Below are 56063 nucleotides of genomic sequence, written 5' to 3'. Positions count from 1 at the left end.
GTTCTGGCCTCAGTGCTGGCGCTGAAGGAGCTGGCGCCCAGGCTGGCTGCCCCCACCCACCGCCCTGCACACCACATGTACGGACACAACAAATGGTCAAAGTCAAACTCATCAAGGGCCCATGGGACGTCGACCAGAAGATCGCCATGCCCTGCGCTTGCCATGAAAGGCATGGGCGGGGGGGGGAGGAAGGGACAGATCCTGCATGTGACCCAGCTCCAGCCAAGGTTGTGGCTACAGAGCCCTGCCAGCCCAGCATTGACCAGTAGCACTGACTCTGGTGTCCCTAAGCCCAGCACCCCCTAACCTCTGTTAGCCCAAGGCCAGCATCCCCTCTGGCTGCTGGAGGAGAGGATGCTGGTCTGTGGGTGTCATAACATTTTTCCCAGATCTGGACCTTAGCGTCCAAAATATGGGTGTTAGCCTGAAAACCTCCAAGCTTAGTTACCAGCTTGGACTTGGTAAAGCTGCCACCACCCAAAAAATTAGAGTGTTTTGGGGCACTCTGGTCCCCCCAAAAACCTTCCCTGGGGACCCCAAGACCCAAATTCCTTGAGTCTCACAACAAAGGGGAATAAACCATTTTCCCCCTCTTCTCCCTTCCAGGTGTTCCCTCCCTGGGTTCCTGGAGAGATACACAGAAGCAAGCTCCGTGAATCTAAATAGAGGGATGCCTCCCTCCCCGTTTCCAGTCCTGGAAACACAAGCACCAAGATAGCTAATCTCTCTTCCACCCCTTCCTTCACCCAGAGGGAATGCAAAGTCAGGCTCGTAAATCTAACACACACAGATTTTTCCCCCTGACTTCTTCCTCCCACCAATTCCCTGGTGAGTTGCAGACTCAATTCCCTGGAGCCCCCACTAAAGAAAACTCCAACAGGTCTTAAAAAGAAAACTTTATATAAAAAGAAAGAAAAAATACATAAAAATGGTCTCTCTGTATTAAGGTGACAAATATAGGGTCAATTGCTTAAAAGAAATATGAATAAACAGCCTTATCCACAAAGAATACAATTTAATACATTCCAGCAACTATACACATGTAAATACAAAAGAAAACAATATAAACCTATGGTCTTCCTATCTTTGTACTTACAACTTGGAAACAGAAGATTAGAAAGCTGGAGATAGAAAAATCACTCTCATAGCCGAGAGGGTCAGACACAAGACAAAGAACAAAAAACTCACACACAAACTTCCCTCCACCCAGATTTGAAAAAGTCTTGTTTCCTGATTGGTCCTCTGGTCAGGTGTTTCAGGTTACTGGTGTTACCCCTTTACAGGTAAAAGAACATTAACCCTTAGCTATCTGTCTATGACAGTGGGTTAGTCTCCCCTCCTCATCCTTTCTCCACTGGACCTTTCCTCTATCACAGCACCTCCCATAAGGTGCCTGGGTCTCTGCCCGCCTCTAGCAGCTGCTTTGCATAAGAGGGGGGAAGCCCAGTGCCTGTGGTTTAGACGGCCTAAGTTAAGAGCTAACCCTGGCTGAAAAGGGGAAGGGTGTTGGGACAGGTGGTGTGGGGCAGGGAGGGATAGTCAGATTCAGGACACCTGGGTTCTATCCCTGGCTCCTGGAGAGGAGTGGAGGCTGGTGGGGTAAAGGAGTGGGGGCTGGGAGCCTGCCTTGGAATGGGATCCCAGCCATGTCTTCCTTGTGACTCTTCCTGCAGACCCAACCCTAATCTCAACACCAACCTGGCAAGGGAGCAGGAGCATGCCCAAAGCATCCATTGAGGCGGCCATCAAGGGAGGGGTACAGAGCCCGGTCCCAGCAGCCCCAGCTCACGGGCCAGAGGGACTCATGAGCTGCAGCCTTGCTGCATTCTCTGGGCCATGCTGAGGGGCACTGGGAGCCTTGAATGAGGGAGCGAGGCTGGGCTTGTGGCTATGGGGCTGGGCTGGGCTGGGCTACAGGAGTCCTGGTGTCTATTCTTAGCTCTGGCACTTGCTGCCTCTGTGACATTGGGCAAATCACTTAGGTCACAGGGAATCAGAGCAGAGGTGTGTCCACTCCAGTGTCCTGTTTCCAGCAGCAGAGGCACGTGTAAGAATCCCACAGTCGTGGCTGTGGGGATAATCACCATGCGCTAGTGTCACTGTGCTTCAGAGGGTCACACCAAGAATACTACATTCAGGACAAACTGCTGAGAAATAGGTAGGTGCAGACATGCCAAACCTGGTGGTTATTCCTCCACAAGATATACCAAACCAGTAAACATTTGTCTCACCACAGTGGCTAACAGTCAGAACTGGAGCCTCCTTAGGTATCCCAGTCCTTGTTTCACCACCCAGACACTAGATTTAATGATGAGTGGTTGTTTACAACTAATTTTATCAAAGAGTTCTTCTGATCCCAAAAGACCCACCCCCTTCCCAGGTTAATATATAGCTCAGATCTTGCCCAATAATTGTGGTTGCCAATCCTTTGGTATCTAGTATCTAAAGGTTTAGGTATAAGCGAAAAGAAGGAAGTGAGGGTTAAAACAGTTAAAGGAATCAAACACATACACACATTGCAAAGTTCTTGTGGCTGGTTTGAAGCAGTGATGGAATAAACTGCTGGCTTGTTAAGTCTCCGATGGCATCCAAAAGAATGGAAGGTCCTGAGTCCATTGATTAGAAAGCTCCTTTTATTATAAGTCCATAGTCCAGAGATCAGTGCAGGAAAGAGGCAAAATGCAGATGCTTCTAGGGCTTTTTATAGCTTCTGCCAGGCCTAAGTGTATCATGATTTCTTATTTCTTTTTTAGTATTTTGCTAAATGTGCCAAATAAGTCAATAACCAAGTCTGCATTTTGTCTCATACATGGGCGTATTGTCCAACTTTACATTGTTAGATTTACCTGATATTAGACTGTGTGTGTGTGTTTTATATAAAATACTGCTGAAAACAAGTATGATATTCTGTGAGACTTAACTGTCAATAAAACTAACTTGAATGTATGCTTAAAGTAGCTTATCTATACAATAATATGCAGTTTGGCTTGAGTGTATGCTTAACTGTTTTGAGAAAGAGGAGGGAAGGGTGGATGTTAAAGTGTTATGTGTCTGTATGTACGTATAAATAAACAACATTTATAGCTCTGGTAAAAAGTGCAATCAACTCTAACACAAAATAGTTTAAACTATCCCTACATTTTGTTTACATGGGGTGTGCTGAACAATTGAACACTGTTAGATTTCTTTTAAGCTAGGCTGCGTGCGTATTCTGTATGAAATAATGCTGAAAAACAAGTATGAATGTGTATGTGAGTGGGTGACGTCTATAAAGCTAGTTTGAATGTATGCTTATGGTGGTTTATAAGTTGGCTCAAATGAATGCTTATTCGTTTTGGGAAGTAGGGCTGGGAGGGGTTTGGGACTGGGGCTGTGTGTGCATGTTTTGGGGTTTTCTTTCTTTCTTAATTTCTCTATCCCTTCACCCACTTCCACAGTATACATAGGAAAGAACAGTTCTACCTGATATAACTGAGCAGCATGAACGCCAAAATGAACATTTATTATGGTTCTCCTCTCCCGTGTCATGTGGGCCACAAACAGACTGCTGAGACCGACTAGACCCCTCTGGAGAGGAGAACTCCTGACTCGCCGTGCCACCAGATGACCCTACTGCGGACTGCACAACGTTCTCCAACTTGACCTCTTTGCCCACGACTTCGTTCTCGGGCTTGAGCCCCCTGTCCACCGCCTGCAGCCCCACCAAAGTATCCACAGGGCTCTTGGCAGTGGATGTGAAGTCGCCACCAAGGGTGGCATCCAGCTCCTTATAGAAATTGTAGGTCCTCAGCGCAGGACCAGAGTGAGGGTTTGCCTCCCTTGCCTGCTGGTACGCCTGCCTGAGCTCCTTTATCTTTGCTCAGCTCTGCTGCCTCCTCCTGCCTTGTAAACAGACTTTTGATTTGGGCACCATTTAGAGTTGCCAGATCCCAAAAACCAGAAACCCTAAATGGCACCTGGACACAAAAGCCAAAACCTGGACAGGTGGCAACCCTACCAGTCATACAATAGTACATACTGTGGAACAGGCCTCTCCATTCAGCTCATTAAAAGCTGGGGCATTCCTGGGTAGTCAAATCTCCCCTTGCCCACTTTGGTGGTGACATTTGGAGGGTTGTAGGGGACGTTACTCTTTCACGCTGTACGAAGAGGTGTGTGAAACCCAGTGTTTTTATTTAAAGGCACGGCAAGACACTACACACTGAAGAGCTGTTTTAAAAGGCAGTGTGGTTCAGTGGGCTGAGCTATGGGCTGGGATCTAGAAGACCAGAGTTCCATTCCCAGCTCTGCCACTGGCCTGTTGACTGACCTTGGGTGAGGCTCTCTGTGCCTTAGTTTCCCCATCTGTAAAATGGGAATTGAGGCACTAAGTGGCTTTGTAAAGCACTTTGAGATGTACAGCTGGCCCCCATCTTTAAGTATTTCAGTAGAATAATACATTTCAAGTACAACCAAATCAAACAACCCGCCTACCCCAAGTGTTGAGGCATTTTTTCCTTCTCCAACCCCAAAACACAGATCAGGGTGGGCTGTGTCAGTCCAGTCAAGGAGCTGTTGTGTAAGGGGTGGGGCAATCAAAGCATCAGACAGACTTTCATGGAAGGGGAAAAAGCAGCCACTGCCCTAGGGGGATGAAGCCCACGCTGCGTAGCCAGCTACTGCTGCCTTCAGCCTATCTTTGCACAGAAAACATCTGGTGCAATGGCTGTTCCCCTGCAAGAGGCATTGTGCTCTTTGACTCTCCCCTAAGAACATTCATAACCATTTCCCTGTGTTCATAAGCTGTTTTTGCAACAGAGAATTCATCACTTCATTGCAGTGTGAGCTGTCGGGGGAGGGGGGGAAAGGGGAGGGGAAGATGGCAACTTAAAGCTCTTCTTCACAGGCACATGGTAAAATAAAAACAAACGTCCTTCCCTACTTCTAACCATGCATGTACAATTTATAACTTCCAAAGCATCCTGGTGGATTCTTCATCTCTAGCAATTTTAAAATCAAGAATCAAGATTGGATAAAAAAAAACAAAAACAAAAGCTCTGCTCTAGTTCAAACAGGCATTTACTCAGGGAAATTCTTTGGCCTGTGTTGTACAGGAGCTCAGGCTGAATGTGCTCTCCTGCATAGGCCTGATGAAATTGTGCACCACTGCACAGGCGCAGAATCCATGTCCCCCACAGATTTTTTTTTCCCCCTCCTAGCAGAAAATATGTTTTGCCAGTGAGGCACTGCAGTTACACCTTCTTCCCACCAGGAGCTGTTGTGGCACCAGAACAGAGGGCAGCCAGCTCAGAGCCATAGCAGAAGTGGCATTCCTCACAGCAACCTGCCCATGAGCCCAGGTGAGGAAACACACAATATGAGGGCAGGGACAGACAGAGCAGGGCACATAGGGCTCCTGCGTGGATCACATAGGCTGGGATTCAGAAGTGCTGGAGGAGAGGAAGACTGGGATGGTGTAGGGGACTGCGAAAGACTGTGTCACGGCCTAGCTAGGGTATTTCCGCTTTCTCGGTGGCCTTGTGAAAAGCCCCTGCTTGCTAAGTGGCCGGTCATTGTAGGACATAGCATGCCAGTTATAACTTGCTTTTAACTGGTTGAAACCAGTTTGTATGGCCTTAGGCCAAAGGGCAGACATAGCCTGTGGGAGGTCCCTTCTTGCATATGTATGAGTTGTTTTGTATTGTGTATATATAGCTGTATGCCTCCGGTCCCGCCTTTGGACTCTGACCCAGGCCGAGATGAGCTTCGGTGCTGGGTTCCCCGCCTCCGTGACAGCAACGCCAGGAGTCCCCACTGCGGCTGTGTCACTTTACCTTCATTAAAGCCAATAACTCACGGTGCGTGTGGGCCTCATTCTTGCAGAGCACTCAGGGTAGGCCCGTAGCCTCCCATGAACGTTACAGATGGGGTCTAAGTGGGAGTGGGTGTGCAGGACCACACAGGGATGGGGCGAGGAGAGTGCAGGGGGACACAAGACAGGGCAGATGTGCCTAACTGAATGGCAGAGGCTAGCAGATCAGCCAGGGACGCATGAGGGAGACTCCCCAACTCTAACAATCCTCTGCCCCCCCCCCAAATCTGTTACATACTTTTCCCACCCACACCCAACAACCCTCCTGCTTCACTCCCAGGCTACTTCCAGCAATTACTTCCCACTCCCTCAGCTCCTCTGTTACTCCTGATTCCCCCAAGCCTTTGTACTTCTGCTGAGGGGTGCAGGAACTACGTTTCTGTATTGTAGTTTACATAGATTCTTACTCAAATTTCCATATTAATAGCCTAGTAAAGAATCTATTTGTCAAAATATACTTTCTGAATCTTTTTTGTTGTCTGCATTGTTACAGACATACTTGCCGACAAGTATTTTGAAAAATTACCAAAACAACAAACTAGCATGATTATATTGTGTTATTCTGACAAAATGTGCAGAATTTTAAAATATTGTTCATAGAATTTTTAGTTCAGAATTCCCCCAAGAGTAATGGGAAACTCTCCCTATGTGCCTGTCTGTCATACAGTTCATCAGACCTCATGGTCAGCTAGGCCTTAGAACACTTTCATTGGTTGCACTTCACATTGGCTTCTCCACCTGCTGTGTGAATGCATCAGCTTTTTCAATAGCAAAGAAACAAGTGGTTAGATAGATCTTTGTTCCACATTAGGTACTTAGTTCTTCATCACATTTCTATTTAAAGTAGACTGCATGAGCAATTCCTCAGTTGTCTTTCAATCACACACACTGGGCTGTCATGCCCCACCCCTCAACCCAATCCATGCTGAGAGGACTGCAAATCCCACCTCCAGATGTCACCCAAGAGTCACCTGCTGGCTGGAACAGAGCAAGGTGTGGGGGGAAGTTCCTGGCTAGGTCCCATCAAGACGAGGGGTGGAAGGGGGGTTATCCTGGCTGCATCCCAGTGAGATGAGTGAGTGACTGACCTGGGGACAGAAAGAGACCTGGTTGGAAACACCTATATGAGAGGGAAAGCTCCCTAACGCAGTAGGCTGTGACCATCTGCTCTAAATTCCCTCCACCTGTCTGATCTTTCCCACACTTGGTCAGCCAAGTCCCCTTCCATGTCCCCCAGTGTCTCTCTGCTGGGCATCACTGGGACAGGACCACTCCCTGGTCTGCACTAGCTCCCAGAAGCCCCTCAGGCCCTGGCGGTGGCAAAGGGACATTCGTGCGCGTGACCAGATGCTGGATGAGGTTGGCCAATCTAGCAAAGGGCTTGCCCCAGTCAGCACAGCTGTACTGCTGCTCTCAGCTGTGAATGAACCAATGTGGTATCAAGGAGGAGGCCTGTGCAAAGCTCTTGTTGCAGCCAGCGCACCGGAATGTCCTCCCCTAGTGTGCGTGCATTGGTGCTTGGTGGGTGGACTGGTTTTTTTGACATTCTTACCAGAATCATCACAGTGCTGCGGCTGCTCCCCGGTGCGTGCGCTGGTGTTTTTTCAGGGTTGAGGACTGTGCAAAGCCCTTGCCGCAGTCAGTACAGTGATACGGTCGCTCCCCAGTGTGTGTGCGTTGGTGTGATCTCAGGTTTGACCTCTCTACAAAGCCCTTGCCACAGTAAGCACAGCGATATGGCCGCTCCCCAGTGTGCATGCGCTGGTGAATTCTCAGCCGTGAGCGCCCTGCAAAGCCTTTCCCGCAGTCAGCACAGCAGTACGGTTGCTCCCCAGTGTGCGCGCGCTGGTGCCGTGTCAGTGTGGAGGCACAGCGGAATCCCTTACCACAGTGAGCACAACGGTGTGGCTGCTCCCCAGTGTGTGCACGCTGGTGCAGTGTCAATGTGGAGGCACAGCGGAATCCCTTACCACAGTGGGCACAACGGTGTGGCCACTCCCCAGTGTGCATGCACTGGTGTTTCCTTAGGCTTGAGCTCTCTGCAAAACCCTTATTGCAGTGGGCACAGTGGTGCGGCCGCTCCCCAGTGTGTGTGCGCTGATGTATTCTCAGTGTTGAGCTCTCTGTAAAGCTCTTGCCACAGTCAGCACAGTGATGCGGCCGCTCCCCAGTGTGCATGAGCTGGTGTCTTTTCAGGTGTGAGCGCCATGCAAAGCCCTTGCCGCAGTCAGCACAGTGATGCGGCCGCTCCCCGGTGTGCGTGAGCTGGTGCTGGGTCAGTGAGGACGAACTGCAGAATCCCTTACCACAGTGAGCACACTGGTACGGCCGCTCCCCGGTGTGCATGCGCAGGTGTACTCTCAGGCCTGAGCTCTCTGCAAAGCCCTTGCCGCACTCAGGACAGCGATGTGGCCGCTCCCCGGTGTGCACGCTCTGGTGTCTTCTCAGGTGTGCACTCCGTGCAAAGGCCTTGCCACAGTCAGAGCAGCGGTGCAGCCACGCCCGAGCGTGCGTGTACTGGTGCTGGGTCAGCGCGGAGGGACTCCTGAAGCTCTTGCCGCAGTCGATGCAGCAGTGGGGACGCTGGCCCATGGGGAGTCTCTGGTGTGTAGCAAGGTCTAGTCTCTGGCTGAGTTTAGCCTGGGGATGGACTGCGTCCTGTGCATGAATCCCTATGTGGGACGTGGAATCCTGCTTCCCCGCCGCACTTTCCCCACATTCACTCTGTGTCCGCATTCCCCCCAGGATCCCGAGCCCTGCTGGAGAGAGCTCATGGTTAAGGCTACAGGTTTGTCAAGGATGGAAAATGTCACAGATGAAGCGATTTCACCAATCGTACGTGACTGTTCTTTGGACGGAAGCCTCACTTTGCAATGGCGGGTCCTGTCTCACAGGGTTGGACCCAACACTTCTCTCTGGGTACTGAGACCTGGTCTGCGGGGTTACAGCGCCACTCGGATTTGCCACCACCCCAGTGATAATGGTGGGGGAGGGAAGCCAAACTTCAGTGAATGGCCTTGCCACCCAGTTCCTCTCTAGCTCGCACCAACCCCTCTGCACCAGGCTGCGGTCAGGATTGCAGCACTGGGGGAAGTGCTGGGCAGTTGGTGCCCCATAGGCATGGCGAGGAGGAGGGCAGGTTTTGTTAAAAATGAGGGAGCAGTCACAGGAAGTTTAGTGACCTGTGCCTTTTACTACATTTTCTGTAATTTATGATACCAAATACCATAACAAATCTGCAGCCTGACTTGGTGGTTCTACCCTATGTTGTTTGCGCAGCGCCTAGGGCCTGCTCCCATGTGCACCACGCACCTCTTGGGTTTTCTTTGATGATTAAACTGTAGCTTGCCCAGGACACAGGCAGCGCCTGGCACAATAGGGCCCTCATCCAGAACTAGGGCCTCAAAGTGCTAACAAATAGGGACCGTGCTTTGTTTCAAATTGATTTTGGCTTCATTTCAATCAGAGGTTTTTATTTACATGTGGCTGGTTCTTCACATTCTCCTGTTTTATATCATGAGGCCTGTTCCACAGTGTCTGCACTATTTTCACCATATTGGTTCGAAACTAGCTCACATAGATGCAGTGAGACCGGTATCAAGCTGCTTAGAACTACGCAGTTTATTCCTGCGGGGGAGTGAGTCCTTTTCAATAAAACTAAACTAAAATCCGCAAGAGGGTAGGGTTTTTTTGGGGGGTGGGTGAAGGGGATAGAGGGGATGACAAGTCACTCAGGGTTTGTGAGATGTAATCTGAAAACCATGTCTTTTGTTTTACAACCCAATCAGTGATACTGCGGAGCTGGAAGGGGTGAATGGCTGCTACCCGGCAGGCCTTTGATCTGCAGACAGTCACAGACCGTGTTAAGGCTGAGGGCTGTGCTAAGCATTGACACTGAAGCAATGTAAGTGACAGCAATTTTGTGCCACTGAGAGAGGAGGAGGGGGGGATGTGACAAAGGCCATTCCACTCCCTCTCCCTCACACCCAGCCCGTACACCAGGGTACTCCAAGATGTGGCCCGAAGGACGATTTTGTCTGGCTTCCAAACATGTCCGCTCCCAAAGTGGCGCTGCCTGGAACACAGGGCAGTTTCAGAGCATTACGGTGACGCGCTGGAAGTGCCAGAGACTTGCTCTACAAAATAGTGTCCTCCACGTGGTGTAACCTCACACTCATCACTTATCATACGTGACTGACCCTGCCCTGCCCTGAGTCATTCCCAGCTTTCTCCTTGTTTGCTGGAGCAGGTTTCTCCTGTCTGAGATGTCACATGCAAAGTGAAGTGGCAGAGAGCAGGCTGGGTGGGAACCTGGAGAGGACAGCGCTTTCTCTGCCAAGGGCCAGTGACTCAGGGATAGTCTCCCACGCTGCAAACAGGTTTTTGTCCCTATGTGAACTATTTCTGGATCTGGGTGCCAAGGGCCACATGGCACCAGCACAGACCGCTTGAGTCAAGAGGGTCAGCGGCACGAAGCCCATTTGAAAAAAATCTCTAGGGCACCCCTGCCTTGGTATGATTTTCTGAGATGTGGGAAGCCTAGGTGGTGTTGTGGTCTATATACTAGCAGGCGTGTCTTTCTAGCCAGGTGCTTGTCACTCCCCAGTGCCAAACACACAGATTTTATCCTCACAGCCTCAGTGCCCTCTCCATTACACAGGTGGGGTAACTGAGGCATGGTGGAGCTGTAGTGACTCGCTTCTAGAACTGAACCAAGATCTTCTGAATCCTACTGCAATGTCTCCCCCCCCTAGGTAAATGCAGCCCGCATATTCTCCCCCCCCCCCCCCCGCCCCGAGACCTCTCTCTTTCCCTCAGCATCTCTCAAATCTTCCGCCTTCCCACATTGTCCCATATCACTATCCCACCCTTCTTCCAATTTCATCACCTCCCCACCTCCAATCCATTTCTCTTTCACAGTTTTGGGATCCCACCCACACTCCAGAAAGGATGTAGACAAACTGAACAGGGTCAGAGGGGAGCAACGAGAATGATTAAACAAATCCAATCATTCCTCGTAGGTCATGTTCTCTCGATCTTTAGTCTGGCGAAGGAAAGGCTAGGCGGGCTTGATAACAGTCTTCAAGTACGTAAAAGGTTGTTACAAAGTAAAGGGTGATAAATTGTTCTCCTTATCCACTGAGGCCAGGACAAGTAGTAATGGGATTAAATTGCAGCAAAGGAGATTTAGGTTAGAGATTAGGGAAAACTCTGAAGTGTAGTTAAGCCCTGGAACAAATTACCTGTGATGGTTGTGGAATTTCCATCATGGGAGGTTTCTAAAAACTGGTTAGACAAACACCTGTCAGGAATGAACTAGGTAATACTTAGTCCTGTCTCAGTGCAGGGGACTGGACTAGAGGACCTACTGAGGTCCCTTCCAGTCCTACATGTCTATGATTTCTAGGATTCATAGATATCAAGGCCAGACAGGCTCATCGTGCCCATCCAGCCTGGCTTTCTGCCTATCCCAGCCAAAGAAGCTCCCCAATGATTCCTGCCTCCAGCCCACTAACTCCTTCCCCTCCAAAATAAATACTGGCCTCTAATTCCCAGCCTCCATTTGTCCCCTTCGGTTCCCAGCCAGTGGATCTCACTGTGCCTTTGCCTTCTACATTAAGGAGCCCTCCACTAGCAGGTGCGTAAATCAGAAGGGATTGGATTATTATGACTCACCTGAGGAGGGGCTCTCAAGCCCTGAGGTTTCCCTGGAGTCCTCATAATCTTGGATCCAGAGCTCTGCCTCCCCTGCCTCAAACCGCTGGATTAAGTCCGGTGTGGAACCTGAATAGCCTGTTTGGGGGGAATTAATCAGTTTTATTACTAAAGTTTTGGGGGTTGGGACTCATTTATATATTGGTGCAACCCAGCACAATAGGCCCCAATCTCGGTCAGTGTTTGTCTGCGCAGCACTGGGTGCAATGAGGCCCCAATTTCGGACACTAGAGATGAAAGCGTAGGAGATCCCAAGCAGGAGAATAATGAAATAAATCGTCCTTAGAGGAGATTTCGTCCCATCTCCTGCCAGGCAAGTTCAGTTTGTACTCTGAAACAGCAACGTCTATGACTCTTCTCAATTTACTTTGGGGTTGTGTCGTGGCAGGTATCACTGTTATACAGACCTATCATTTTTTGTTTAGGGTGCAAGAATTGTTCAAATGCACAGTTAAGATTATGATGTTCATTTGGGGGGGGGGGCAGTGGGGAGCTGTTTTCTTCCTGCATTATTAGTCTTATGTGCTCATGTACTGTTTGCAACCAGCCCTGTGCCAGGACTGAGGTAGGTAAACAAATTACACTAAGATTAGCCCCAGGCTCTGTAGCCCTGATTTCATCTTTAACAGGAAGCCAAACTGAACGAGGCTGACATTTGCAACTACTCAGGCACATGGTGGCACATGGCAGGTGAGGCAACGAGGGAACCCAGATATTTCACGGTTCTGGGAGTTAAGATAAATAGATCCTTACCTAAGGAAACAAGGGTCCAGTAATTCCTCAGCATCTGGTCCCGGTACAGCTGCTGCTCTGGCTGGGATAGGAGCTCCCACTCCTCCCGGGTGAAATACAGAGCAACGTCCTCAAACGCCACCTGGAGCTGCTGGCAACAAGCGTTACACACTCAGCACCTTCCGCTCCAGCCCCCAGCCCGGAGTCTCAACAGGGGACGCTGTTTCTAGGGGAGCGACTCCCAGGGAACCCCCCGCCCAGCACCTGTGACCCAGGGAGACTCCCCCCCCGCACAGCTCCCGCAGGGACCCAGGGTCCTGTTCACCAGGGACAGGAGTCGCCCTTGACTCTTCATGGGGCTCTGGGCGGGGGGCTAGGAAGGGTCTGAATCTAGACTGTTCTCAGTGGTAACAGATGACAGAACAAGGAGTAATGGTCTCAAGTTGCAGTGGGGGAGGTTTAGGTTGGATATTAGGAAACACTATTTCACTAGGAGGGTGGTGAAGCACTGGACTGGGTTACCTAGGGAGGTGGTGGAATCTCTTACAGGTTTTTCAGGTCAGGCTTGACAAAGCCCTGGCTGGGATGATTTAGTTGGGGTTGGCCCTGCTCCGAGCAGGGGGTTGGACTAGATACCTCCTGAGGTCCCTTCCAACCCTGATGTTCAGTGATTCTATGAATCCCAGCGCAGGGAACAGGCTCCTCCCCCCGCCTCCACCCCAGGCCTCTGCTCAGCCCCGCTCCCGCGCCCCAGGCTCCTCTGCCCGGCCACACGCCGGGCCGCCCTGGGGGGAAGGGGCCGCGCCCGGCTCCGCGTGTCCGCCCGGCCAGGGCCCCCCCGCGCCGCTCCCCAGCCCCAGCGCTCCGGCTGCTGCAGCCCCCGGCCCCGCAGTCACTACCGCGGGAGGGACCCGGGTCCCAGCCCCCTCGGCTCGGCCCCCAGCCGGGACCAGCCAGTGCCCGGCCGGGGAGTCCCCGCCCCGCGTCCTACCTGCGCCGGCCCCGCTGCAGCCATCGCCGGGCTCGGCTCCGGCCTCGGCCGCTTCCTCCGCCCGGGCAGCGACTTCCAGCCCCGCGGCTGCTGCTGCCTCCCCGGGGCCGCCTCTCGCCCGCTCCCCGCCCCGGGGCTGCAGCCGGGACCCGCCTGCGCACGTGCCGGGCTGGGACCCAGGAAGGCTCCGCTCGCAGGGGGCTGCGGGATGCGCCGGCTCCAGCCCTGCTACTCAACGGCCCCGCGCCTGCGCCGCCAGCCCCAGTTAAGGGACCTTCCGGCCCAGCCCCACCCGGACGCCTGGGTCCCGACTCGGGCCGCCGGGGGGCGCTCGCTGCACGTCGCGTCCTGGGCTGGGAGTGGGGCACCGCTATGCCCTGGGGAGCTGGCTGGGGCTGAGGGCTGGGAGCCCGGACTCCTGGGTTCTCTCCCGGCTCTGGGAGGGGGGCGGGGACTAGTGGGTATAAGAGGACCCAGGTCAGGCTGTGCAGCGTGTGTGTCACAGTAAGGGATGGGTCGGGCTGTGTTTGGTGCTCGCTGTGTGGTGTTGGTGCGTGTGTTACAGGAGATCACACCCCAGGCTGGGTATGGTGTAGTGTGCATGGGTTACAGGACCCTGTTGCCCCTAATCGCAGCACGCCCTAACCTCTGTTAGCCCAAGGCCAGCACCCCCTCTGGCTGCTGAGGATGCTGGTCTGTGGGGTAGTGCAGGGTGGGCAAACAGTTTGGCCTGAGGGCCCCATGGGGTTGTAAAAGGGTACATAGGGCCTGGTAGAGACTATGCTCCCCAAACAGCATGGACCCCGCCCCATCCACCTCATTCCACTTCCCGCCCCGACTGTCCCCCTCAGAATCCCCAACACATCCAACTCCCCTAGCTCCTTACCCCCTAACTGCCCCCCTCCAGAGACCTCCCACCTGTAATCACCCCCTGGGACCTCACCCCCCCATCTAAGCCCCTCTGCTCCTTGTCCCTTGACTGCCCCCTCTAGTGAGCCCCCCACCCTAATTGCCTCTGGGACCCCACTCCCTACCCAACCCCCCAGACCAGAATCCACATTCCCACCTCAGCAACCCCTAGAACTCCACTCCCTTGCTTCCCTCCACTGACCACACTCCCCCAAGTCTCCGCCCCATCCAGTGCCCCCTGCTCCCTGACCACCCCCGTGACCCCCTACCCCTTATCCAATCCCACCCCCGCCACAGCCAGTCACACTGCTGTAACACTGGAGCGCTAGCAGCATGGCTGCGGGGCAGGGGATTGGACAGGACGGTCCCGCAGGCTGGATGTGGCCTGTGGGCTGTAGTTTGCCCATGTCCTGTCCGGCTTGCCTGAGCTCCGGGCCAGGGAGTCGAGCCCTGGCCCCTCCCCTACTGTCTCCCCTTCCCTGCAGCCATGCTGCTAGCGCTCCAGTCCACTGCTCCTGCCAGGGAGTGTTACAGCGCCGTGACTGGCTCTGGTGAGCAGCAGGGGTGGGATTGGATAAGGGGCAGGGGTCGTGGGGGGCAGTCAGGGATCAGGGTACGTTGGAGGGGCAGAGACTCGGGGGGAGGGTGGTCAGGGAAGAGGGAGCAGGGGAGGGGCCCAGGCTCGCCTCCCTAGCTGGGAGCTCAGAAAAGACGGTCCCATGAGCCAGATGTGGCCCACGGGCCATAGGTTGATGGCCCCTGGGGTAGTGTCTCCCATTCTCATCCTTCCTCCGCTGGACCTTTCCTCTGTCCCACAGCACCTCCTGTAAGGTGGCTGGGTATCTTCCCCCCCCCCAACAGCTGCTTGGCATTGTGACAGATTTCTGTTACCAATCTCCCTAGGATCTCAGGTGATCAGTGTGTGACCACAGGACCGTTCGGATATGAGATGCAGGAACACACCATGTGACGAATTTTTAAAGCTTTATTAATAAAATAATTAAAAAATCAGCAGTGAGTGCAGGAACTGCTTCCACGTCACTCAAAGTAAGGAAAAAGCATTAGTGCTCAAACCCTGACCCACTTTCATACAGCCAAGCCGTCCCAGGCTGGCCAGGTCTGGGGGTACCATCAGAAGAGGACGGGGGGATGGACAGGAGGTTATCCGGTGCAAAGGGTGCCCAGAGGTCTGCTGCCAAATCTCCAACTTACTTCTGCTCTTGGGAGGGGTTTTATGCCCTGGGGTCTCTTGGGGACATCCCTTGCAGAGACCTTTGCTCGGTATTCCAGTCCAGGACGGCCTTCTGCGGCTTCCCCAAAATGTATATGTTTATGGTGGTTTATAAGTTGGCTCGAATGAATGCTTATTTGTTTTGGGAAGTAGGGCTGGGGGGGATTTGGGACTGGGGCTGTGTGTACGTGCTTTGGGGTTTTCTTTTTTTTCTTTTTCTTTTTTAATTTCTCTAACCCTTCACCCACTTCCACAGTATACATAGGAAAGAACAGTTCTACCTGATATAACTGAGCAGCATGAACACCAAAATGAACATTTACTATGGTTCTCCTCTCCCGTGTCAGGTGCACCTGTCCACCGCCTGCAGCCCCACCAAAGTATCCACAGGGCTCTTGGCAGTGGATGTGAAGTCGCCACCAAGGGTGGCATCCAGCTCCTGATAGAAGTGGTAGGTCCTCAGCGCAGGACCAGAGTGAGGGTTTGCCTCCCTTGCCTGCTGGTACGCCTGCCTGAGCTCCTTTATCTTTGCTCAGCTCTGCTGCCTCCTCCTGCCTTGTAAACAGACTTTTGATTTGGGCACCATTTAGAGTTGCCAGAACCCCAAAACCAGACACCAGAAACCCTAAATGGCACCTGGACACAAAAGCCAAAACCTGGACAGGTGGCAACCCTACTAGTCATACAATAGTACATACTGTGGAACAGGCCCCTCCTTTCAGCTCATTAAAAGCTGGGGCGATCCTAGGTGGTCAGATCTCCCCTTGCCCAGTTTGGCAGTGACATGCGGGAAGTTGTGGCGGGGCAGGGGCTGTTACTCTTTCATGCTGTATGAAGGGGTGAGTGAAGACCAGTGTTTTCATCTTCCCCATCAAAATAAATTATTCTGCAATGGAAAAAAAAACATGGGGCACATGAATTCTGCACGTGCGCAATAGCACAGAATTCCTCCATGTGCCCCATGAGCTGGGCTGGCACAACTCAGCTACGTACCCCTCCCTTGATGGCCATCACAGTGGATGCTTTGGACACGCTCTTGCTTTGGCACTGCTTGATGATGCTGGCCTGGTTGGTGTTCAGATTAGGGTTGGGTCCCTCCTTTGAAATAGCAGAGAGGGGGGAGACACAGCTGGGTTCCTATTCCAGGGCAGTCCCAGTTCCCAGCCCCCATTACTATAACCCACCAGCTGCCCCTCCCCTCCCAGAGAGAGGGATAGAACCCAGGCATCCTGAGGCCCCTGGCGACCCTCCCTGCCCTAAACCACCTGCCTCTCTCCAGCTATCCTTAGCTGTTACCTCTGACCACATGAACCACAGGGACTGCACTTCCCCCCTCTTATGTGAAGCAGTTCCTAGAGGGGGACAGAGACCCAGCCACCTTATGGGAGGTGCTGTGGGACAGAGGAAAGGTCTAGTGGAGGAAGGATAAGAGTAGGAGAGACACTACCCCACAGACCAGCATCATCTGCTCCAGCAGCCAGGGAGGGTGCTGGCCTTGGGCTAACAGAGGTTAGGGGGTACTGGGGTTTGGGGCAACAGGGTCAGTGGTAATGGTCAAGGCTGGGCTCTTTAGCACCCCCTCTGGCTGGGGCTGTGTCACACCCAGAGTCCATCCCTTTCTCCACCGTAGCTTTCACAGCAAAGCACAGCAGGGCAAACTTCTGGAAGAGCCGGCTGCGGTGGGCATCCCGCAGGCCCTTGATGTGTTTAACCTTGGACCATTTGTTGCGGCTGGTGTAGGTGGCATCTGTGGTGTGCAGTGCCTGGCCCAATGGGCAGGTGCCAGGGGTAGCCAGGTGGGGCGTGAGCATCTGTATGGGGCAGCAATCCTCCCCCTGGCGATGGGCAGGGACATGTGTGTGAGCTCCTGAAACACATGTTACACAGCTGGGTGAGAGCTCCTGTAAAAAAACAACAACAGACAAACAAACAAAAAAAACCATCCTGCCCATGTGAGAGCTCCTGGAACCACAGGGGCTAGAATCAGGGGTGCTACAACACCCCCTCAGTTGAAGTGGCTTCCAATATATACAGGGGTTACGGTTTGGTTCAGTGGCTGTCAGCACCCCCACTATACAAAGGGCTCTAGACCTACACCTTGCTTGTAATGCGCATAGACACAGAGCGAGCGCTGCTCTGACACACACACACACCACACACAGCCGGGGGGTGGGGGATGATCTCCTGTAACATAACATCACACAGCCTAACAACAGACACACACTACACAGCCCTACCCATGTCTTACCATGACCCTCACAGGTAGCACAAACTGGCCGGGACCCTCTTGTACCCACAAGTCCCCACTCCCCTCCCAGAGCTGGGAGAGAACGCAGGAGTCCAGGCTGTGCCAGGACCAGATGCTGAGGAATTACCAGGTCCTTGTTTCCCTGGGTAAGGACTGATTTCCCTTCATTTATTCACAGCTGTGAAACAGTTGGGTTCCCTATGTGCCACCCTATCACTGAGTGGTGGCAAATGCCAGCCCCTTTCAGGTCAGCTCCCTGTTGGAGGCGAACTCAGGGCTAGAGTCTGGGGCTAATCTTAGTGTAACTTGTTTATTTGCATGACCTACCTCAGTCCTGGCACATTAGTGGTGTTTGCAAACAGCCCGTGAGCAACAATCTCGTCCAGGAATCCCAGCCAGATGTTGAGGGCACACAGCTCAAGTTCTCAGAGCCCTCTGCTCCATCCCCACGCAGGGAGGGGGCTCTATTAGAGGGGCAGGAGGGAGTCTGCCAGCAGTGAAGTGGGGTGGGGAGAGGTTGAGACTGTTCCCCAAGTCACCCCAGGGACTAATGCTGAAGCCACAGGATGGCAGCCCTGGTGAATGGGGCAGGTCGGCAGTCCCTGCTGACTGAATCCTCCTGTTCTCTCTAGATGGCCAAGTCCTACCAGCAGCAGGACAAGTTTCGTGGAATCATATAATATCAGGGTTGGAAGGGACCTCAGGAGGTATCAAGTCCAACCCCCTGCTCAAAGCAGGACCAACCCCAACTAAATCATCTCAGCCAGGGCTTTGTCAAGCATGATCTTAAAAACCTCTAAGGAAGGAAATAAGTATCAGAAACAAGCCATATTAGTCTGGATCTGTAAAAGCAGCAAAGAGTCCTGTGGCACCTTATAGACTAACAGACGTATTGGAGCATGAACTTTTGTGGTTGTTTCCCTAGGTAACTCATTCCAGTGCTTCACTACCTTCCTAGCGAAAGTTTTTCCTAATATCCAACCTAAACCTCCCCCACTGTAACTTGAGACCATTACTCCTTGGTCTGTCATCTGCTACCGCTGAGAACAGTCTAGATCCACCCTCTTTGGAACCCCCTTTCAGGTAGTTGAAAGCAGCTATCAAATCGCACCTCATTCTTCTCTTCTGCAGACTAAATAATCCCAGTCCACTCAGCCTCCTCTCGTAAGTCTTGTGCTCCAGCCCCCTAATCATTTTTTTTGTCCTCCGCTGGACTCTTTCCAATTTTTCCACATCCTTCTTGTAGTGTGGGGCCCAAAACTGGACACAGTACTCCAGATGAGGCCTCACCTATGCCGAATAGAATGGAATGATCACATCCCTCAATCTGCTGGCAATGCTCCTACTTATACAGCCCAAAATGCCATTAGCCTTCTTGGCAACAAGGGCACACTGGTGACTCATATCCAGCCTCTCATCTACTGTAAGCAGAGGGGCATTGCTGCTAAGTACATCGGCCAAACTGGACAGTCCCTACGGAAAAGGATAAATGGACACAAATTAGATACTAGGAATGGCAATATACAAAAACCTGTAGGAGAACACTTCAATCTCCCTGGGCGCACACTAGCAGATTTAAATGTAGCCATCCTGCAGCAGGACCAGACTTCGAAGAGAAACTGCTGAGCTTCAGTTCATCTGCAAATTTGACACCATCAGCTCAGGATTAAACAAAAAGACTGTGAACGGCTTGCCAACTACAAAAGCGGTTTCTCCTTCCTTGGCTTTCACATCTCAACTGCTAGAAGAGGGCCTCATCTTCCCTGATTGAACTAACCTTGTTATCTCTAGCCCACTTCTTGCTTGCATAAATATACCTGCCCCTGGAAATTTCCACTCCAAGCATCTGACAAAGTGGGTATTCACCCACGAAAGCTCATGTTCCAATACGTCAGTTAGTCTATAAGGTGCCACAGGACTCTTTGCTGCTTTAACAGATCCAGACTAACACGGCTACCCCTCTGATACTTGATACCTGTAATCAGTTTCTTAATGTATTAGGCTTAGATTTGCGAGTTTGTTTTATTTTGCTTTGTGTCCTACTTTGTTCTGTTATTAATTGAAACCACTTAAATCCTACTTTTTATACTTAATAAAATCACATTTATTAATAAACCCATAGTAAGTGATTAATACCTGGGGAAGCAAACAGCTGTGCATATGTATCACTGTTACAGAGGGCAGACAATTTATGAATTTACCCTGTATAAGCTTTATACAGAGTAAAACACATTTATTGGGGGGGGGGAGGGGGTTTGGATCCCTTTGGGAACTGGGTGTCTAGGGCTAGAGCAGGGGTCAGCAACCTTTCAGAAGCAGGGTGCCGAGTCTTCATTTATTCACTCTAATTTAAGGTTTCGTGTGCCAGTAATACATTTTAACCTTTTTAGGTCTCTTTCTATAAGTTTATAATATATAACTAAACTATTGTTGTATGTAAAGTAAATAAGCTTTTTAAAATGTTTAAGAAGCTTCCTTTAAAATTAAATTAAAATGCAGAGCCTCCCAGGACCCAGGCAGTGTGAGTCCCACTGAAAATCAGCTCGTGTACCGCCTTCGGCATGCATGACATAGGTAACTTGCTGAGCTGTTTTTAGTAAGTCTGCAGCTTTGGGGGCATAGCCCAGACCCTGGATCTGTGTTGCGGCAGGCTAGCATGTCTGGCTCAACAAGGCAGGGTTCTGGAAATCCCAAGCTGGCAGGGAAAACTGGCTCAGAGGTAATTTCAGCACATCAGGTGACAGGCCCAAGCGGATCTCTGTGACCGAACCCATTACATCTCCCTTCCCCCACCCCACACAGTGAAGATGTGTTTTACCATTTGTCTCTCTCCTCTGCATGTTGTTAATAAATGAATTTGTTTGGTTTGAAAGCAATCGTTATTGCATTAAATGAAAGCAAACACAGCCATGCAAAGCAGTGTATCTCAGTGTATAGTATGGAAGAATCGCAGTCACCTACTCGCATTACAAGCACTGCACTACAGAGCATAGCAACAAATATTACTGGCTTTCAGCTGCTCTTTATGGCCCAGTGCTGCGCCCCTCTAATAGCCCTGGTCTCTGGCTATTCAAATTCAGCTTCCAGGCACTGAGCCTCAATGGTCCATCCCTGAGTGAACCTTTCACCCTTCCCGTTGTCAGGGACTCGAACCCAGACAGCGAGGTTCGTTGTCTGACCGCGAGAGAGACAGGCAACACCAGCAAAGTCCGATCAAAAGCTCTTTATTGAAGAGTGCACACGACAATAAATAGCAGCCTGTCTCCAGAGAGAACCAGCCAGCTCTTTACATCTTAGTATAAGCCTATATAGACAGTTCCGTCGCGTCATAGATTATTCATTTGAGCAACCCACCCTTCTTCTAACAACTAGAAACTAGACACCTTTAGTATACATGTTTTACAGCATTAGGTGATTAATATCTTAACAAGCACCAAAGGTTAGAAATGTAGGGGAGTTAAAAACAGACAGAGAACAGAACCAGGAAGTGAAAGCTGGAGTTTCTTATCAGTTCTTCAAAGGAACTGTTCCTAACACAGCACAGCTGGTACTATGCCAGGAATGCAGCCCCTCCCTTATCTCACTTTTTCCCAGCTCTTTGAGAGACATGCTGCTTCTCAGTATTTTTTCTACTCAAGGATTTCCCAGAAACCTCTGTTAGCCTGACTTTGGTCAGGCTGGCATACCTGGTTTTGTCTGCTATATCTTTATTCAGGCCTAACACCGTCACAAATATTATGGAGGTTACAACAAGCGGCTATAAGCACAGGAATGTTGTCATCGGCCAGGTCCAGCTTCCCATACAGACAGCACTAGCAGGTCTTTAAATTACCAAAATCACACTCAACCATCATTCTGCATTTGCTCAGCCTGTTGCTGAACCACTCCTTCCTGCTGTCAAGGCTCCCTGCGTATGGCTTCATAAGCCATGGCATTAAGGTGCAGGCAGGGTCTCCTAGGATCCCAATGGGTATTTCGACTTCCCCTTCAGTGATCTTCTGGTCCAAGAAGAAAGTCCCAGCTTCCTGAACAGTCCAATGTTCTGAAAGACGCATGTGTCATGCACCTTTCTAGATCAGCCTGCATTAATGTCTGTGAAATGCCCACGGTGATTCACAAGTGCCTGGAGAATCATTGAGAAATATTATTTGCGATTAATGTACTCGGAGGCTAGATGGTCTCGTGCCAGAATTGGAATGTGTGTGCCATCTATCACCCCTCCACTGTTAGGGAAACCCATTTGTGCAAAGCCATCCACAATGTCACACGTTGCCCAGAGCCATGGTTCTTCTGAGCAGGATATGATTAACGGACGTGCACACTTCCATCAACACAAGTCTAACGGTCAACTTTACCATCCAAACTGGTTAGCGACTGATTGGTAGCTGTCTGGAGTAGCCAGCTTCCACAGTGCAATCGCTATGTTTCTCTCTATGGGCAGGGCAGCTCTCATTCTCGTGTCCTTGCACTGCAGGGCTTGGGTGAGCTCATCACACAGACCCACGAAAGTGGCTTTCCTCATCTGAAAGTTCTGCAGCCACTGCTTATCCCATACATGCATGACGATGTGATCCCACCATTCAGTGCTTGTTTCCCAAGCCCAAAAGCACTGTTCCACTGTGGTAAGCACCTCCGTGAATGCCACAAGCAATCTTGTGTCGTAGACACTATGGGTGGTGAGATCAATGTCGAGCTCCTCTTCACTTCTCAAAACGCTTAGCGGCAGAAGAGGAAGAGATGCTCCATGGGATAGCTACCCACCTGTCTGCTCTTCCCCACACTACTCAGCCAAGTCCTCTTCCCTGCTCCACACAGTCTCTCTGCTGGGTATCATGGGGAGAGGACCACTTTCTGGTCTGTATCTGCTGGCACTGTGCCATGCTCATCGGCTGCCAGAAGCCCCTCAGACCCTGGCAGTGACACAAGGGTGTTGGTGTGAGTGGCCTGGTGCCGGGTGAGGTTGCCCAAATGAGAAAAGCATTTGCCACAATAAGCACAGCTGTAAGGCTGCTCCCCGGTATGAATGCGCTGGTGTATTTTTAGGCATGAGCGTTGTGCAAAGCTTTTGCCACAGGCAGTGCATTCAAATGGCCGCTTCCCGGTGTGCACGGTCTGATGTTTGGTCACTGCTTGGGAACTGCTGAAGCTCTTGCCACAATTGGGACAGCTGTACGGCCGCTCCCCGGTGTGTGTGCGCTGGTGTGCTCTCAGGTTTGAGATATAGTCAAAGCCCTTCCCGCAGTCAGCACAGCGATGCGGCCGCTCCCCGGTGTGGGTGCGCTGGTGCTGGGTCAGCCTGTCGGTACTGCTGAACTTCTTACCACAGCTGCCACAGCAGTGCGGCCGCTCCCCTGTGTGTGTGCGCTGGTGTTTGGTCAGCACGCTGGCACGGATGAAACTCTTGCCACACACATCACAGCTGTACGGCCGCTCCCCAGTGTGTGTGCGCTGGTGTGCTGTCAGGTGTGGGAACTGTACGAAGCTCTTGCCGCAGTCGGTGCAGCGGTACGGCCGCTCTCCGGTGTGTGTGCGCTGGTGACTTCTCAGGCTTGTGCTGTGTGCAAAGCCTTTGCCACAGTCAGCACAGCAGTATGGCCGCTCCTTAGTGTGTATGCGCTGGTGTGTTCTCAGGTGTGCAATCTGTGCAAAGCTCTTGCCACACTCAGCACAGCGGTGCGGCCGCTCCCCGGTGTGTGTGCGCTGATGTATTCTCAGTTTTGAGCTGTCTGCAAAGCTCTTGCCACAAATGGTGCAGTGGTGCGGCCGCTCCCCAGTGTGTGTGCGCTGGTGACTTCTCAGCTGTGAGATCTGTGCAAAGCCCTTGCCGCAGTCAGCACAGCGGTGCGGTCGCTCCCCTGAGTGAGTGCGCTCATGCATTCTCAGCACTGAGATCTGTGCAAAGCCCTTGCCGCAGTCAGCACAGCAGTGCGGTCGCTCCCCTGAGTGAGTGCGCTCATGCATTCTCAGCACTGAGATCTGTGCAAAGCCCTTGCCGCAGTCAGCACAGCAGTGCGGTCGCTCCCCAGTGTGTGTGCGCTGGTGTGCTGTCAGGTGTGCGAACTGTACAAAGCTCTTGCCGCAGTCGGTGCAGCGGTACGGCCGCTCCCCGGTGTGCGTGCGTTGATGTACTCTCAGGCTTGTGCTGTGTGCAAAGCCTTTGCCACAGTCAGCACAGCAGTATGGCCGCTCCTTAGTGTGTGTGCGCTGGTGTGTTTTCAGGTGTGCAAACTGTGCAAAGCCCTTGCCACACTCAGCACAGTGGTGCGGCCGTTCCCCGGTGTGTGTGCGCCGGTGTATTATCAGGCTTGAGCTGTGTGCAAAGCCCTTGCCGCAGTCAGCACAGCGATACCGTTGCTCCCTGGGGTGCATGCACCGATGCTGGTTCAGTGCAGAGGGGTTGCTGAACCTCTTGCTGCAGTTGATGCGATGGTGGAGGCGCCGGCCCCTGGGGAGTCTCTGTTGTGTAACCACATCTGGTCTCTGGCTGAGTTTATCCTGGAGATGGACTGCATCCTGTGCATGGATCCCCCTGCGGGCCGTGGGATCCTGCTTTCCTGCCGCGCTCTCCCCACACTCAGACTGTGCCTGCGTTCCTCCCAGGATCCCGAGCCTGGCTGGAGAGATCAGAGGCAATCCTGGTGTTAGCCACTTCCTGGAGCAGCGCCAGGCTTGGGACAGGGCAAGTGGGAGCCCGCTCTGGCCCCAGTGTACGCTGCTGCCACCCCGGAGCCACTTCAGGTAAGCAGTGCTGAGCCGGAACCCGCACCCCAAACCTCCCCTGCACCCCACCCCCAACCCCTTGCCCTGAGTCCCCTGCTGCACCCCACACCCCTCCCATACCCCAACCCCCTGCCGTGTCCCTGGCCACACCCTACACCCCTCCTGCACCCCAAGCCCCTGCCCTGAGCCCCCTCGTACACCCTGCACGCCCTCCCACACCTCAACCCTCTGCTCCAGTCCTACATTCATGGTCCTGCATGCAATTTCCCCACCCAGATGTGGCCCTTGGGCCAAAAAGTTTGCCCACCTCTGGGTGAGATGGACACCTGTTAAAGATTATCTAGAAAGATAATACTTAGCCCTGCCTCACTTCAAGGGACTGGGCTAGATGATCTACCAAGGTCCTTTCTAGGCCTACAATTTTATGATTCATAGATATCAAGGCCAGACAAGCTCATTGCGACTCCAAACTCCATCTTGCTGCTGTGATTGTCCACAGTAAGGACAAAGGGGCCCTTCCACATGGCAGAGGGTATAAAAGGCCCTGGAAACCCCTCCATGTTGTCTTCATTCCTGCTTCCAATTCGTATCTCTGGAGTAACCTCTCTACAAGTGAAGTTTAGAACAAAGGACTGAATGATCCAGCCATGCATTGGATGTAATTCCATCAAGCCTGAAACAAGCCTGAAGCAAGAACTTTGCAATTGTTGTATGTATTTGATTCCATTTAACCAGTTTTAATTCTCATTTATATTTCTTTTTGTTATAAATAAACCTTTAGATTTTAAAGGATTGGAAAGAGTCTGATTTGTGGGTGACATCTGAATTGTATGTTGACCTGGGTCTGGGGCTTGGTCCTATGGGATCGGGATAACCTTTTTCTTTAACTAGGGACACTGGTTTTCATAACCATTTGTTCCTACAAGGAGTGCTACTGGTGGTAATACAAGGGAACTGGGCTATCTGAGGGAATTGCTTGTATGACTTCTGGTTACCTGGGGGAGTGAAACCGAAATCCTCTCTGTTTGGCTGGTTTGATGTGCCTTAGTAGTGAAGGACCCCCAGCCTTGGGCTGTGACTACCCTGCTCTAAGCAGGTCATCTTGAATTGATACTCTCAGCTGTGCCACCCAAGAGCACCCCTTGTTACACTTCTACGTTAAGGAGCCCTCTGCTAGCAGCTGTGTAAATCAGAAGGGATTGGATTATTATGATTTACCTGAGCAGGGGCTCTCAGGCCCTGAGCTTTCCCTGGAGTCCTCGGCATCCCAGATCCAGAGCTCTGCCTCCCCTAGCTCGATCCGGTGGATTAAGTCTGGTGTGGAATCTGAACAGCCTGTTTTGGGGGAAAGAATCAGTTTTTCACTAAAGTTTTGGGAGCAGAGATTCATTTACATGTTGGTGCAGCCCAGCACAACAGGGCCCGGATCTCAGTCAAGGTGTGTCTGTGCAGCACTGGATGCGACGAGGCCCTGACCTCAGCCAGGTCTGTTCCCACAGCACCTGGCACAGCGGGACACTGTTCTCAGTCGCTGCTTCAGAGGAAAGCCCAAGAGATCCCAAGTAGAAGAATAATGACATAAACCTTCCTTACAGGAGATTTCTTCCCATCTCCCACCAGGCAAGTTTGGTTCATACTCTGAAGCTATGGAACCTTCTCAATTTGCTTTGGGGGCTGAGTCATGTGGTACAAGGTGAATCCATTACACAGACCTATCAGTTCTTTTGCTTAGGATGCAGCATTGCTCAACTCTACGGTTGTTAAATTTATGATGTTCGTTCTTTTGGGGGAGGTGTGAAGCTGTTACAAGCAGCAGGAGAGTTTTCTTCCTGTCTTATTTGTCTAGAGTCAGTTCTTGAGGCAGAGCTGCTGCTCTCCATATCTGGGCTAGGATTCCTGGAAGCGGTTGTTGCTCATGTGCTGTTTGCAACCACCTCTGTTGCAGGACTGAGATACATAATGTTAGACTAAGATTAGATCCAGGCTCTCTAGCCCTGATTTCTCCTTTAACAGGAAACCTGCCTGAAAAGGGCTGACATTTGCCACCATATGGCAGCTGAGGCATCAAGGAAACGTGCCAGAACTCACAGCTGTGAGTAAAAGAAGGGAAATTGGTCCTTACCCAAGTAAACAAGGGCCTGGTAATTCCTCAGCATCTGGTCCCGGTACAGCTGCTTCTCTGGCTGGGATAGGAGCTCCCACTCCTCCCGGGTGAAATACAGAGCGACGTCCTCAAACGCCACCTGGAGCTGCTGGCACAAGTGTTACACACTCAGCACCTTCCGCTCCAGCCCCCAGCCCGGAGTCTCAGCAGGGGACGCGGTTTCTAGGGGAGCGACTCCCAGGGAACCCCCCGCCCAGCACCTGTGACCCAGGGAGATCCCCACCCCCCAGCTCCCCCGGGCCCTGCTGGCCGGGGCAGGAGTCGCCCTCGGCTCCCCACGGGGCTCTGGGAAGGGCCCGAATCCCAGGGTAGGGAACAGGCTCCGCCCCAGGCCTGTGCTCAGCCCCGCTCCCGCCCCGGCTCAGGCTCCTCTGCCCGGCCGGGGCCGCCCTGGGGGGAAGGGGCCGCGCCCGGCTCCGCGTTTCCGCCCGGCCAGGGCCCCCCCCCGCGCCGCTCCCCGGCCCCCGCGCTCCGGCTGCTGCAGCCCGCGGTCACTAGCGCGGGAGGGACCCGGGTCCCGGCCCCCTCGGCTCGGCCCCCAGCCGGGACCAGCCAGTGCCCGGCCGGGGAGTCCCCGCCCCGCGTCCTACCTGCGCCGGCCCCGCTGCAGCCATCGCCGGGCTCGGCTCCGGCCTCGGCCGCTTCCTCCGCCCGGGCAGCGACTTCCCGCCCCGCGGCTGCTGCTGCCTCCCCGGGGCCGCCTCTCGCCCGCTCCCCGCCCTGCGGCTGCAGCCGGGACCCGCCTGCGCACGGGCCCGCTCCGCCCCGCGCCTGCGCTGCCGGCTCCAGCGGCCGGGGGAGGCCTCAGGGCGGGGACCTTCCGGGCCAGGCTTTGCTCACGGCACCTGCCGCCTGTAAGGGGGCAGCCCGGTCCGCGCTGTGCCGGGAGGGGGGGCTGGAGCCCGGACTCCTGGGTTCGCTCCCGGCTGTGGGAGAGGAGCGGGGACACGTGGGTACAGGAGGTTTTGATGGCGACGCGCTGCAATTACACTGTTCGCCCTCTAGGGGCTGCTGTGGCACCAGAAGACAGGGCAGCTGGGTTAGGCTGGCGCAGGCAGCCAGAGGGGGAGGGGGTCAGAGGATACTTCACAGTGCTCTGCCCATGGGGTCAGGTGTGGCGGCAAGGAACATGGGGGAGATGGACAGAATGGGGGGGAGGGGAGCCTGGGGTGTCACAGGAGCTAGTGAGTTAATATTGAGCCAGATGCAGAATGCAAGTGGGGATGCAGGGACACATGGTGGTGAAAGGGGGGCAGGGGCAGGGACACACAGGGCTGGGGGGGTGATGCAGGGACACATAGGGGCAGAAGTGCCTGACTCAATGGGAGAGGCCAAGGGCAAACCAGGGTATCATATGGGAGGCTCCCCAAGCCGAATAATCACTTCCCTCCCCCTCAAAAAAAAACAACCCTCTTTCATACTTCTCCCACCCACACCCAACAACTCAAAGTTCACTCCAGGATCCTTCCCAGCAATTATTTCCCTCTCCCTCAGCTTCTCCATTACCCTCTAGCTCCCCCAAGCCTTTGCACTGCTTCTGAGAGGTGTGGGAAATATGTTTTGGTGTTGTAGTTTATATGAATTATTACTCAAAGTTCTGTGTTAATAGATCTAGTAAGGAATCTATTTTGTTGTTGTCTGTATTGCTACAAACATAATTGCTGATAGGTAACTTTAAATAAACTACCAAAATAATTGAAACTAGTGTGACTATAGTGTGTTATTTTGACAGATAAAATATGCAGAATTTTAAAGTACCATGTGCAGAATTTTAATTTTTTGGGGGGGCATAGACTTTCCCAAGGAGTAATGCAAAACTCTGTGTGAGCACCTGCCAGTCACACAGTTCATCAGGCCTCATGGTCAGTTAGGCCTTAGTACATTTGGGCTGATTTATTTTAAAGATTGACACTCCACATTGGCTTCTCCACACACCATCCGAATGCATCAGCTTCTTTAACAGCAAAGAAACATCTGGTTAGACAGACCTTTGTTACACATTTGTTCTTCATCACATTTCTATTTAAAATAGACGATATGAGCAGTTCCTGAGTCTTCTTTCAATCACACGCACTGGGCTGTCCCACCCGGCCCCTCAGACCAATCCACACTGAGACAGGACTGCAAATCCCATCTCCGCTGTCACCTAAGAGTCACCTCCTGGCTGAAACCAAGGTAGGTGTGGAGGGAAGTTCTTAACTCAGTCCCATCTGGGTGGGGAGGTGGAGAGGGATTGTCCCGGCTGCCTCACAGCTCTTTGTGTTTCCGGGGGGCGGGGGGGAGAAGGTTGACAGAGAGACCTGGCTGGATTCCAGCTTGATGCAGGGGGTCCCTAATGCAGTAGGCTGTGACCATCTACTCTAAAATCCCCCCAGCCGCCTGCTCTTCCCCACACTGCTCAGCCAAGTCCCATTCCCTGCCCCTCACAGTCTCTGCTGGTCATCATGGGGACAGGACCACTCCCTTATCTGCATTGCTGGCACTGTGCCAGGCCCACCCGCTGCCAGAAGCCCCTCAGGCCCTGGTGGTGGCAGAAGGGTGAGTAAACTGGTGAGTCAACTGGTGCCAGGTGATGTTGCCCAAGTGAGCAAAGCATTTGCCACTGTCAGCACAGCTGTACAGCCGCTCCCTGCTGCGAATGCGCTGGTGTGTTTATTAGCTCTGTGCAAAGCTTTTTCTGCAGACAGTTCATTGGAATGGTCGTTCCCCGGTGTGCGTGCGCTGGAGCTGGGTCAGCTTGTTGGCATTGCTGTTACCACAGTTGGCACAGCAGTACAGCTGCTCCCCTGTGTGTGTGTGCGCTGATGTCTACTCAGCTGCGAGCTCTGGGCAAAGCTCTTCCCACAGTCACTGCAGCGGTGCGGCCGCTCCCCGGTGTGTGTGCGCTGATGTATTCTCAGGCCCGAGCTCTGGGCAAAGCCCTTGCCGCAGTCAGTGCAGAGATACGGCCGCTCCCCGGTGTGCGTGCGCCGGTGTGTTCTCAGCGTTGAGTTCTCTGCAAAGCTCTTGCCACAGTCGGTGCAGCAGTATGGCTGTTCCCCAGTGTGCGTGCGCTGGTGTCTTTTCAGGTGTGAAAACTGTACAAAGCCCTTGCCACAGTAAGCACAGTGGTGCGGCCGCTCCCCAGTGTGTGTGCGCTGGTGTGTTCTCAGATTTGATCTCTCTGCAAAGCCCTTCCCGCAGTCAGCGCAGCGATACGGCCGCTCCCCGGTGTGCGTGCGCTGATGTGTTCTCAGGGCCGAGTTGTTTGCAAAGCTCTTGCCACAGTCAGTGCAGCAGAATGGCCGCTCCCCCGTGTGCGTGCGCCGGTGCTGGGTCAGTGCGAAGGGGTTCCTGAACCTCCTGTCGCAGTCGATGCAGAGATGAGGACGCTGGCCCATGGGGAGCCTCTGGTGTGGAGTCAGGTTTGGTCTCTGGCTGAGTTTACCCCGGGGATGGACTGTGCTCTGTGCATGGCTCCCTCTGTGGGATGTGGGATCCTGTGTTCCTGCCGTGCTCTCTCCACATTCAGACTGTGCCCTCGTTCCTCCCGGGATCCCATGCCCTGCTGGACAGAGCAGAGGCAATCCCAGTGTTAAACCAGCAGCCCTAACCGTGAGCTCTCAAGGATGGAAAATGTCACAGATGGAGCGATTCCCCAGTTGTCTATGACTGGTTTTTGGATTGGTGCCTCACCCTGCAATGGCGGCTACTGTCCGACGGGGCAGGACCCAACCCCTCCCTCCGGGCACTGAGACCTGGCCTGCGGGGTTACAGTGCCACTCAGATTTGCCCCCGCCCATGGTCATGATGGTGGGGGAGGCGGGTCAAATTTTAGTGCATGGCTGTGCCTCCCAGATCACCTCTACCCCAGGGGTTCTCCACCTTTTTCTTTCTGAGGACCCTCTCAACATGCTATAAAAACGCCATGGCCCACCTGTGCCACAATAATTGGTTTTCTGCATATAAAAGCTGCGGACGGTGTTAGGGGGCAGCAAGCAGGGCAATTGCCTGGGCCCCCATGCTACAGGGACCCCCATGAAGCTACACTGCTCAGGCTTCAGCTTCAGCCCTGAGTGGGAGGGCTCGGGGACTGGGCTTCAGCCCTATGCGGTGGGGCTTCAGCTTTCTGCCCTGGGCCCCAGCAAGTCTAATGCCTGCCCTGCTTGGAGGCTCCCCTGAAACCTGCTCAAGGCCCCCAAACCCCTGGTTGAGAACCACTGCTCTACCTCACACCAACCCCTCTGCAGCAGGCTGGGGTTAGGGTTGCAGTGCTATGAGAAGCGTACTTCTTTGGGCAGCAAGTTCCCCCTGGGCAGGGCGAGGAGAAGGGCAGGTGTTGTAAGGGGGGGCGGGGCGGGTAGTACACCCAGCCAGTCAGTCAGTCAGCTATAAAAATCCTTAGTAGCTGTTCCCTTTGCTTCACCTGTAAAGGGTTAAGGAGTCTCACTGCTATGCTTAGGTAAGAAGAAGTGAGTGGGCCCCTGACCAAAAGAGCCAATGGGAAGGCTAGAAATTTTTACAATTGAGTAAAAACCGTCCCTTTTGTCTCTCTGTTGTTGTTCTCTTGGTTGGAGAGACAGGACAGCAGCTGTGCTGTAAGAAGCTTGGAGCAAGGTATGAAAATCATCAATATCCATACTTAGACCTTCTCATTTGGAACTACAGCTATGTAAGTGGAACAGGAATGTTTAGTTAGACACGATCAGGTTTATCTCTTTTTGGGGGGCTTGTGGATGCCTCTGTGCTAACACGTGCTATTGTTTTCTTTTTGTAACTTTTAGGCTAGACCCCAGAAAACCACTCCCGGTGTTTAATCCTTGCAGTGGTTTTTTTTTTTAAATACCTAACAGCAGCCTAAGTTTCCAGATGTTTTTTCTTGCTTTTTTTCTTCCATAAAATTTGCTTCTTTGTGGCTTATTCCTGTGGGGGTGTGAATCTTTTTCTAGGAATTCCTTTTGAAGAAATCGTTCACTCTCAGCCTGAGCTTTCAGTCTTTGTGTAAAACTAAATCTAAACTAAAATCCTCAAGAAGGTGAGGGTTTGGGGGGAGGTGTGTGTGTGTGTGTGTGAAGGATTTGGGGAGGATGAGCAGTCACTCGGGGTTTGTGTGATGTAACCTGGAAAACACGTCTGTATTGTGTCACAACCCGATCCCTGGTACAGCTGAGCTGGAAGGGGTGAATGGTGCCACCCAGCCTTTAGTCTACAGACAGTCACAGATGCATTAGGGCTGATGGGTGTGCTAAGCATTGACACTGAAGCAATGTAAGTGACAAAGGTTTTATGCCAGAAAGAGCAGCAGGAAAAGGATGTGACAAAGGCCATCCCACCACCCTCTCTCTCACACCCAGCCCCTACACCAGGGTACTTAAAGTCATGGCCCGCAGGACGATTTAATCTAGCCGCCAAATGTGTCCACTCCCCCCACAGCAGCTGCCTGGCACGTGGGGCAGTTTTAGATCATCACACTGAAACGCAGCAAGTGCTAGAGATCTGCTCTATACAATGGCATCCTCTGCATGGCATCACCTTACACAAGCATGTACGGAGAAAATTAGAAAGGCCAAGGCAAAAAACAAACTGTAACTAGCCATATAAAGGGAAAAAACAAAGCATTTTGCAAATCCATGGGAAAGCAGAGGAAAGCAAAGATAGACAACGCCCATTAGTATGTCCAGTTCTGGGCCCCACACTTCAGGAAGTATGTGGACAAATTGGGGAGGGTCAGAGGAGAGCAACAATACTGATTAAATGTCTAGAAAACATGACTTATGAAGTAAGTGAAAAAACTGGGTTTGTTTAGTCTGGAGAAGAGAAGGTAGGGCGAGAACTTCTGATAATACTCCTCATGAACATAAAAGGTTGTTACAATGTAAATTGTTCACCTTATTCACTCAGAACAGGACAAGATTTTATGGGCTTCAATTGCAGCAAGGGAAATAGAGGTTAGAGATTAGGAAAAACTTCCAACCTCTGGGAGTACTTAAGCACGGGAACAAAATTATCTACGCAGGTTGTGGAATCTCCATCACTGGAGGTTTTTAAGAACAGGTTAGACAGACACCTGTCAAGGATGGACTAATTCATACTTGGTCCTGTCTCAGTGCAGAGATGATTTCTAAGATTCATTGTGCCCATCCAGCCTGGCTTCCTGCCTATCTGAGCCAGAGTATCAACCCCAGTCATTCCTGACTCCAGCCCAGAAGAGCGAAGCTTTGAGAGAGAGACACCCCATCTCCACTGACAGACTCCCAGTGAGGGAGAATCCATCATGTCCTTAGGGGAGCTCTCCCAGTGGTATATTCCCCCTCCCACATAAACACTGGCCCCTAATTCCCAGTTTCAATCTGTCTCTCTTGAGCTCCCAGCCAGTAAATCTCGCTCTGTCTTTGCCTTCTACATTAAGGAGCTCTCCGCTAGCACGTGTGTAAATCAGAAGGGACAGGATTATCATCACTCACCTGAGCAGGGGCTCTCTGGCCCAGAGTTTACCCTGGAGTCCTTGGCATCCTGGATCCAGAGCTCTGCGTCCCCTAGCTCGATCCGGTGGATTAAGTCCGGTTTGGAACCTGAAGAGCCTGTTTGGAGGGGAAGTTTTATTATGAAAGTTTATATGTTTGTGCAGCACCTGGCATGACAAGACACCAATCTTGCAGGCTGCTTTAGAGGAAAGCACAAGAGAGCCCAAGTAGGAGAGTAATGAAATAAACCTTCCTTAGAAAAGATTTCTTCCCATCTCTCACTCGTACTCTGAATCAGCAATGTCTACAACCCTTCTCATTTTGCAGTGGGGACTGAGTTTAAAACCTTGCTGGGGTAACTCTAGATGTTCCATAGAAATATCCCATTCTGCTAACACCTTGGCCTCTATGCTATCATGTGGTGCTACATTCCATAGGATAAGTGTGTGACATGGATTTCTTTTAACCCACAGAAACACCAGTGAACACCCATTAGTCTCAGATTAAGAGACAGGGTGAATAGAAAATCCACAACGACCACCTTTCTGGTCATTATTTCACTTACCCAAATGTCTCCTGAAACATTTATCACAGGGAAGACTTTGGAAGAAGGGAACATTGCTCCTTTGCCATCTTACAGCTGTTGAAACATTTTGGGCATGTCATTAAGGCATATTGGCCACAACCTGTCATAGCAGGTGTCACCAGGTGGTGCCAATACAAAGACATTCCAGTTCTTTTGCACTGTTCAGCTGTACAGTTGTTAAATTTACTATGTTCATTCTTTCTGGGGAAGTAAGGAGTTGTTGCAGGTGTGTTTTTTTTCCTGCCTTATTTGTCTAACTAGAGTCAGTTTCTGAGGCAGAATTGCTGCCCTCAATGTCTGGCTGGGATTCCTGGAAGAGATGGTTGCTCATGGGCTGTTTGCGACCACCACCGCTGCGCCTTGACTGAGGTAGGTCATGCAAATAAACAAGTCACACTAAGATTATCCCCAGGCTCTGTAGCCCTGAGTTCTCCTCCAACAGGGAGCTGACCTGAAAGGAGCTGGCATTTGCCACCACTCACTAATAGGGTGCCACATGGCAGTCAAAGCCTGGAGGGAACCCAAATGTTTTACAGATGTGAATAAATGAAGGGAAATCAGTCCTGACCCAGGGAAAGGAGGGTCCAGTAATTCCTCAGCATCTGGTCCCGGTACAGCTGCTGCTCTGGCTGGGATAGGAGCTCCCACTCCTCCCGGGTGAAATACAGAGCGACGTCCTCAAACGCCACCTGGAGCTGCTGGCACAAGCGTTACACACTCAGCACCTTCCGCTCCAGCCCCCAGCCCGGAGTCTCAGCAGGGGACGCGGTTTCTAGGGGAGCGGCTCCCAGGGAACCCCCCGCCCAGCATCTGTGACCCAGGGAGACTCCCCCACCCCCGAGCTCCCCCGGGGACCCGGGGGAAGGGGATCGCGCCCATCTCCGCCCGGCCAACGTCCTCCCCTCCCTGGCCCCAGGGACGCTCCCGGGTTTGCGGGTGGTGTCCCGGGGCCCCAGCGCCGCTCCCCGACCCCAGCGCTCCGGCTGCTGCAGCCCCCGGCCCCGCGGTCACTAGCGCGGGAGGGACCCGGGTCCCGGCCCCCTCGGCTCGGCCCCCAGCCGGGACCAGCCAGTGCCCGGCCGGGGAGTCCCCGCCCCGCGTCCTACCTGCGCCGGCCCCGCTGCAGCCATCGCCGGGCTCGGCTCCGGCCCCGGCCGCTTCCTCCGCCCGGGCAGCGACTTCCAGCCCAGCGGCCGCTGCTGCCTCCCCGGGGCCGCCCCTCGCCCGCTCCCCGCCCTGGGGCTGCAGCCGGGACCCGCCTGCGCATGGGCCGGGCTAGCCCCGCTCAGCCCCGCGCCTGCGCCTGCGCCGCCGGCTCCAGCAGCCGGGGGAGCCCCCAGCGCAGGGACCTTCCGGCCCAGCCTCCCGGACGCCTGGGTCCCGAGTCCGGCCGCCAGGGGCTCTCGCGGCGGCAGGAGCCCGTAAGGGGGCAGCCCGGTCCCTGCTGTGCCGTGAGGAGCTGGGAGCCCGGACTCCTGGGTTCTCTCCCGGCTCTGGGAGGGGAGCAGGGACGCGTGGGTACAAGAGGGCTCGGGCCAGCCTGTGGTGTATGTCACTGTCACAGTAAGACTGTGTGTTGTGTTTGTTGCTAGGCTGTGTGGTGATGGTGTTGTCCCACAAACTTACACAGGATCGTTTTAGGGGTTAAGACAAAGATGCCACATTTATTATTAATTCGTAACTATTAGCAAATACCCTAATGCTTATACACATACACTCACACACACACACACACACACACACACACCAAAATGTTCTGCAGCTGCTGGATAGTTACCAGTCCTGATTGCAGTTTGAGTTCGCAGCTTGGGATCAGAGCTCGTGGCAGCTAACTGGCCAGGAAAGCTGAGCACGAGGAGGAGCCAGGTCTCTGTCGGGCGCGCACCGATGCTCCTTGACGTTGGTAGCAGAACGTTACCCAAAGTCTCTCATCTCACCCTTTCCTTTTTATAGGAGTTTAGTTTGGATTCAAAGTTCCTAGGTCTCGCTGTGTCACGCCGCCTCTGGGTTTGCTTGATCACCCGTTAGTTGCAGGCGTGACTGTCAGTCTGGGACCTGGCTTTGATCTTCCTTCTGTTGTTTCTTTTTAGGGTGGATGCTTCTTGCTTGAGTTAGGGCTGTTGTCTAGTTCTTCAGCCGTTGGTATTTGAACTTTATCTCATCAGGACGGGCTGGTGCTGGAGGTTGATTCTATCACCCATGCATACCTCATTCACACATCTCAACTAGACTAATAAAATTACAGTATGGCTTGCAAAAATGGGGGCTGCAGCACAAGCCTTCTACAAAATGGAGTCAGCATTTTAAAATGGGTTTTGAGTTACAATATTGCACAGAAGTTACAATGTTACAATGTAGGCAAAATGGCAAGTGTAATGAAATGCTGAACAGAAGTTACAATGGTACAGTGACTAACTAAAAACAATTTCATTCACATTGGTTCTACAATGGCGTGTGTGTGTTACTAGGGATCACACCCCAGGCTGTGTATGGTGTGCAGGTAAGAGTGTTGCAGGAAGGCTGTGTGATGTGAGTGCTTTACAGATCACACCCTGGCTGTGTAGCGTGCATGTGTTACAGGAGTTAACCCCTGGCTGGAATGTGCATGTGTTTCAGGAGGTTGTGTGTGTGTATGTTACAGGAGCTCAGTCACACCTGGCTGTAGTGTGTGCTACATGTGTGTTTCAGGAAGGCTGCGCAATGTATGTGTTACGTGTACGTTACAGGATCTCTCACTCATCTGTGTAACTTGTGTGTGTTTCAGAAGCTTGCACCCATGTCCCTTCCCAGCACCATGGGGAGAACAGCTGCCTCATACAAATGCTGTGTTCTGGCCTCAGTGCTGGCGCTGAAGGAGCTGGCGCCCAGGCTGGCTGCCCCCACCCACCGCCCTGCACACCACATGTACGGACACAACAAATGGTCAAAGTCAAACTCATCAAGGGCCCATGGGACGTCGACCAGAAGCTCGCCATGCCCTGCACTTGCCATGAAAGGCATGGGGGGGGGGGGAGGAAGGGACGGATCCTGCATGTGACCCAGCTCCAGCCAAGGTTGTGGCTACAGAGCCCTGCCAGCCCAGCATTGACCAGTAGCACTGACTCTGGTGTCCCTAAACCCAGCACCCCCTAACCTCTGTTAGCCCAAGGCCAGCATCCCCTCTGGCTGCTGGAGGAGAGGATGCTGGTCTGTGGGTGTCATAACATTTTTCCCAGATCTGGACCTTAGCGTCCAAAATATGGGTGTTAGCATGAAAACCTCCAAGCTTAGTTACCAGCTTGGACTTGGTAAAGCTGCCACCACCCAAAAAATTAGAGTGTTTTGGGGCACTCTGGTCCCCCCAAAAACCTTCCCTGGGGACCCCAAGACCCAAATTCCTTGAGTCTCACAACAAAGGGGAATAAACCATTTTCCCCCTCTTCTCCCTTCCAGGTGTTCCCTCCCTGGGTTCCTGGAGAGATACACAGAAGCAAGCTCCGTGAATCTAAATAGAGGGATGCCTCCTTCCCCGTTTCCAGTCCTGGAAACACAAGCACCAAGATAGCTAATCTCTCTTCCACCCCCTCCTTCACCCAGAGGGAATGCAAAGTCAGGCTCGTAAATCTAACACACAGAGATTTTTCCCCCTGACTTCTTCCTCCCACCAATTCCCTGGTGAGTTGCAGACTCAATTCCCTGGAGCCCCCACTAAAGAAAACTCCAACAGGTCTTAAAAAGAAAACTTTATATAAAAAGAAAGAAAAAATACATAAAAATGGTCTCTCTGTATTAAGGTGACAAATATAGGGTCAATTGCTTAAAAGAAATATGAATAAACAGCCTTATCCACAAAGAATACAATTTAATACATTCCAGCAACTATACACATGTAAATACAAAAGAAAACAATATAAACCTATGGTCTTCCTATCTTTGTACTTACAACTTGGAAACAGAAGATTAGAAAGCTGGAGATAGAAAAATCACTCTCATAGCCGAGAGGGTCAGACACAAGACAAAGAACAAAAAACTCACACACAAACTTCCCTCCACCCAGATTTGAAAAAGTCTTGTTTCCTGATTGGTCCTCTGGTCAGGTGTTTCAGGTTACTGGTGTTACCCCTTTACAGGTAAAAGAACATTAACCCTTAGCTATCTGTTTATGACAGTGGGTTAGTCTCCCCTCCTCATCCTTTCTCCACTGGACCTTTCCTCTATCACAGCACCTCCCATAAGGTGCCTGGGTCTCTGCCTGCCTCTAGCAGCTGCTTTGCATAAGAGGGGGGAAGCCCAGTGCCTGTGGTTTAGACGGCCTAAGTTAAGAGCTAACCCTGGCTGAAAAGGGGAAGGGTGTTGGGACAGGTGGTGTGGGGCAGGGAGGGATAGTCAGATTCAGGACACCTGGGTTCTATCCCTGGCTCCTGGAGAGGAGTGGAGGCTGGTGGGGTAAAGGAGTGGGGGCTGGGAGCCTGCCTTGGAATGGGATCCCAGCCATGTCTTCCTTGTGACTCTTCCTGCAGACCCAACCCTAATCTCAACACCAACCTGGCAAGGGAGCAGGAGCATGCCCAAAGCATCCATTGAGGCGGCCATCAAGGGAGGGGTACAGAGCCCGGTCCCAGCAGCCCCAGCTCACGGGCCAGAGGGACTCATGAGCTGCAGCCTTGCTGCATTCTCTGGGCCATGCTGAGGGGCACTGGGAGCCTTGAATGAGGGAGCGAGGCTGGGCTTGTGGCTATGGGGCTGGGCTGGGCTGGGCTACAGGAGTCCTGGTGTCTATTCTTAGCTCTGGCACTTGCTGCCTCTGTGACATTGGGCAAATCACTTAGGTCACAGGGAATCAGAGCAGAGGTGTGTCCACTCCAGTGTCCTGTTTCCAGCAGCAGAGGCACGTGTAAGAATCCCACAGTCGTGGCTGTGGGGATAATCACCCTGCGCTAGTGTCACTGTGCTTCAGAGGGTCACACCAAGAATACTACATTCAGGACAAACTGCTGAGAAATAGGTAGGTGCAGACATGCCAAACCTGGTGGTTATTCCTCCACAAGATATACCAAACCAGTAAACATTTGTCTCACCACAGTGGCTAACAGTCAGAACTGGAGCCTCCTTAGGTATCCCAGTCCTTGTTTCACCACCCAGACACTAGATTTAATGATGAGTGGTTGTTTACAACGAATTTCATCAAAGAGTTCTTCTGATCCCAAAAGACCCACCCCCTTCCCAGGTTAATATATAGCTCAGATCTTGCCCAATAATTGTGGTTGCCAATCCTTTGGTATCTAGTATCTAAAGGTTTAGGTATAAGCGAAAAGAAGGAAGTGAGGGTTAAAACAGTTAAAGGAATCAAACACATACACACATTGCAAAGTTCTTGTGGCTGGTTTGAAGCAGTGATGGAATAAACTGCTGACTTGTTAAGTCTCCGATGGCATCCAAAAGAATGGAAGGTCCTGAGTCCATTGATTAGAAAGCTCCTTTTATTATAAGTCCATAGTCCAGAGATCAGTGCAGGAAAGAGGCAAAATGCAGATGCTTCTAGGGCTTTTTATAGCTTCTGCCAGGCCTAAGTGTATCATGATTTCTTATTTCTTTTTTAGTATTTTGCTAAATGTGCCAAATAAATCAATAACCAAGTCTGCATTTTGTCTCATACATGGGCGTATTGTCCAACTTTACATTGTTAGATTTACCTGATATTAGACTGTGTGTGTGTGTTTTATATAAAATACTGCTGAAAACAAGTATGATATTCTGTGAGACTTAACTGTCAATAAAACGAACTTGATTGTATGCTTAAAGTAGCTTATCTATACAATAATATGCAGTTTGGCTTGAGTGTATGCTTAACTGTTTTGAGAAAGAGGAGGGAAGGGTGGATGTTAAAGTGTTATGTGTCTGTATGTACGTATAAATAAACAACATTTATAGCTCTGGTAAAAAGTGCAATCAACTCTAACACAAAATAGTTTAAACTATCCCTACATTTTGTTTACATGGGGTGTGCTGAACAATTGAACACTGTTAGATTTCTTTTAAGCTAGACTGCGTGAGTATTCTGTATGAAATAATGCTGAAAAACAAGTATGAATGTGTATGTGAGTGGGTGACGTCTATAAAGCTAGTTTGAATGTATGCTTATGGTGGTTTATAAGTTGGCTTGAATGAATGCTTATTCGTTTTGGGAAGTAGGGCTGGGAGGGGTTTGGGACTGGGGCTGTGTGTGCATGTTTTGGGGTTTTCTTTCTTTCTTAATTTCTCTATCCCTTCACCCACTTCCACAGTATACATAGGAAAGAACAGTTCTACCTGATATAACTGAGCAGCATGAACGCCAAAATGAACATTTATTATGGTTCTCCTCTCCCGTGTCATGTGGGCCACAAACAGACTGCTGAGACCGACTGGACCCCTCTGGAGAGGAGAACTCCTGACTCGCCGTGCCACCAGATAACCCTACTGCGGACTGCACAACGTTCTCCAACTTGACCTCTTTGCCCACGACTTCGTTCTCGGGCTTGAGCCCCCTGTCCACCGCCTGCAGCCCCACCAAAGTATCCACAGGGCTCTTGGCAGTGGATGTGAAGTCGCCACCAAGGGTGGCATCCAGCTCCTTATAGAAATCGTAGGTCCTCAGCGTAGGACCAGAGTGAGGGTTTGCATCCCTTGCCTGCTGGTACGCCTGCCTGAGCTCCTTTATCTTTGCTCAGCTCTGCTGCCTCCTCCTGCCTTGTAAACAGACTTTTGATTTGGGCACCATTTAGAGTTGCCAGATCCAAAAAACCAGACACCCAGAAACCCTAAATGGCACCTGGACACAAAAGCCAAAACCTGGACAGGTGGCAACCCTACCAGTCATACAATAGTACATACTGTGGAACAGGCCTCTCCATTCAGCTCATTAAAAGCTGGGGCATTCCTGGATAGTCAAATCTCCCCTTGCCCACTTTGGTGGTGACATTTGGAGGGTTGTAGGGGACGTTACTCTTTCACGCTGTACGAAGAGGTGTGTGAAACCCAGTGTTTTTATTTAATGGCACGGCAAGACACTACACACTGAAGAGCTGTTTTAAAAGGCAGTGTGGTTCAGTGGGCTGAGCTATGGGCTGGGATCTAGAAGACCAGAGTTCCATTCCCAGCTCTGCCACTGGCCTGTTGACTGACCTTGGGTGAGGCTCTCTGTGCCTTAGTTTCCCCATCTGTAAAATGGGAATTGAGGCACTAAGTGGCTTTGTAAAGCACTTTGAGATGTACAGCTGGCCCCCATCTTTAAGTATTTCAGTAGAATAATACATTTCAAGTACAACCAAATCAAACACCCACCTACCCCAAGTGTTGAGGCATTTTTTCCTTCTCCAACCCCAAAACACAGATCAGGGTGGGCTGTGTCAGTCCAGTCAAGGAGCTGTTGTGTAAGGGGTGGGGCAATCAAAGCATCAGACAGACTTTCATGGAAGGGGAAAAAGCAGCCACTGCCCTAGGGGGATGAAGCCCACGCTGCGTAGCAAGCTACTGCTGCCTTCAGCCTATCTTTGCACAGAAAACATCTGGTGCAATGGCTGTTCCCCTGCAAGAGGCATTGTGCTCTTTGACTCTCCCCTGAGAACGTTCATAACCATTTCCCTGTGTTCATAAGCTGTTTTTGCAACAGAGAATTCCTCACTTCATTGCAGTGTGAGCTGTCGGGGGGAGGAGGAGAAAAGGGGAGGGGAAGATGGCAACTTAAAGCTCTTCTTCACAGGCACATGGTAAAATAAAAACAAACGTCCTTCCCTACTTCTAACCATGCATGTACAATTTATAACTTCCAAAGCATCCTGGTGGATTCTTCATCTCTAGCAATTTTAAAATCAAGAATCAAGATTGGATAAAAAAAAACAAAAACAAAAGCTCTGCTCTAGTTCAAACAGGCATTTACTCAGGGAAATTCTTTGGCCTGTGTTGTACAGGAGCTCAGGCTGAATGTGCTCTCCTGCATAGGCCTGATGAAATTGTGCACCACTGCACAGGCGCAGAATCCATGTCCCCCACAGATTTTTTTTTCCCCCTCCTAGCAGAAAATATGTTTTGCCAGTGAGGCACTGCAGTTACACCTTCTTCCCACCAGGAGCTGTTGTGGCACCAGAACAGAGGGCAGCCAGCTCAGAGCCATAGCAGAAGTGGCATTCCTCACAGCAACCTGCCCATGGGCCCAGGTGAGGAAACACACAATATGAGAGCGGGGACAGACAGAGCAGGGCACATAGGGCTCCTGCGTGGATCACATAGGCTGGGATTCAGAAGTGCTGGAGGAGAGGAAGACTGGGATGGTGTAGGGGACTGCGAAAGACTGTGTCACGGCCTAGCTAGGGTATTTCCGCTTTCTCGGTGGCCTTGTGAAAAGCCCCTGCTTGCTAAGTGGCCGGTCATTGTAGGACATAGCATGCCAGTTATAACTTGCTTTTAACTGGTTGAAACCAGTTTGTATGGCCTTAGGCCAAAGGGCAGACATAGCCTGTGGGAAGTCCCTTCTTGCATATGTATGAGTTGTTTTGTATTGTGTATATATAGCTGTATGCTTCCGGTCCCACCTTTGGACTCTGACCCAGGCCGAGATGAGCTTCGGTGCTGGGTTCCCCGCCTCCGTGACAGCAACGCCTGGAGTCCCCGTTGCGGCTGTGTCACTTTACCTTCATTAAAGCCAATAACTCATGGTGCGTGTGGGCCTCATTCTTGCAGAGCACTCAGGGTAGGCCCGTAGCCTCCCATGAACGTTACAGATGGGGTCTAAGTGGGAGTGGGTGTGCAGGACCACACAGAGATGGGGCGAGGAGAGTGCAGGGGGACACAAGACAGGGCAGATGTGCCTAACTGAATGGCAGAGGCTAGCAGATCAGCCAGGGACGCATGAGGGAGACTCCCCAACTCTAACAATCCCCTGCCCCCCCCAAATCTGTTACATACTTTTCCCACCCACACCCAACAGCCCTCCTGCTTCACTCCCAGGCTACTTCCAGCAATTACTTCCCACTCCCTCAGCTCCTCTGTTACTCCTGATTTCCCCAAGCCTTTGTACTTCTGCTGAGGGGTGCAGGAAATACGTTTCTGTATTGTAGTTTACATAGATTCTTACTCAAATTTCCATATTAATAGCCTAGTAAAGAATCTATTTGTCAAAATACACTTTCTGAATCTTTTTTGTTGTCTGCATTGTTACAGACATACTTGCCGACAAGTATTTTGAAAAATTACCAAAACAACAAACTAGCATGATTATATTGTGTTATTCTGACAAATAAAATGTGCAGAATTTTAAAATATTGTTCATAGAATTTTTAGGTTCAGAATTCCCCCAAGAGTAATGGGAAACTCTCCCTATGTGCCTGTCTGTCATACAGTTCATCAGACCTCATGGTCAGCTAGGCCTTAGAACACTTTCATTGGTTGCACTTCACATTGGCTTCTCCACCTGCTGTGTGAATGCATCAGCTTTTCAATAGCAAAGAAACAAGTGGTTAGATAGATCTTTGTTCCACATCAGGTACTTAGTTCTTCATCACATTTCTATTTAAAGTAGACTGCATGAGCAATTCCTCAGTTGTCTTTCAATCACACACACTGGGCTGTCATGCCCCACCCCTCAACCCAATCCATGCTGAGAGGACTGCAAATTCCGCCTCCAGATGTCACCCAAGAGTCACCTGCTGGCTGGAACAGAGCAAGGTGTGGGGGGAAGTTCCTGGCTAGGTCCCATCAAGACAAGGGATGGAAGGGGGGTTATCCTGGCTGCATCCCAGTGAGATGAGTGAGTGACTGACCTGGGGACAGAGAGACCTGGTTGGAAACACCTATATGAGAGGGAAAGCTCCCTAATGCAGTAGGCTGTGACCATCTGCTCTAAATTCCCTCCACCTGTCTGATCTTTCCCACACTTGGTCAGCCAAGTCCCCTTCCATGTCCCCCAGTGTCTCTCTGCTGGGCATCACTGGGACAGGACCGCTCCCTGGTCTGCACTAGCTCCCAGAAGCCCCTCAGGCCCTGGCGGTGGCAGAGGGACATTCGTGCGCGTGACCAGATGCTGGATGAGGTTGGCCAATCTAGCAAAGGGCTTGCCCCAGTCAGCACAGCTGTACTGCTGCTCTCAGCTGTGAATGAACCAATGTGGTATCAAGGAGGAGGCCTGTGCAAAGCTCTTGTTGCAGCCAGCGCATCGGAATGTCCTCCCCTAGTGTGCGTGCATTGGTGCTTGGTGGGTGGACTGTTTTTTTTTACATTCTTACCAGAATCATCACAGTGCTGTGGCTGCTCCCCGGTGCGTGCGCTGGTGTTTTTTCAGGGTTGAGGACTGTGCAAAGCCCTTGCCGCAGTCAGTACAGTGATACGGTCGCTCCCCAGTGTGCGTGCGTTGGTGTGATCTCAGGTTTGACCTCTCTACAAAGCCCTTGCCACAGTAAGCACAGCGATATGGCCGCTCCCCAGTGTGCATGCGCTGGTGAATTCTCAGCCGTGAGCGCCCTGCAAAGCCTTTCCCGCAGTCAGCACAGCAGTACGGTTGCTCCCCAGTGTGTGCGCGCTGGTGCCGTGTCAGTGTGGAGGCACAGCGGAATCCCTTACCACAGTGGGCACAACGGTGTGGCTGCTCCCCAGTGTGTGCACGCTGGTGCAGTGTCAGTGTGGAGGCACAGCGGAATCCCTTACCACAGTGGGCACAACGGTGTGGCCACTCCCCAGTGTGCGTGCACTGGTGTTTCCTTAGGCTTGAGCTCTCTGCAAAACCCTTATTGCAGTGGGCACAGTGGTGCGGCCGCTCCCCAGTGTGTGTGCGCTGATGTATTCTCAGCGTTGAGCTCTCTGTAAAGCTCTTGCCACAGTCAGAACAGTGATGCGGCCGCTCCCCAGTGTGCATGAGCTGGTGTCTTTTCAGGTGTGAGCGCCATGCAAAGCCCTTGCCGCAGTCAGCACAGTGATGCGGCCGCTCCCCGGTGTGCGTGAGCTGGTGCTGGGTCAGTGAGGACGAACTGCAGAATCCCTTACCACAGTGAGCACACTGGTACGGCCGCTCCCCGGTGTGCATGCGCAGGTGTACTCTCAGGCCTGAACTCTCTGCAAAGCCCTTGCCGCACTCAGGACAGCGATGTGGCCGCTCCCCGGTGTGCACGCTCTGGTGTCTTCTCAGGTATGCACTCCGTGCAAAGGCCTTGCCACAGTCAGAGCAGCGGTGCAGCCACGCCCGAGCGTGCGTGTACTGGTGCTGGGTCAGCGCGGAGGGACTCCTGAAGCTCTTGCCGCAGTCGATGCAGCAGTGGGGACGCTGGCCCATGGGGAGTCTCTGGTGTGTAGCAAGGTCTAGTCTCTGGCTGAGTTTAGCCTGGGGATGGACTGCGTCCTGTGCATGAATCCCTATGTGGGACGTGGAATCCTGCTTCCCCGCCGCACTTTCCCCACATTCACTCTGTGTCCGCATTCCCCCCAGGATCCCGAGCCCTGCTGGAGAGAGCTCATGGTTAAGGCTACAGGTTTGTCAAGGATGGAAAATGTCACAGATGAAGCGATTTCACCAATCGTCCGTGACTGTTCTTTGGACGGAAGCCTCACTTTGCAATGGCGGGTCCTGTCTCACAGGGTTGGACCCAACACTTCTCTCTGGGTACTGAGACCTGGTCTGCGGGGTTACAGCGCCACTCGGATTTGCCACCACCCCCAGTGATAATGGTGGGGGAAGGAAGCCAAACTTCAGTGAATGGCCTTGCCACCCAGTCCCTCTCTAGCTCGCACCAACCCCTCTGCACCAGGCTGCGGTCAGGATTGCAGCACTGGGGGAAGTGCTGGGCAGTTAGTGCCCCATAGGCATGGCGAGGAGGAGGGCAGGTTTTGTTAAAAATGAGGGAGCAGTCACAGGAAGTTTAGTGACCTGTGCCTTTTACTACATTTTCTGTAATTTATGATACCAAATACCATAACAAATCTGCAGCCTGACTTGGTGGTTCTACCCTATGTTGTTTGCGCAGCGCCTAGGGCCTGCTCCCATGTGCACCACGCACCTCTTGGGTTTTCTTTGATGATTAAACTGTAGCTTGCCCAGGACACAGGCAGCGCCTGGCACAATAGGGCCCTCATCCAGAACTAGGGCCTCAAAGTGCTAACAAATAGGGACCGTGCTTTGTTTCAAATTGATTTTGGCTTCATTTCAATCAGAGGTTTTTATTTACATGTGGCTGGTTCTTCACATTCTCCTGTTTTATACCATGAGGCCTGTTCCACAGTGTCTGCACTATTTTAACCATATTGGTTCGAAACTAGCTCACGTAGATGCAGTGAGACCGGTATCAAGCTGCTTAGAACTACGCAGTTTATTCCTGCGGGGGAGTGAGTCCTTTTCAATAAAACTAAACTAAAATCCGCAAGAGGGTAGGGTTTTTTTGGGGGGTGGGTGAAGGGGATAGAGGGGATGACAAGTCACTCAGGGTTTGTGAGATGTAATCTGAAAACCATGTCTTTTGTTTTACAACCCAATCAGTGATACTGCGGAGCTGGAAGGGGTGAATGGCTGCTACCCGGCAGGCCTTTGATCTGCAGACAGTCACAGACCGTGTTAAGGCTGAGGGCTGTGCTAAGCATTGACACTGAAGCAATGTAAGTGACAGCAATTTTGTGCCACTGAGAGAGGAGGAGGGGGGGATGTGACAAAGGCCATTCCACTCCCTCTCCCTCACACCCAGCCCGTACACCAGGGTACTCCAAGATGTGGCCCGAAGGACGATTTTGTCTGGCTTCCAAACATGTCCGCTCCCAAAGTGGCGCTGCCTGGAACACAGGGCAGTTTCAGAGCATTACGGTGACGCGCTGGAAGTGCCAGAGACTTGCTCTACAAAATAGTGTCCTCCACGTGGTGTAACCTCACACTCATCACTTATCATACGTGACTGACCCTGCCCTGCCCTGAGTCATTCCCAGCTTTCTCCTTGTTTGCTGGAGCAGGTTTCTCCTGTCTGAGATGTCACATGCAAAGTGAAGTGGCAGAGAGCAGGCTGGGTGGGAACCTGGAGAGGACAGCGCTTTCTCTGCCAAGGGCCAGTGACTCAGGGATAGTCTCCCACGCTGCAAACAGGTTTTTGTCCCTATGTGAACTATTTCTGGATCTGGGTGCCAAGGGCCACATGGCACCAGCACAGACCGCTTGAGTCAAGAGGGTCAGCGGCACGAAGCCCATTTGAAAAAAATCTCTAGGGCACCCCTGCCTCGGTATGATTTTCTGAGATGTGGGAAGCCTAGGTGGTGTTGTGGTCTATATACTAGCAGGCGTGTCTTTCTAGCCAGGTGCTTGTCACTCCCCAGTGCCAAACACACAGATTTTATCCTCACAGCCTCAGTGCCCTCTCCATTACACAGGTGGGGTAACTGAGGCATGGTGGAGCTGTAGTGACTCGCTTCTAGAACTGAACCAAGATCTTCTGAATCCTACTGCAATGTCTCCCCCCCCTAGGTAAATGCAGCCCGCATATTCTCCCCCCCCCCCGCCCCGAGACCTCTCTCTTTCCCTCAGCATCTCTCAAATCTTCCGCCTTCCCACATTGTCCCATATCACTATCCCACCCTTCTTCCAATTTCATCACCTCCCCACCTCCAATCCATTTCTCTTTCACAGTTTTGGGATCCCACCCACACTCCAGAAAGGATGTAGACAAACTGAACAGGGTCAGAGGGGAGCAACGAGAATGATTAAACAAATCCAATCATTCCTCGTAGGTCATGTTCTCTCGATCTTTAGTCTGGCGAAGGAAAGGCTAGGCGGGCTTGATAACAGTCTTCAAGTACGTAAAAGGTTGTTACAAAGTAAAGGGTGATAAATTGTTCTCCTTATCCACTGAGGCCAGGACAAGTAGTAATGGGATTAAATTGCAGCAAAGGAGATTTAGGTTAGAGATTAGGGAAAACTCTGAAGTGTAGTTAAGCCCTGGAACAAATTACCTGTGATGGTTGTGGAATTTCCATCATGGGAGGTTTCTAAAAACTGGTTAGACAAACACCTGTCAGGAATGAACTAGGTAATACTTAGTCCTGTCTCAGTGCAGGGGACTGGACTAGAGGACCTACTGAGGTCCCTTCCAGTCCTACATGTCTATGATTTCTAGGATTCATAGATATCAAGGCCAGACAGGCTCATCGTGCCCATCCAGCCTGGCTTTCTGCCTATCCCAGCCAAAGAAGCTCCCCAATGATTCCTGCCTCCAGCCCACTAACTCCTTCCCCTCCAAAATAAATACTGGCCTCTAATTCCCAGCCTCCATTTGTCCCCTTCGGTTCCCAGCCAGTGGATCTCACTGTGCCTTTGCCTTCTACATTAAGGAGCCCTCCACTAGCAGGTGCGTAAATCAGAAGGGATTGGATTATTATGACTCACCTGAGGAGGGGCTCTCAAGCCCTGAGGTTTCCCTGGAGTCCTCATAATCTTGGATCCAGAGCTCTGCCTCCCCTGCCTCAAACCGCTGGATTAAGTCCGGTGTGGAACCTGAATAGCCTGTTTGGGGGGAATTAATCAGTTTTATTACTAAAGTTTTGGGGGTTGGGACTCATTTATATATTGGTGCAACCCAGCACAATAGGCCCCGATCTCGGTCAGTGTTTGTCTGCGCAGCACTGGGTGCAATGAGGCCCCAATTTCGGACACTAGAGATGAAAGCGTAGGAGATCCCAAGCAGGAGAATAATGAAATAAATCGTCCTTAGAGGAGATTTCGTCCCATCTCCTGCCAGGCAAGTTCAGTTTGTACTCTGAAACAGCAACGTCTATGACTCTTCTCAATTTACTTTGGGGTTGTGTCGTGGCAGGTATCACTGTTATACAGACCTATCATTTTTGTTTAGGGTGCAAGAATTGTTCAAATGCACAGTTAAGATTATGATGTTCATTTGGGGGGGGGGGGGGGCAGTGGGGAGCTGTTTTCTTCCTGCATTATTAGTCTTATGTGCTCATGTACTGTTTGCAACCAGCCCTGTGCCAGGACTGAGGTAGGTAAACAAATTACACTAAGATTAGCCCCAGGCTCTGTAGCCCTGATTTCATCTTTAACAGGAAGCCAAACTGAACGAGGCTGACATTTGCAACTACTCAGGCACATGGTGGCACATGGCAGGTGAGGCAACGAGGGAACCCAGATATTTCACGGTTCTGGGAGTTAAGATAAATAGATCCTTACCTAAGGAAACAAGGGTCCAGTAATTCCTCAGCATCTGGTCCCGGTACAGCTGCTGCTCTGGCTGGGATAGGAGCTCCCACTCCTCCCGGGTGAAATACAGAGCAACGTCCTCAAACGCCACCTGGAGCTGCTGGCAACAAGCGTTACACACTCAGCACCTTCCGCTCCAGCCCCCAGCCCGGAGTCTCAACAGGGGACGCTGTTTCTAGGGGAGCGACTCCCAGGGAACCCCCCGCCCAGCACCTGTGACCCAGGGAGACTCCCCCCCCGCACAGCTCCCGCAGGGACCCAGGGTCCTGTTCACCAGGGACAGGAGTCGCCCTTGACTCTTCATGGGGCTCTGGGCGGGGGGCTAGGAAGGGTCTGAATCTAGACTGTTCTCAGTGGTAACAGATGACAGAACAAGGAGTAATGGTCTCAAGTTGCAGTGGGGGAGGTTTAGGTTGGATATTAGGAAACACTATTTCACTAGGAGGGTGGTGAAGCACTGGACTGGGTTACCTAGGGAGGTGGTGGAATCTCTTACAGGTTTTTCAGGTCAGGCTTGACAAAGCCCTGGCTGGGATGATTTAGTTGGGGTTGGCCCTGCTCCGAGCAGGGGGTTGGACTAGATACCTCCTGAGGTCCCTTCCAACCCTGATGTTCAGTGATTCTATGAATCCCAGCGCAGGGAACAGGCTCCTCCCCCCGCCTCCACCCCAGGCCTGTGCTCAGCCCCGCTCCCGCGCCCCAGGCTCCTCTGCCCGGCCACACGCCGGGCCGCCCTGGGGGGAAGGGGCCGCGCCCGGCTCCGCGTGTCCGCCCGGCCAGGGCCCCCCCGCGCCGCTCCCCAGCCCCAGCGCTCCGGCTGCTGCAGCCCCCGGCCCCGCGGTCACTACCGCGGGAGGGACCCGGGTCCCAGCCCCCTCGGCTTGGCCCCCAGCCGGGACCAGCCAGTGCCCGGCCGGGGAGTCCCCGCCCCGCGTCCTACCTGCGCCGGCCCCGCTGCAGCCATCGCCGGGCTCGGCTCCGGCCCCGGCCGCTTCCTCCGCCCGGGCAGCGACTTCCCGCCCCGCGGCTGCTGCTGCCTCCCCGGGGCCGCCTCTCGCCCGCTCCCCGCCCCGGGGCTGCAGCCGGGACCCGCCTGCGCACGTGCCGGGCTGGGACCCAGGAAGGCTCCGCTCGCAGGGGGCTGCGGGATGCGCCGGCTCCAGCCCTGCTACTCAACGGCCCCGCGCCTGCGCCGCCAGCCCCAGTTAAGGGACCTTCCGGCCCAGCCCCACCCGGACGCCTGGGTCCCGACTCGGGCCGCCGGGGGGCGCTCGCTGCACGTCGCGTCCTGGGCTGGGAGTGGGGCACCGCTATGCCCTGGGGAGCTGGCTGGGGCTGAGGGCTGGGAGCCCGGACTCCTGGGTTCTCTCCCGGCTCTGGGAGGGGAGCGGGGACTAGTGGGTATAAGAGGACCCATGCCAGGCTGTGCAGCGTGTGTGTCACAGTAAGGGATGGGTCGGGCTGTGTTTGGTGCTCGCTGTGTGGTGTTGGTGCGTGTGTTACAAGAGATCACACCCCAGGCTGGGTATGGTGTAGTGTGCATGGGTTACAGGACCCTGTTGCCCCTAATCGCAGCACGCCCTAACCTCTGTTAGCCCAAGGCCAGCACCCCCTCTGGCTGCTGAGGATGCTGGTCTGTGGGGTAGTGCAGGGTGGGCAAACAGTTTGGCCTGAGGGCCCCATGGGGTTGTAAAAGGGTACATAGGGCCTGGTAGAGACTATGCTCCCCAAACAGCATGGACCCCGCCCCATCCACCTCATTCCACTTCCCGCCCCGACTGTCCCCCTCAGAATCCCCAACACATCCAACTCCCCTAGCTCCTTATCCCCTAACTGCCCCCCTCCAGAGACCTCCCACCTGTAATCACCCCCTGGGACCTCACCCCCACATCTAAGCCCCTCTGCTCCTTGTCCCTTGACTGCCCCCTCTAGTGAGCCCCCCACCCTAATTGCCTCTGGGACCCCACTCCCTACCCAACCCCCCAGACCAGAATCCACATTCCCACCTCAGCAACCCCTAGAACTCCACTCCCTTGCTTCCCTCCACTGACCACACTCCCCCAAGTCTCCGCCCCATCCAGTGCCCCCTGCTCCCTGACCGCCCCCGTGACCCCCTACCCCTTATCCAATCCCACCCCCGCCACAGCCAGTCACACTGCTGTAACACTGGAGCGCTAGCAGCATGGCTGCGGGGCAGGGGATTGGACAGGACGGTCCCGCAGGCTGGATGTGGCCTGTGGGCTGTAGTTTGCCCATGTCCTGTCTGGCTTGCCTGAGCTCCAGGCCAGGGAGTCGAGCCCTGGCCCCTCCCCTACTGTCTCCCCTTCCCTGCAGCCATGCTGCTAGCGCTCCAGTCCACTGCTCCTGCCAGGGAGTGTTACAGCGCCGTGACTGGCTCTGGTGAGAAGCAGGGGTGGGATTGGATAAGGGGCAGGGGTCGTGGGGGGCAGTCAGGGATCAGGGTACGTTGGAGGGGCAGAGACTCGGGGGGAGGGTGGTCGGGGAAGAGGGAGCAGGGGAGGGGCCCAGGCTTGCCTCCCTAGCTGGGAGCTCAGAAAAGACGGTCCCATGAGCCAGATGTGGCCCACGGGCCATAGGTTGATGGCCCCTGGGGTAGTGTCTCCCATTCTCATCCTTCCTCCGCTGGACCTTTCCTCTGTCCCACAGCACCTCCTGTAAGGTGGCTGGGTATCTTCCCCCCCCACCCCCAACAGCTGCTTGGCATTGTGACAGATTTCTGTTACCAATCTCCCTAGGATCTCAGGTGATCAGTGTGTGACCACAGGACCGTTCGGATATGAGATGCAGGAACACACCATGTGACGAATTTTTAAAGCTTTATTAATAAAATAATTAAAAAATCAGCAGTGAGTGCAGGAACTGCTTCCACGTCACTCAAAGTAAGGAAAAAGCGTTAGTGCTCAAACCCTGACCCACTTTCATACAGCCAAGCCGTCCCAGGCTGGCCAGGTCTGGGGGTACCATCAGAAGAGGACGGGGGGATGGACAGGAGGTTATCCTGTGCAAAGGGTGCCCAGAGGTCTGCTGCCAAATCTCCAACTTACTTCTGCTCTTGGGAGGGTTTTTATGCCCTGGGGTATCTTGGGGGTGTCAAAGTTAGAATCAGGACTCACAATTTGTCAGACCACTCTGTTTATTAGCGCAGCGCTCCGCCAATAACATTCAGAATATGTGAGTGGCCATGCAAGGCCCAAACAGTCTTATTTATACAGATAAAAGAGCGGGAATTAGACAAAGGGACAAGGAAGCAAAACAGGAAAATTCACCTGGGGCACAGCATGCATATCCTATTTCCTTACTAACTGTTATCAATTTAAGGCTAATACTTCACCAATTGCCCTCAAACGGTGCAATTGTTCTATGTTAATGTCTGTATTCCTGACACCTGGATTGCAGCATTCCAACAGTTTTGCTTAAAGGTACAGACAGCATTTCTTTAATCCTTTCTATTTTTACTATATAATTCATTCTACTTTCACAGGGGCATCCCTTGCAGAGACCTTTGCTCGGTATTCCAGTCCAGGACGGCCTTCTGCGGCTTCCCCAAAATGTATGTTTATGGTGGTTTATAAGTTGGCTCGAATGAATGCTTATTTGTTTTGGGAAGTAGGGCTGGGAGGGGTTTGGGACTGGGGCTGTGTGTACGTGCTTTGGGGTTTTCTTTTTTTTCTTTTTCTTTTTTAATTTCTCTAACCCTTCACCCACTTCCACAGTATACATAGGAAAGAACAGTTCTACCTGATATAACTGAGCAGCATGAACACCAAAATGAACATTTACTGTGGTTCTCCTCTCCCGTGTCAGGTGCACCTGTCCACCGCCTGCAGCCCCACCAAAGTATCCACAGGGCTCTTGGCAGTGGATGTGAAGTCGCCACCAAGGGTGGCATCCAGCTCCTGATAGAAGTGGTAGGTCCTCAGCGCAGGACCAGAGTGAGGGTTTGCCTCCCTTGCCTGCTGGTACGCCTGCCTGAGCTCCTTTATCTTTGCTCAGCTCTGCTGCCTCCTCCTGCCTTGTAAACAGACTTTTGATTTGGGCACCATTTAGAGTTGCCAGAACCCAAAAACCAGACACCAGAAACCCTAAATGGCACCTGGACACAAAAGCCAAAACCTGGACAGGTGGCAACCCTACTAGTCATACAATAGTACATACTGTGGAACAGGCCCCTCCTTTCAGCTCATTAAAAGCTGGGGCGATCCTAGGTGGTCAGATCTCCCCTTGCCCAGTTTGGCAGTGACATGCGGGAAGTTGTGGCGGGGCAGGGGCTGTTACTCTTTCATGCTGTATGAAGGGGTGAGTGAAGACCAGTGTTTTCATCTTCCCCATCAAAATAAATTATTCTGCAATGGAAAAAAAAAACATGGGGCACATGAATTCTGCACGTGCGCAATAGCACAGAATTCCTCCATGTGCCCCATGAGCTGGGCTGGCACAACTCAGCTACGTACCCCTCCCTTGATGGCCATCACAGTGGATGCTTTGGACACGCTCTTGCTTTGGCACTGCTTGATGATGCTGGCCTGGTTGGTGTTCAGATTAGGGTTGGGTCCCTCCTTTGAAATAGCAGAGAGGGGGGAGACACAGCTGGGTTCCTATTCCAGGGCAGTCCCAGTTCCCAGCCCCCATTACTATAACCCACCAGCTGCCCCTCCCCTCCCAGAGAGAGGGATAGAACCCAGGCATCCTGAGGCCCCTGGCGACCCTCCCTGCCCTAAACCACCTGCCTCTCTCCAGCTATCCTTAGCTGTTACCTCTGACCACATGAACCACAGGGACTGCACTTCCCCCCTCTTATGTGAAGCAGTTCCTAGAGGGGGACAGAGACCCAGCCACCTTAGGGGAGGTGCTGTGGGACAGAGGAAAGGTCTAGTGGAGGAAGGATAAGAGTAGGAGAGACACTACCCCACAGACCAGCATCATCTGCTCCAGCAGCCAGGGAGGGTGCTGGCCTTGGGCTAACAGAGGTTAGGGGGTACTGGGGTTTGGGGCAACAGGGTCAGTGGTAATGGTCAAGGCTGGGCTCTTTAGCACCCCCTCTGGCTGGGGCTGTGTCACACCCAGAGTCCATCCCTTTCTCCACCGTAGCTTTCACAGCAAAGCACAGCAGGGCAAACTTCTGGAAGAGCCGGCTGCGGTGGGCATCCCGCAGGCCCTTGATGTGTTTAACCTTGGACCATTTGTTGCGGCTGGTGTAGGTGGCATCTGTGGTGTGCAGTGCCTGGCCCAATGGGCAGGTGCCAGGGGTAGCCAGGTGGGGCGTGAGCATCTGTATGGGGCAGCAATCCTCCCCCTGGCGATGGGCAGGGACATGTGTGTGAGCTCCTGAAACACATGTTACACAGCTGGGTGAGAGCTCCTGTAAAAAAACAACAACAAACAAACAAACAAAAAAAACCATCCTGCCCATGTGAGAGCTCCTGGAACCACAGGGGCTAGAATCAGGGGTGCTACAACACCCCCTCAGTTGAAGTGGCTTCCAATATATACAGGGGTTACGGTTTGGTTCAGTGGCTGTCAGCACCCCCACTATACAAAGGGCTCTAGACCTACACCTTGCTTGTAATGCGCATAGACACAGAGCGAGCGCTGCTCTGACACACACACACACCACACACAGCCGGGGGGTGGGGGATGATCTCCTGTAACATAACATCACACAGCCTAACAACAGACACACACTACACAGCCCTACCCATGTCTTACCATGACCCTCACAGGTAGCACAAACTGGCCGGGACCCTCTTGTACCCACAAGTCCCCACTCCCCTCCCAGAGCTGGGAGAGAACGCAGGAGTCCAGGCTGTGCCAGGACCAGATGCTGAGGAATTACCAGGTCCTTGTTTCCCTGGGTAAGGACTGATTTCCCTTCATTTATTCACAGCTGTGAAACAGTTGGGTTCCCTATGTGCCACCCTATCACTGAGTGGTGGCAAATGCCAGCCCCTTTCAGGTCAGCTCCCTGTTGGAGGCGAACTCAGGGCTAGAGTCTGGGGCTAATCTTAGTGTAACTTGTTTATTTGCATGACCTACCTCAGTCCTGGCACATTAGTGGTGTTTGCAAACAGCCCGTGAGCAACAATCTCGTCCAGGAATCCCAGCCAGATGTTGAGGGCACACAGCTCAAGTTCTCAGAGCCCTCTGCTCCATCCCCACGCAGGGAGGGGGCTCTATTAGAGGGGCAGGAGGGAGTCTGCCAGCAGTGAAGTGGGGTGGGGAGAGGTTGAGACTGTTCCCCAAGTCACCCCAGGGACTAATGCTGAAGCCACAGGATGGCAGCCCTGGTGAATGGGGCAGGTCGGCAGTCCCTGCTGACTGAATCCTCCTGTTCTCTCTAGATGGCCAAGTCCTACCAGCAGCAGGACAAGTTTCGTGGAATCATATAATATCAGGGTTGGAAGGGACCTCAGGAGGTATCAAGTCCAACCCCCTGCTCAAAGCAGGACCAACCCCAACTAAATCATCTCAGCCAGGGCTTTGTCAAGCATGATCTTAAAAACCTCTAAGGAAGGAAATAAGTATCAGAAACAAGCCATATTAGTCTGGATCTGTAAAAGCAGCAAAGAGTCCTGTGGCACCTTATAGACTAACAGACGTATTGGAGCATGAACTTTTGTGGTTGTTTCCCTAGGTAACTCATTCCAGTGCTTCACTACCTTCCTAGCGAAAGTTTTTCCTAATATCCAACCTAAACCTCCCCCACTGTAACTTGAGACCATTACTCCTTGGTCTGTCATCTGCTACCGCTGAGAACAGTCTAGATCCACCCTCTTTGGAACCCCCTTTCAGGTAGTTGAAAGCAGCTATCAAATCGCACCTCATTCTTCTCTTCTGCAGACTAAATAATCCCAGTCCACTCAGCCTCCTCTCGTAAGTCTTGTGCTCCAGCCCCCTAATCATTTTTTTTGTCCTCCGCTGGACTCTTTCCAATTTTTCCACATCCTTCTTGTAGTGTGGGGCCCAAAACTGGACACAGTACTCCAGATGAGGCCTCACCTATGCCGAATAGAATGGAATGATCACATCCCTCAATCTGCTGGCAATGCTCCTACTTATACAGCCCAAAATGCCATTAGCCTTCTTGGCAACAAGGGCACACTGGTGACTCATATCCAGCCTCTCATCTACTGTAAGCAGAGGGGCATTGCTGCTAAGTACATCGGCCAAACTGGACAGTCCCTACGGAAAAGGATAAATGGACACAAATTAGATACTAGGAATGGCAATATACAAAAACCTGTAGGAGAACACTTCAATCTCCCTGGGCG

General features: G+C 52.4%; 3 protein-coding genes and 2 long non-coding RNA genes across 16 annotated transcripts in view; 2 read left to right on the top strand and 3 right to left on the bottom strand.

Annotated features, from left to right (window-relative positions):
* The window catches only part of LOC115651497, a 2090-nt gene extending 1442 nt beyond the window's left edge, over nucleotides 1–648 (top strand). The window contains exons 2-3 of the long non-coding RNA XR_004000365.1: nucleotides 1–77; nucleotides 607–648. The exon at nucleotides 1–77 is cut by the window's left edge and continues 63 nt beyond it. This is a non-coding gene — a long non-coding RNA (uncharacterized LOC115651497). The remainder of the gene's footprint in view (nucleotides 78–606) is intronic.
* A 5808-nt stretch (nucleotides 649–6456) lies between these two features.
* LOC115651421 (zinc finger protein 664-like) lies at nucleotides 6457–13512 on the bottom strand. Of its 3 annotated transcripts, none has more exons than XM_030562440.1 (5): nucleotides 13290–13512; nucleotides 12320–12449; nucleotides 11528–11644; nucleotides 7404–8610; nucleotides 6457–6939 (listed from the first exon to the last, which is right to left on the bottom strand). In XM_030562440.1, exons 1-4 carry the CDS (start codon nucleotides 13311–13313, stop codon nucleotides 7412–7414), a joined length of 1470 nt encoding a protein of 489 aa, XP_030418300.1. In that variant the 5' UTR covers nucleotides 13314–13512; the 3' UTR covers nucleotides 6457–6939; nucleotides 7404–7411. The 3 variants fall into 3 exon arrangements, with proteins under 3 accessions (XP_030418300.1, XP_030418301.1, XP_030418302.1); XM_030562441.1 differs by having other exon boundaries at nucleotides 7404–8607; XM_030562442.1 differs by having other exon boundaries at nucleotides 12320–12446.
* An 8754-nt stretch (nucleotides 13513–22266) lies between these two features.
* On the bottom strand, nucleotides 22267–34777 carry LOC115651406 (zinc finger protein 883-like). 6 transcript variants are annotated; one of them, XM_030562377.1, is made up of 5 exons: nucleotides 34697–34777; nucleotides 34159–34285; nucleotides 33005–33121; nucleotides 25616–25636; nucleotides 22267–24291 (listed from the first exon to the last, which is right to left on the bottom strand). In XM_030562377.1, the coding sequence occupies exons 1-5, from the start codon at nucleotides 34718–34720 to the stop codon at nucleotides 22508–22510; spliced, it is 2073 nt and encodes a 690-aa protein (XP_030418237.1). In that variant the 5' UTR covers nucleotides 34721–34777; the 3' UTR covers nucleotides 22267–22507. The 6 variants fall into 6 exon arrangements, with proteins under 6 accessions (XP_030418237.1, XP_030418236.1, XP_030418238.1 ...); XM_030562376.1 differs by having other exon boundaries at nucleotides 34159–34288; nucleotides 34697–34770; XM_030562378.1 differs by lacking the exon at nucleotides 33005–33121 and having other exon boundaries at nucleotides 22267–24308; nucleotides 25615–25732; nucleotides 34159–34288; nucleotides 34697–34770.
* On the top strand, nucleotides 33133–37064 carry LOC115651500. Of its 3 annotated transcripts, none has more exons than XR_004000370.1 (3): nucleotides 33133–33959; nucleotides 36355–36494; nucleotides 37023–37064. It is a non-coding gene; the product is annotated as an uncharacterized LOC115651500 (long non-coding RNA). The 3 variants fall into 3 exon arrangements; XR_004000369.1 differs by lacking the exon at nucleotides 33133–33959 and adding an exon at nucleotides 34928–35137; XR_004000368.1 differs by lacking the exon at nucleotides 33133–33959 and adding an exon at nucleotides 34928–35153.
* Nucleotides 37065–43372: 6308 nt separating this feature from the next.
* LOC115651422 (zinc finger protein 664-like) lies at nucleotides 43373–49810 on the bottom strand. Of its 3 annotated transcripts, none has more exons than XM_030562443.1 (4): nucleotides 49715–49810; nucleotides 48745–48874; nucleotides 47950–48066; nucleotides 43373–45035 (listed from the first exon to the last, which is right to left on the bottom strand). In XM_030562443.1, exons 1-4 carry the CDS (start codon nucleotides 49736–49738, stop codon nucleotides 43837–43839), a joined length of 1470 nt encoding a protein of 489 aa, XP_030418303.1. In that variant the 5' UTR covers nucleotides 49739–49810; the 3' UTR covers nucleotides 43373–43836. The 3 variants fall into 3 exon arrangements, with proteins under 3 accessions (XP_030418303.1, XP_030418305.1, XP_030418306.1); XM_030562445.1 differs by having other exon boundaries at nucleotides 43373–45032; XM_030562446.1 differs by having other exon boundaries at nucleotides 48745–48871.
* Between the last annotated feature and the right edge of the window lie 6253 nt (nucleotides 49811–56063).

This window comes from Gopherus evgoodei, chromosome 4 (genome assembly GCF_007399415.2).
Source record: "Gopherus evgoodei ecotype Sinaloan lineage chromosome 4, rGopEvg1_v1.p, whole genome shotgun sequence".
NCBI lineage: Eukaryota > Metazoa > Chordata > Testudines > Testudinidae > Gopherus > Gopherus evgoodei.
This window is presented reverse-complemented; position numbering and strand designations above follow the sequence as displayed.

Bases quoted from the DNA above. Each gene is read 5' to 3' on its own strand.
- LOC115651406 (XM_030562376.1), bottom strand. From the start codon at position 34,720: ATGGCTGCAGCGGGGCCGGCGCAG. The intron at 33,122-34,158 runs GTCAGGACTGAT...CCCTCCAAACAG, and splicing joins CTGGACCCTCCTTTCCCTGG to GCTCTTCAGGTTCCAAACCG. The intron at 25,637-33,004 runs GTGAGTGATGAT...GGGAAAGCTCAG, and splicing joins GCCAGAGAGCCCCTGCTCAG to GGCCTGAGAGCCCCTGCTCA.
- LOC115651421 (XM_030562440.1), bottom strand. From the start codon at position 13,313: ATGGCTGCAGCGGGGCCGGCGCAG. The intron at 12,450-13,289 runs GTAGGACGCGGG...GCTTGTTGCCAG, and splicing joins CTGCAGCGGGGCCGGCGCAG to CAGCTCCAGGTGGCGTTTGA. The intron at 8,611-11,527 runs GTGAGTCATAAT...AGCTCTCTCCAG, and splicing joins GCTTGAGAGCCCCTCCTCAG to CAGGGCTCGGGATCCTGGGG.
- LOC115651422 (XM_030562443.1), bottom strand. From the start codon at position 49,738: ATGGCTGCAGCGGGGCCGGCGCAG. The intron at 48,875-49,714 runs GTAGGACGCGGG...GCTTGTTGCCAG, and splicing joins CTGCAGCGGGGCCGGCGCAG to CAGCTCCAGGTGGCGTTTGA. The intron at 48,067-48,744 runs GTAAGGATCTAT...CCCCCCAAACAG, and splicing joins CTGGACCCTTGTTTCCTTAG to GCTATTCAGGTTCCACACCG.